Below are 69422 nucleotides of genomic sequence, written 5' to 3' on the forward strand. Positions count from 1 at the left end.
TGTTCCTCAAGGGGCTGGGGTGAGAATTCACTGGGCTTGACTTATCCCATGGGGAAGAGGTAGGATAACCAGGGGCAGCATCATCACTGAAACCAACCCTTGAAAAAACAGCACATAACAAAGGGAAGTGGAGGAGAAGGGGCAAGAGCCATAACATAAGAGTGGTGCTAGGTGCACAGCTCCCTGCGTAACTGCATGCTAAGGTGAGAGACACCAGTATGTCCTTGATGGGCAGGAATATCATGAGATATATTGGCAAGTCCTTGTTCAGATGCATGCACCCACTTCCCCCTGATCCCATGGCTGGTTCTTTGTTTTCTGACAAAAAAAAAAATGGGAAAGAAGCACATTTCCGTTGCTTTGTGCTCACCTAGGCTGGGGAAAACAACTGAACAAGGGCTCTGAAACATCTCTGCTTTTGCCTACGCTGAACTTGTGCTGTTTCCTTTCTGTCATGCTGTTCCCAAACCTGAGTATGTTTCTGTCCAAAATATTTGTGTTCTTCCAATATCGGGCTTCAGCAAGAAGCAAGCAGGGAGAAGGAGCTGGGAAGGAGCACACCCCAAGCTGACAAATCCCTAGAGTAACCTACTTGAAGTGGAGGACTAACAACAACACCTCCAACCTCCTTCACAGTGCTCCAGCACTGAGCAGGGTTCTGAGCTGGTTATGGGACTCAGCAGGGCCAGTGGAAGATATGTGCATTTCAAACCCTTGGTCGGTACATCCCTCCTTAGCTTAGTTTGGGGCAGCAGGTTAATTTAGGGATCTGTCAGCTTTGGAAGTGTCCCAGCTGGCTTTATTTATTTTTTTCCTGGAAATAAAAAACAAGTTCCTCCAAACTGTGATGTTCTGTGAGATTTTGAGTGGCAGGTATGTAAAGCCACCTTCTCCTCAAGGGGAAGTGATCTGTTATGCCTGAACTCTGCCCTTGAGCTTGGTGCTGCTGCTGAGTGCAGGGTCAGAGTCTCCCTGTACCATCAGCACCGCACTCCCTGCAACGGGCCAGCTCCAGAGGTGCATGAAGTGACAGCCATGGACATTAAGGCACAAAGGCCAAGTGACTTAACTTATTCCACATGCGTCTGAGTTATCTGAAATGCAGCGCCTGGAGCATCTCAACCCTGCTGTGAAATGGAGTTCATACGCAGGAGAGAGAAGCTTGTGGTTCCTGAGCCTGGCAGTAGTACACTGAGAGCAACCACGGCTGCCGGAGCTCACCTCTTCTTTCAGGGACTTACTGAGCTGCAGGAGAAAGATGAATTTGTTTCAGATGATTTTGTTTCAGCAGAACTGAAACAGAAAGCAACTGTGCTAAAAGCCATTCACACGTGCATTTGAGCTACAGCAAAACTTTGAGTGAATTAAGAGATTTATGGAGAGATCTAAAGATGAAGCGACACACCAAGGACTTCACCTGAAAATGGCCTGACATGCAAAGGTCACAGTGCATTTCATCACAGATTACCATCCCTGCAGCATTGGTGAACACCATCCTGGAAGCAGCCTTTGAATCCTGAAAGATGCACAAACCTGTCCCAAGCAGCTGTTCGTAGCCACCCATGCGAGATCAAACAGCCATAAGCAGGCATAAATAACATCCTTGTGGACAGTGACATTTTACGGACTGTGTTGTCTACTCACATCCTACCATGATGTACAGCATATCACGCTTGTTATATTAAAACTGAGATGAGGAGTAATGAAAAAACTTATGCATAAGTGATACAAAAAGGGAGGGGAGGACCCTGGAATTTCTCCCTTCCAACTACAAACGCACATCCATTTACGTTGTTTTGTAAATGAATTTATCTTTAGAAGAAAAATAAAAATACTTAAGATATTTCTGTTCAAAACAACCATTGCACATCTGGTTTTACTTTCAAGGGGAGATACAGATACTCAGCAGGAATACTTTGTAATTGAAAACATACAAAACAAATAGAAGTGGGAACATTTCAGCACAAAGAGTGCATTTTCTTTGTGTCCTTAATAAACATCACCTCAGTTTAAGGTTTTCCTAAAGCATTCCCCTCATCTGTCAAAACCCCCGAAGAATCTTGTATCTCGGGGTACCTCCCAAAAACTTGAGGTTCTCTTTTTCTCCCAAGTTGCATTTTGTTCTCTCGCCCGTATCTCTCCCATCTGTAAGCCATTTGTATGAAGAAAAATCTTTGTTTCAAAAGCTTGACTTAAAAGCTCATTTGTTCCAAAATACAACAGCGCCTTGATACTGTTTATACCGGGGACAGCCAAGGGCTGTGACAGATGAGCCGGGCTGCATTTAGCAGCTGCTGCCTAAGATGTTACTGGCTGTCCCGTCCCCGTGCCAGCAGTCACCGTCCCCCCCAGAGAGGGCAATACCAGTCACCCACCACTCTCAGGTGGAGCTCAGGGAGAAAACACAGCACTTGCCAAGACAGAGACCTCAGCTGTAGGAGACAGCCTCCTGCAGAGGGGCAGGGCAGATAACAGCATTATATCCCTCCTGACAAACCCATCCATCAGCGCCCCTGTACGAATGGGCTTTATTTACAAAAGCCTAAACTACTTCTGCAGTTTGTTTAAAAATTAGGACACATTAGGACACTGTTCATAATCAGAATACAGATGGCCACAAGGCTGGAGCCTTTTCCTTTTATCCCCCAATCTTACCGAAACCTAAGAATGAAGTTATGGCATTAATGCTACTCTATTTTAATCATCTCTTAAGTGCAGGAAGAAGAGGTAGCTGCTGCTAAGGGAATAAAATTCATCTTCCTTTAACTTCCAATATTTAAATTCCAATAAAACAAGGATAGAAATAGTTCATTCACCTGCTTTAGTTTGCTTCCTTACAAGGTGGGTGCTAAAATACCAGCTTCTCACAGGGGATCATCAAAAAAGCATTCACTGAGTAAAAATTAAACACTCAAGTTTAGGTGAAAGGGAAGAGAAAAAGGAGGCAAGGCTCATGTGCTCTTGAAGTAACTCTGCTTGATCATTAACAGCAGTTTTCAAGAGGTATAATGGAGACATAAGTCAATGCTTAGTAGTCTTCATGCTACTCCCCCCTCAAGAACAGAGGGAAGAGTAGAGAAATACAGAAAATGCAGCATGGCATCCCCACTTAAAACCTAAGACATTAAAAAAAAAGAATAAGCCAGCTTAATCATGAAGCACTTTTCTGCCTGCTTACCTTTAAAATAAGCCTCCCTTTTCTATAGGGATTGGTTATATGTGTATTATATAAAGACAAAATGGGTAGGCCTTACAATTCGACTAAGGACATTTTGCTACATTGGTCAGGGTGCAAAGCAGCTGCTTCTTTAAAAGCAGCATTTTTAAGCCATGAGGAAATAAACCCGAACCTTACACGGTTTGCATTGCCACACAAAGTGGCTGGTTAACTTTCTTGCTTGTAGGATTTCTGTTTTGAAGTTTATTTCAGCAGTATGGAGGTGCAATGTAAAGTTCCCGCTGTTACATGTATGTTTATTGAATCATACATTCATGTTGATTCAAACTTAAAAAAATAAAGATTTTTCTGAAATTCTCTCCCTAGACTTTTAGTGCCAGAGATTCGAGGCTACAGCCCACACTGCTGGTACATGTGGGCTAATACAACACTCCATGAGAACAAGGCAAAGAACTACTTTTACCATTAAACCTTTTATTCTGAATAATCTCTCCCATCTGTGACCTCCTGAGCTCCACCCCACATAGGAATTCCTGGAGGACTGAAGATCAAATCCGGGCAGCAGCAGAGTTTTGCACAAGTGTCAAGATGAAGGTCTCACATTTCCAGTCCACATAAGACATTGCTCTGGTCTTTTAAATATCACTGACAGTTACCCAAACAAAGTTCTGTTGTTGATATCTTTACAGTACCCTGGATTTCAGTCTCAGAAGCCTGGTGGTACTTCCTGCAGACCCAAACCAGGCCTTACATTCTCATACAAGGGGGAGGAGGGCGTACTTCACAAGCTTCTCTGCACATTTGGGTGCAGCATTATTTACCCATAGCCTTCAACTCCTTTGGGAAATGAGCTGACCTCCGTGCAGACACCCTGAAGTACTTTTTAGAATGTTTAAGGACTGCCACTCACATCAAATCTAACAGACAAGAGAGTATTCTTCAACAGCCCGGTGCTTTGTCTAGTCTGAAATAGCATCGGTGGAGCAGCAGATCCCACTGGGCACGGCAACGTGCCTTTTATGCCAGAATAGTCGGGCAACATTCTGCTCTGAGAACACACCAGCACTCTTATCCTTAAAATATAGTTTGAAAGCATTTTACTCTATTATTTTGTATCTCAAAACAAGCCACTAGCACCCCCCAAACACACACACCCCCTTACCTCACCTTCCACACAACACGCAAGCAAGATGATCAAGTCCTCAGAGTAGTTTTTCAAGTTACTGGCCAGGGTAAGAACAGTGCTGCTTGGAAGTGAAATAATCACCAAGATAATTTGCGCATGCTTTTGCTGGAAGTAATTAGGGAAACTGCCAGTGTGTCACCTGCTCTTAGCCCCAGGCAGCAATGTGTAAAGAGGAACTAAGAATCACATTTTCTTCAAAGATTGTCAGTTAGGTGTAGACTCCTTGTCAGTCAGGTACCGAATTACCAGCTCCAGAGATCAACTCCGGATCTCCCTACTTGCACCAAGAACCATCCTTTTCACCAAGGAAAGCAGATTCCCAGGTGTGAAGGGCATCCCTTCCGTACACCACTGAAGACTGTTCCTCCTTCAGATTCAAGCCACTGCTGGCTGTTAGCACACAGCATGTCACACACAGGCTGTTTGTTACTTCAGAACAAGTTCTCTTTGCAAAGCCCCACTTCCCTGCCTGAATCTCACTGCAGGACAAACAGTCCCAAAACACATGAATTTCTGTTTAGCTTTACACATCAGCCTCGTGCAAGTCAGCTGACAGTTAAAAGCACTCAAAAGCAGCTTCCCTCTGCACAAGCAAAAGGGAATAACTAAGCCTGGTTAAGGGCCTTGCACAATAAACCTCTGAAAATGCAGAGGTAGCATGGCTTTCAGTTCTGCTTTGGGTAGCATTAAGTATGGCTGTATAAACTCTTATTTCTACTCACCTTATGCTGTTAAGAACAGTCCAAGAGGCCAGATCACACTAGTCATAAACCAAAGAGCCCCGTGCCCTCAGAAGGGCAGACCATTACAGTAAGGATCACGAGGTGGTCCTTGCACCGGGCACGTGGCTGTGTGGGTGTGAAAGTGGCCTAAAGAGAAGTTTGACCAACTTTTGTAAGACTTCCTATATTGCAGGCCACCGGGACAGAGAACACGTCACAGAAGAAAAGTTTCACTACCTACATTGGAGTGGAGGTGCTAGCAAGGAGGCCTGTTCACTTGAAGATTCCCCGCAGCATTTTCTGTTCGAGAACAGTTGCTAGAATTTTTCTTAGAGGTTATTTTTCTTGGTACTCTAGCCCACTGCAGCCAGCTGTGGCAAGCCAAATCACATCTTCAGAGTCTTCACCATTAAAACACATAACACCACCGAAGGCCTCAAACAATAGATACTGGGTTTTTAACAGCGCAGTCAAAGCACAAAGCAGAAAGGGCCCAAGGCTATTAAACTTTAAACAAAAAAGCCAATACATTTTACGGTAACCAGCTATGCTGAAACAGCCTTCTAGGTAGTCACAGAACCATAAAGAGCCAAATAAAAACCATCTAAGTCAGCTTGTATTTTGAGATGCTGTCAACGTAACTTACTTTTGAAAAGTATTTCTGCACAAGCTGTCCCAGGAACCGTTTCTGTAAATATTTTACCTGTCATCTTCTCATAAGATAAATTACTGAGTCTTATTATTTAAGATACTGAGCATAATATGGAAACAAGCGTACACTTCACCTTACGGGCTTTTCAGTTCTTCACTGACATTCCTCAGACCTTTCTCAACCCAGATGACAGTAAGCCAGAGATGTCCAGAAGTGCTTTTTCAGGTTTATGGATGCTTTCACAGATTTTAAGCTAAAGAAGTTTTTATTAATAGCACTTTCATAGTCCGAAGTGCAACCTGTTACTGCAATCTCAGATTCAACATCAAGAACATCAGAAACACAACACATGAGAAGGATAACAAACAAGGGCAGTTCAGTGAAACACTTCTGTTGCACACCTTCACTTGATGATCATTCCCGATGTGGAAAAATGCAGAGTTTTTTTTTAAATACCAGTTACCACCACAAGAGGAAGCAGTATGCATTTCCAGTACTTCTGGCTGTGAGAGCACACACCACAGCTATCTGCTGTCACACTTCGTTCTCTTCCACTTTACCAAAATATCTGAGAAACATTCATAAGAAGGGAAGCAATGCAACACTGAAAATAAACCCAAAATAGAACAAAACCCCTGAGATTTAATACAACCAGGCTTAACCATTAAGTTTCTTACTTCCTAAGTGGCAGCAAGTTACTGCCCTGGAGCAGGTAGTACCCACCCGCCCTTTAGAGCAGGGCAGTTTTGTTCTACAAAGAGTTTTGTTTGAACAAACAAAAGCCAAGAAATCTTTATTGCATATGCACGGAGGTTAATAAATTGAGAAAATACGGATAAAATTAACCTTAGCACAGAAAAAGCTTAATAGACAAGAACTGTTCAGTATCAAGAGCTCTGAAAATCTGGTGTAGACTCAATACTGCATTTTCATCCAGATGTTTACATGCTACAAAAATACACTGTTCTGTGCAGTAAAATCTTACAGTATCTCTCCAACCAGAATCCATTTATTCAGCTTCTTTAAGAAGTAGAGGAGAGCATTCCTGTTAATTCCAGGACAGACTGGCACCTTCTTTGTTTCTGACAAAAAGTCCATCTATTTCAGGTTTGGCAGAAGCAGGAGATTAAATTAATGCCTCAACTGCAAAACTCACTTGTTGTAGAGGAAGAATGTGACAGAAGTATTTCCCCAAAATTTGTAACAGAACCTGCCCAGCGTTAAAGCTGAAATTAAGCTCTGCATCCAAGAACTACTCAGTTTTGATTACTCAAATGCCAAACTGATAAAGAGACAGTATTAAAAAGCTTCAGCTCTAACCACCTCTACCTAACAGACTTAGTGACAGAATGAAGAACATCTTCACCTTGGAAGAACTCCAACATACTCTTGACTTGATAAAGCAAATCTAGACCTTTTTTATTTTTATTATTTTTTTAAACAATTTGCCAAGACTGGAATGAGAGATAAATAGAAGGCACAACAATTTTGCTTTTTTATACAAATACAAACTAAACATGAAAAAACCTCCCTATTTCAATAAAAAAATTTCACAAGTTCAGGAAAAGTGTTTTAAGAGTCAAGTTCTAGACATTTAAAACCTATCCCACAATCCAAAATTTTAAAGTGGTAAAACAGCAGTTAGAATTCTTTTCCGTGATCACGTATCAAAAGAAAAAAGATTCTACGGATACCCATTATTCCACTTTTACAGCGCCACAAAGAGAAAGGTGAATGTCAATTTTTCGAGTGGCAATATCTCCAGATCAGAGGATGTTCATACGACCCTCAAGGGATAAATCAATAGTTTTGCTTTCCTGCCCTTGAAATACTTGCCAAGTACTATGTTTTCCTACAGGCTCTTGAACGCATGCACGTGAAATATTATTCCACTGACTGAAATGCACCCAAATTCAGTAGAAGGGGAGAAAAAAGTAAAAACAAAAAGACATTCTTCTAGGAAAGACCACTGGTACCAAAAAAAATCCAGTCCGTAAGTTTGAGGTGAGCAAGGAAATTCAGTTCTTTTCGTTTTAAAATCCACTTTTCCTAAAACGTTGTTCCACAAAGCTGGAATCTGGGACAAGGACTAGAAAAAAATAATCACAAAACCATAACACAAACAAAAAGGGGCCAAAATAGTATCAAACGTAGCAGTCTATAACAGGCTAGGGCCACATTCCAAGATACCCAAGGCTGAAATTCACAAATCTGCAGGAAAAAAGGGTTTGCGCCACCACGTCAACATCCACGATGCATTCACTGGCGTTGCCCGATCCCCCTTCCAGCTCCAAATCCTGGCTTCTGGGACATCCCTCCACGTGGAGGCCCTCGAATCCCACCTCCCAGCCCCCCACGAGTGCCTCCAGGTCCACGTGGTCTGTTATCTCTGCGGTCACCCTCCCTGGCAGCTCGTGTTTTCTTCTCCTCCACATTCAAGCGCACCTCTCCCCTGAACATGATAGGCTGTAACAAAAGAAAAGAGGTACTTTCATTAAGGAAATAGCCGTAAGTCTTCCAAGTCAAAGATGCTTGCAACTTCGTCTCATATCCTCCTTTCCATCCAAGAAGTGGTTTTCAAAAGAAATTTTTTGTATCTTCTCCAGCCAAGCACGAGACTCGTTTTACTGTGGTCAGACTATGCAACGAGTCTCAGCCCTAATGCTGAACATTCTGACACTATTTTAAAAAAGGATTTAAACTATTAACAGTAACCTGATTTTATTCATGTGGCAATCCAGTCTTCCACTGGAGTTTTTCTTCTGACACATACAACATTGGATCCTCTCTACCACCTAGCTATACAGGCCCGTGAAGTCTTTCACTTTGACCAGGTTCAAGTTATTAGAGTTGCAGCAACAAGAGCTTGCTAGATCAGAAACCTCAGTAAAATGAGAACAGAGATGAACAAGTAAGCAACATCCAACAAGCCTCACTGCAGCCAGAGTTGAAGTCTACAAGACTAAGAACTACAGGAATAAGGATTTGGTCAAACAACTTACTCCAGTAGTTGCACAAAGGATGTGAAAAATATTTTAAAATATACCATCATCAGCCCAAAGGCTTTAATTAAATAAAGAGTCTAGAAAAGTCTAGCTATTTAATTCTGCTGAACTGATTACATAACTAACAGATCTAAGGATGAAGCATATCACCTTGCTTTAGCCATCAGCTATGCTGGTCAAAGCAACTGTAGTAAGATGCTTTGACTATTACAATCCCAGTGCAAACTCACATTACATCAGATAACAGACATCAGGCTTATCTTTTTATTAACTACCTACAAAATCCTTTAAAACTCATTTATAGCCAAGCTTATCCTGAGAAGAGCCCTACTGTTTCTGGACACATGCTTGCCCAAAGCACTGGGCCCACACACAAAGCAACAGAATTTAGCACTGGTCAAAGCAGGGCAGGAGGTATGTTGGAGTGCTTTTACAGGATTTAAGTCTACATTAAAAATACTTTAAGAATGCCCATCCACTGTAATTTATACATTTACACAGGCTTGCAGGAAAAGATACTTGTTTCTCTCTCTCAATCCCTTCTTATTCAACTTCTGGCAAAAAAAAGATCCTCCTTGCCCACACAGGTCAGACTCTACTTTTCCTCCCTGAAAGGTATTTACCTGCTTCCTGTGCAGAGCTCAGCAACCTCTTGGGAAAAGCCTCTATAATAAGTTTTAACTCACTTGAGTTGTTACCACCTACCTTGATGACAAAAGACTGCCTGTACAAGTGCTGTACAGTCCTTAACATAGGAGGGAAAGACACCCCACTTGAGAATACACATGAAGTTAGAAAGGGGACCAAGAGACCTTTTCTTGTCAGTCACTTGAAAAAACACTGCCTGTTATCAACGGAGTAACTAATCACTCAACTATTCACTGACAAAAAGCTTATTTTACCCTGTTGCTAAGGATCTTCTGAACTGGTTCAGGATCATCAAACACCACAAACCCAAAGTTAGGGAGCTTCCCACCACTGTTGATGCGCAGTTCAACCACATTGCCATAGCCTGCAAGAGAAGAGCCAAGTTCTTGGGTCACACATTAGAATGTTCTGTTGACCACACTGATGGCCATAACCCCAACCCCCAAGAAGTACGATAGAGCAGCCAACTTACTTTGGAAAAACTCTTTTAGCTCACTTTTATCCACATCATGAGGAAGATTCCCGACAAATAGCTGGTGACTGTCTGGGTACCTCACAATCCGTCTAGTTTCCACATCACCTTGTTCGCCCTCACGAACTTGAACATAGAAGTAAAGTTTAAGAAAAGCCAGTCCAAACAAACAAAGAGCTAGGCATGGTCAGATTAAATGCCTTACTATAAGATCTGAATTCAAACTATCTATCCATTTACACGTATAAAAAGTAAGCATCCCACCTTAGCAAGTTTTTAACTGTTTGCTTTTTGTTACCTGACTGAAATCAAAGACTGAATAGAAACCTGGATACTTTCTGGAATGCTAAAAAGTGCTCTAGAGCTTTGCACAGTAAGATAACCTAGAAAGTCCATCTAGGTAGAAATATTCACTTACTGGAAGTTAATGAGTTTTTCAGAACTTTAATCACACTGATTCCCCAAAACAAAGAAGAAAACAGCATTACAGCCTGTAGCTTTTCTTACTTGGTCTAGGACCCCTCTGTGGTGGGATGTTTGTTCGCTGCTCCCTCACTCTCTGATCCCTCTGAGGTCTCTGTGGTGGGGTCTGAGATTCAGGTTTTGCCTCAGGACGGGGCTGTATGAATTCAAAAAACAAATCATCATGCGAGAACCAAACGTAACAGTAGGGGGTTCAGCTTTTAAGAGTTTACTATGAAGTTATAGATAAAATATCTTGGAAATACAGAAAAAAGCCTAAATTTGGCTCAGCAAGGCCACAGTTACAGTGTATATTACAATAAATTCATTTATGACAGAAGTATTGTTCATCAGCAGGCAAAGGAAAAACCATTAGAGAAACCACCTCTCCTGCTTGGGGGGGTAATGTTTGTTTTAGACTACAGATGCAGTCAGCACTCACATGACCATTCCCTGTTCTTCCTTCACAAGGAATTATTCCTTCTCAATACAGAAAACAGGGAATAACATTTATTAAATCTATCACAGTGTCCTGTGATGGTCTCCAGTCTGAGACTGAGAATTCAGATCATAATCAAGTAGATTTCACTACATTTTTCCCATCTCAGCTTACTACCAGTCAGTTTAGCACTTAATGGCTCTAGGTGCTGGATTCCTACCTGTGAGACCGGTACTTTCACAACATGAGGTGGTATTCCTGATACTGGAACAGCTCCACTGGGAGGGAGGTTCTTACTGGTTACTGATGCCCAGGAAAATGTCTAAAGAAATGAAGATTGTAACTCAACTCCACGTGCTTATCTCTCTCTGAAATGTATTTCAGATGATATAGCTAACAGACACAGGGTAATAGGATAGCTTAAGTTTTACTTGACAATCTGAATTCAGCCTTTAAGTTGCTCCAATTCAGAAGACTTCGTATTACAGTAGCAAAGTCACACTTTAACCTACTTCTGAAACCCACATAGAATTGAAATATGACACAGCAGCAGCCTAACACCAAGTATCACACAAGAGTTCTAAGTATTGCTTTCTGGAATATTCGGCTACTTTTGCTTCTCTTGACACTGAAGAGTGACAAAAGTCACCACCTAGGAATAAAGTCACTTTTCACCCATTTTCCTGATTTAGCACATTGGTTGCAGTCTGTTCAAATTTTCAGAAGCTCTGTTTACAAACAAAGAATTTGAGCCTCTCACTGCTGTCACAGTTCACACACCTACTAAGTTTACAAAGCCTTCCTTGAGGTCCTAGTATCTTAGTCAAGCAGTTACTACCTATAATCTCAACTACCTATTACTGTGTAGGAACCAACAGAAAGGAGACAACTGGACTTTAAAAGAGTAACTTGGGCATGGGAAAGAATTAAACCATTTAAGCACTTGCATCTAATTCCAGATAGTTCTTGCACCAGAACAAAGAACAAAACAACCAGAGCCTAACACTGATGAAGCCACTACACCACAGGAAAGAGCCACTCGTTGTCATTACCCTGGAGTCTTCTTGTACTGCAGGGGCTGGATCAGCAGGAGCTGGAGAAGGACTCTTTTCTGCAGTTTCTTCTGGAGCTGACTCCTCCAACACCGGTTCAGATTTTTCTTCCTGCACCTCCGGCTCAGGTTCCTGTTCAGGTTCCTGTTCAGGTTCTGGCTCTGGCTCAGCAGCTGTCTCTTCCAGGTGTTCCTCAATGTCATTGCTATTATCACCACAAAAAAAGGAAGCAGAAGTGGTATCATTTTTGATTAGATCACTGGATGGTAAGCAATAGTACTTGTTCAATACAGAAGTCAATCACATTTCTGTTCTTCCTCTTGAATGCACTTATCTGTCTAAATGAGGCTACACTGCACAAGCACGCAACTCTCACATGAGTACACTACAGACCAACCAAAGCCCTGCATCTACGGAAAATCTGGTGTTCCTGCACTCAGCCTAACAGCACTTAAGTTTCATCTGTCTTTCAACTGTCAAAAGAGACAATGAGAAGTAGCATTAAGTTCATTTGACTTGTTTTACAAACAGTCTGATTACACAACACCTGTATTAATCTGATGTAATTATTACCTGACAGCTTGCTCATAATAAGCACCAGTATCATCAGGAACAGCCTCAGGTGTCTGCTGTCTTTCCTCAGGTTCCTCCCCTTCTTCCTCTGATTCTAATCAAAATTAGAAAAAACACACAGCTTTAATATTCAGTACAAGCCCAAGTCATCTTCCACAACATGTATTTGAAGTCCTGTGTTTCCTATTTGTGCTCTTCAGCATATCAAGACATGACATTAAACATATTTCCTTATACTTATGCTATCATTTAGGTTACTGTGTTTTTAGACCTTGGTCAAAATTTTCCAAGTACTTCAGAAAAGCAGATTTGTAGCCTAGAAGTCTGATTGCTATTGCTCAGCAAAAGTCTTACATCTTACAGTTCTTTTAACAGAAACAGAATATACCAGAAAAATAGCAGTTGTCTGTATACTGCAACTCCTTGTTGAAGCATAGTAAAAGAAGAGTATAACTACAGGCAAGAAAGAGACCTAGAATACCATGAAGCCTAGTGCTTTAAAATACTTCCTCTAGTATGGGAATTAAGCATTGAAACAAGACTCATGAATAAACAGCAGCAGAACCATCCAAGATTTGCCTGTACTTACCCTCCGGAGGTTCAGTGTCAGAGTCACCAAAAACCTCATCTTGGTAGCGGAAGATATCATTGTGGACATAAAACTTGTTTGCAACAGAACCCTAGAAGGGCAAAGGAAGGAACTGATTCAATATTCAACTGCAATGATGTAAAAATTGAAATAAGCTAATAAGCTCATGGAGCAACTCACCCTTTTCCCATTTAAAGATAAATCCAAATTTGCCCTCTTTAGAAGTCTGCATTATTCCAAAAAAATATCATACTAGAAAGTCAAGCATATATGAACCAAGAGGAGGAAATTCAGTGCTTTTTATTCCAATAGCTGACAAAAACACTGACAAAATAGGAGCCACAGCTCTCTGATTTGAAGCATGTTTTTCAGTTTGACCTAGGGCTAAGAATTAAGTAATCTTGCAATCCTTTTTTTCACCATCATTTTCAATTATTTGAACTATTTTGTTCAAAAAAGGTGCCTATTTTGAGGACCAACTTAAACAACAAGTAAACCATTTAGAAAATAAGAAAATCTGGATCCTTTGTCTTCAAAGGACAAAGTGTTTTCCTCTTTCCACTAGTCCTTTCCTGATACAAGGGCAAGTTCATAGAGGGCAAATCAAAGAATGAACTTTAAAATGCATCAGGAAAAGAGTATGTTGCAGATACCTGGTAGCCACTTGTCAAGATGTAAACATCTGCAGTTATGATATTCTGGGTTAACAGATGAACATACTGAAGCAGGGATATTCCTTAGGAATCTCCAGAGTATTACTGGAGATTGTGTGGTAAGCTACCTTTCTAGTCTAACTCCTCAGATTCCAACAGTGAATCAAGAAGGCCTCAAATCTGACACTAGAGTGTGAGCACTGCAATAACTGTCATTCAATATAGCATACCTCAGGTGCAAGTACAAACGTCTGCATGAATCTGCGCACTGGCTGCATGTTATTGGAGAGCTCTCCCATCACCTGGACTACAACACCATCATTGAGGGTAGCATGGGCATCCACATGACGGATCTTTGTGTGGCAGTCCTTGAAGTTTAATGACAGCACCTTCTTGTGGATATCCTACAAAAGGACAGAATAAAGGTTACACTGCAAAAGCCATTTCTGCTAAATCAGCAGCCTCCAAAGAAAGGAAACAAAACACTCAGTTTTAAATTCTATTTCTAAACTCCAGCAAGCAAGCTTGGCAACATTCTTTGTTTTGCTTTGCAAGCAATTTTATTAACTTTACTAAAAGGAAGCACATCTTGCTTAACTATTGCTGTTTATAATTAAGCAGTTGTTTCTCCCCATTTTCTACAGAAAGCACTTTGACAAAGTGAATGAATCACAGCTGGATATCTGCCTCAACCACAACGGAGACCAGAAAAAGAATAAAATGACACTAAGTTTTTCCAAGTACTTACAGATTGCCCATAGACTGCATCAGCTGGTTTTCCATTAGAATCCAAGCCACCATGGACATAGGAAGAGTTCTTTCCATAAAACCTGTTGGAAAGAAGTTTAAAATCTGTTGTGCAACAACACAGAGCCTCTACATTAGAGTACACTATAATGTACTATCAAGCCACTACTTTTTTCTGCCTTAATTACTGGAATACAGCCATACAATTCCGGAGTGTCACTAGCAATTTTTTTTGATGAAAGGAGAAAACAAATATGCAACGTTCTATGTATAAACTGCAGTGTTCAGCTCTGCCAGATACCCAAACATTAATAGCCAAAAACAAAGTCTCTTATAGGAAACTAGATGGTGCAACCCTGTTCTCTTCCTGTGTAAGGGTATATAGTAACACAGTATCCTGAACACACAGGACATGAAAGGCTTCCCTCAAGCTCTGGTTTAAAGCTTCAGCAAGGAGCAATAGCAGTTTTTGTTCATCTACAGTACTGAAAGCACTGTACATAAGCATCCCATTTTATAACTAAAAATGAAAAGCTAAAAAGGCAAACATCATGGGACTGCATTCTGACAGCAGATTAAAAAAAAAGGCTAGAACTGGAATCCACAGCATGTCCTAAACTTTCCTCTGACCCAAGAGGAGGAGGTCAGCTGTCCACTTAACTGGAAAAATCTCTGAAAAGCCTTTTGAAGGCTTCCCTGAGACTGGAAGAAGGAAAGTTTCAAGAGTTGTTTATCTACCACGTCAAAGCACAATATAGCAAGACTTATCTTCAAAAATTAGGGTAAGTCCTCAACGTATGATACCTAGCAATCAAACAGGACCATTTTGTTTCAATAACAGATTGTAGTTCTCTACATTCATAACTTGTCTGATTTCCTTTAATAAGCAGCTGGTGGTATGAAGAGACATGCCAATATAGGAGTACATGCCTTTTTCAGTTTCTCCCCTAGTCAGGAGGCATGGTACCAAGACAAACAAAACTGTTTGAGTAATGTTTATCCAGCTTTCATTTATACTGATTACAACTAGAAGTAGCAAGCAACATACAATATACTTTTTTTATTTAGAATACATCTAGCAGTATTTCAATAGCAACAAGAACAAAAGTTTTTATAGCTCCTTTAACCTTCGTTATTCGTGTTGTAACCTAGTTGATTAGAACTGAAAGCAAGCTACACCCAGAGTCTGCCTTGGGTAAAGTAGACTTAAATGTCCAAACCTTGAATCTGGCAAGCCAAGTCATGGGAGTAAGATTATTCATTGATTTTACAAAAAAAAAAAAAAAGAAATGCATACAGAAAAAAAAACATCAAGTGAAGCAGAGCCTTACCTGTGCAAATAGTCAGGTGCCTGGTTCAGCAGAGTATAGTACTGCCTCACAAATTCCCGCCCGACCAGCAGGGGACTTGGCTTCTCCATCACCATTTCTTTGGTCAACTGAAAGCTAAAGAAAAACAAAAGCTCCATAAAACACTAGCATTTCACATCACTGTTCAAATACTGACAGCATAAGCCACGTAATCATGGTGGAAAGCACGCATGAAAACCTGTTAGCAGTTCTACCACAGTAAGCAGTTTAACCGATATGTTTTCAGATACATCAATCTTTAGTGCTGAGGAGGAAGAGAAGACTACCAGGAAGCAAAAACCAGCAGTGGGAGAGGCTGCACAAGCAGCCCTCAGTAAAATGCAGGTAGCAAGCAAGCATGGTTCTTCAATAGGATTTGCTAAGTGGCTAAGTCACTTACAGTTGATCCAAGTTCTATTTACCTCACTTGACTTCAGAATCAGAATTAAAAGTCAGATGTTCCAAAGCAAAGCCTATGCTACTGTATTAAGGGCATTTTTAAAAGGTCAGAAAGAGTCCAATCTATTTTTGTCAGTAGCGCAGCACTCCCTGCCTGTGACTGACAAGTGCTGTAGAGGACTATCAGATTATACCAAAATTACTGTGCTACAAACAAACGTATGCTGCTTTTCCCTTACTTACCCTGAACTCAGCAAGTTACCTATCACTTCAACCTGAAAGATCAGTCAAATACCTAGGCCAAAGGACAAATTGGTCTAGGTACCTTCTACCAACTTCAGCAAGTCAGTAAATTGCAAGAAAGTATGTGCAGGTAGATTATACACATATCCCTTCAGTCTGGGTCCGTCAAAACAAAGCACATTCCTGTTTCCTTCAAGTATTCATGCAAGCTGTTCAAACTCATACAAGACAGACTGAAACTGGAAGGAGAATGTAGAAATATGCTCTGGTAGTGGTGCACACAGTTCAGGTGATTCTACAGATCATAATCAATACAGAACCAACTCGAGCCCCAGGAAATCACCATTAATTCAGAAGGCATCATTCACTTAGCTGCTTGTATTTAATACTGCAGTTACGAGTAGCTTCAAGCGGTAGCATTACCTAAAGAATTAAACAATGGAAGTCAGACAAAGTGGGTCCTCTGGCAGAGAGCAATGCAGATGGAGTCTGCAAAGCACATGCCATGGCAGTTACGCTGCGACAAGTTTTCTCTTGTCACATAGCAGCACCCTGTAGCCAGGGTAAACAGAGCTGCCCACAACTAACACCTGAACAAAGCCAGAGGGAACAGACTGCCTTTTCTGTGCACTTGTGCAAAGCCTCGTCCCGTTGACCCCAAGATCTTGTCTGAAATTCAAGAAGTGTTATGAAAGCAAAAAACAAGAACTCCTTTAAATGCTAAGAATGGATAACAAAGTGTAGCTTCATCAGACAGAGGTGACCTACCAGGTTAGGATACTACATCAGTTTCAAGTGCATGTCACATATAGGTCTGCAAAGGAAGTTACTCCTCACACATCCAGCAGCGTGGTTTTGAAAAAACTTTCAACTCCACCCAAAACAAGAATACAAGAGGAGGCATGGGATTTTGCTTAAAGTTAAATCCAAATCAATCTGGCACCTTGCTTCCATCTCTAGCTCTGGTCTAACACAAAACATGCTCTAAATGAAAGACACAAGGCAACATTTAAGCAGTGGCAGAACATGCCAGTAGTGTATTTGAGGATGCAATTCCACCCAAACCACCAGCAATGGTCAGTATGCACTGCATCCAGTCTAGGTAGAGATACAACACACTAATTCCTACCCTGGGAGGTATGCAGTTTAAGGTTCAAACCAAAGATATAACTAAAATGCTATTTCTACAGCAGAACTTGATATAGTTTTGCATGCATTGATGTGCATTGTTCTGCTTTTAACAGAAAAAAAGAGGTGAGCCATTCACACCACTTTCTCTAAGTTTTAAAACAAAGCCTACTCCATCTCTGAAATGCACTTTTTCCTAGTTAAATACAGGAGAGAAAGATCTGACAGGCTCCAGAGGATGAATGTATACATGAGCTCCTGCTTGTTTGGTAGGAAGTGTGTATATCAACACCATACAAGGAAACACTACTCATGTGACAGCACACAGAGTAAGACTAAACACAACCTAGAACTAACAGGCTTTTTAATACATCAAAAAGCTTTCAGTTGTTTGGTGATACTCAAGAGCTAACCATGGATAAAGTGCTATGCCACAGTTGGGTCTGGCCTGCAGGAAGTACTCAGATTCTGTAGACCACTTTCATTTTAGGAAGTTCCCAGTATTTGTGGTTTTGAAAAAGCCTTTGAATCGTAAGCATAGTGTCCACACATACAGATGTCCAAGACTGAACACAGTCTAAGGTAACTAATTAAAACCTCATTTATTAACTTGATTGCTTCCTAGTGCATGTTAAATTAGATCCCCACAAAATATCAGACAGTAAGAAAAACACAACAGGGCAAGTAAGGATAAGTTGTGGGTACTGTGCTGATTTCTTAATTTCACTTTCTATTTCCTGTAAAGCACTTGTGAAATACGATCACTGCAAGCAGCAGAATGACCCTGAAGCAGCTGCAGTGGCAGACAACACCTTCACTTTTTAGACTCAGCTTGGCTTACCAGGCAACATAAGACTCAACTGTTCCACAGAAGTTCAAAACATTGCCCATGCTGTGGGTTTATGATTAGAAGACCTGTTCTACCATATCCTCTACACTGAGAAGGACAAGAGCTCCTCATAAGACAGCACATACACACTCCTTGTTCACCCCTTTTTCCTTTTTCTAGGAAAGTTGGGGGTGTAGTGACTGCATTTCATTTTTTTTACAGACTAGTTTCCTCTGGAATCCAGCCACATCCCTATAGATGTGCAGAGGCAGATTTTCTACAGAGTTCTGTTAAAGGAATCAGGCTCCTTTGAGAATTATTTTCCAATTGCTTCTAGAATATGAATGTACAAAGCTGGTTTCCTTACAGGATGTGAAACTGTTACCTGCAGGACTTGAGTCACAACAGCTCACTACCAAAACCTCTTTCAGATTTGTCCTCGGTGAAGGACTCCTCACCTGCGTTAACCCACCAGCACTCACATCATCTTCTGTGCTGTTCGGACTTGTCCGAGCACTACACTGAAGACATATGGCAGGTAGTGGCTAGGGTTATGTCATATTTACCAGACATACTCCTACTGCAGAGGGTGAAAAATCTCAGAACCAACTCTTCCCATGGAAAGAGGAGAAACAGAGCGCCCAGTTTACATTAGGATCTGAAAAGAAATGGGAAAACCTCTGTGTGACCAAATCAGGTGGACAACAATCTGTTTTTACTCCTGCTGCACCTGCTGTTCTGCCAGTTGCCATCTGTTCTTGAGCCCCAGCCAGCGCAACCTGAATGATACAAGCCAAGCATCTCCAGAGAATATTAGCTCCCTAGCACTCACGAGCAGTTTGTTACTCACCTCTCTATTCCTTGTCCTTAGAATAACTGCAAACATCTCATACTACATTTCTACTGCACAGATCATGATAATACCAAATGTTTGAGCTGTCACTCACTACACTACTCCTGACAGCAGTTTATCCAAACGTTGTTGTCAATTGAGATTAAAGGATGAGAATTGATAGGAAAAGCTGGAAATCCAATGAGATTCATTCAAAAATATGCATATTACTCCATATATAAAACATGGAGTAATTCAAATTATAGCAAATATATTTGAACAATTCTGCAACATAACTGAGCCCTTTCCTTAAGCCAGGAGACTTACAAATACCTCCTTTACAGCGGTTATCACCTGGCTAGTGGAAAATTCCACCATCTGTTACAATGCTCCTACTTGGCAGGAAATCAATGCCAGGCACTGAATTTCTAGAGTACAGTTATGTAAATTAGAGCCATTTATGTGAATTGCGTATTAGCAAAATTAGGTCCACAGAGCATATTAGCACGTTATCATTAACAGAATTAATAGGGTCAAAGAAAATCTAGTATTTTCTCAGACTGCTATACAATTGTCAAAGTGAACCACTGGCTGTCTAAACTTTATTTTTGACTTATATTCCATACAAGCAGCAGTCTGTCAAAAACCCACAGAGCTACTACAACAGATTGTAGTTCTGATTGGAATATTACACAGGAGACACAAGGAACAATCCTACAGCAGTTCCACATGCTCTCTTCTGGCTGTTGGGTGTGCTGTAAGACAAGAACACAGTATCAAATGAGCCTCTCTCTACAAATTGGTACATTTTACGGAATAAAAAGTGTCACTTCCCCACCACCTTTTAATTACAGGTTTAACTAAGATATTCTCACAGAGCTGTTACACTGCTTCCGACACCCTAGTCAACTTCTTTGAAGTACAATTTGTATCTTTCATTTCCAAATCTTTACCCCGACTATACAAAGGCAACTCTGACAATATAATTGATGTGCTCCACAGATGAAGATATTTTTCCCCTTTAAACCAGATGTCAAATTTCTCATGCAATTCTACTTCCTTATTTTCATATCAATTAATTCCTTAACATAAAAGGACTTTGAGAATTTGAAACACCCAGAGAAGCTCACATGGAAGAGTAGCATCTACATTTAAGTGTATCACATTACAAAACTGGCAAAAAAAGCCATTTTGATGGACTTTACAGGTCTGGTCAATAATTAACAGGACTGTGTAAGGAAGTGTCATTCAGGATTTCTGCAGGTTCCTTAGGAAGAGGTGGGGATGTTCAAAGCTACAAACCATTTATCTAAATGGAGTAATCAACATTAGAAGCAGTTGCGCTACTGCTTTGGACAATAGAAAAACAGCCAATACAAATGAAATAAAACTCACTAATATTTTGTAGGTAATGCCTGCTAGAAGCATAAGTTAAATCAACAAAGGCAAAAAAAATCCCATTAGCTGCCCCTCTCCACACATTTTACATGACTGGTGGTTGCTCCTGACGCTGATTAAACAAAACCAGGGCAGCTGGTACCTGTGTGAACTGAGATACAAAACACTGCAGAGCGAACAATGAAACACAAACAAGCCAAACTTGCATCACTCGGCAAATTCCAGAGCCTGTCTCATCCAGGGATTTGTATCACTACACTAGCTTTCTCTCAAGTAGGATGAGTAATGTAAGCCTTTTTGAGGAAATGCATATTTAAAACACAGCAAGATACCAGATACACTGAGATGCAAGATGCCCTTCTTTTAATACAGCATTAACCATCTGAGGGGGAGAGGGAATAAAGAACAATCCCAGTTGTTAACTTCAAGAGCAAACCATGAAGTGCTGAAAAAGCACCTCAAATAGATAAGCAACAAAAGCTTCAAAGCAGTAAGCTCCTTTAAAAGACAGGAGTCATTACTGGTGTCACATGGATGAAGTACAGTGTCACAAGGAGCAGTACCACAACAGTACAGCCTGCATTTTATACACAAGCCATTACAGTTACCTGCCAGCAGACAGTTCTACTTTTTTGAGTTTTGACAGATCCAGGGGGAAAACACTGTCTGAAAAATCATCTTAAGAGGTAACACTGATCCACAGGAGGCAAGAGACTTTGATGCCATATGCTGAAAGCTATGTGATAGGATAACTTGCCCAAAGAACAGTGAAACATTTAAAGGTGAATTTTACAACACATCATGAGGTTAGAAGCATTCAAATTAAGAGGACATGGGAAGTAAGTACTGACTACAAGCTTCCAGAGACAGGTACTCCTCAACCAAGATCAGAGCAGTGTACAGTCCAAAGTATCTCACACAGAAGAGCCTTTATTAGTAGTCTTCAAGACATGGATCTGGATACTTAATGCAGCCATTTCTCCACTAATAAAGAATGGCATCTTCCATCCAACAACCATGCTGCCTACAAAGAGGTAGTGCCTCTGTTCACAGGGTACCTGAGCCAAGAGCTGGAGTCTGAAAATCAGACAGCAACCAGAATGCTCCACCCTGGGTAAACATCTGTGCTTTATTAGCATAATACTGCAGAAAGGCAGAGCAATACCTGAACCCCTTTCTGTAGGGTCCTTCATCAGTATGTCTCAAACAGCATCAGAAGAGCTATACATTGTACTAACTAGAAAACAAAGGATTAGGAAAACTGAATTAAAAATATATTATCAATTATTTGGATAATTTGATTAGAAAATAATCAGGATAGGAAGATAGAAGAGTCATTATGTTTAAAATTGGATAAAAAAGTTCAGAATTACATTCAATGCTGCTCATGCTAATACTGAAAAACCACTGCTTGCCAGTGGCAGATGGGAAGCCTTACCCAGCAGCAATGTACAGCCCTTAAACACTGCAAGAATACAAATAAACAAACCATGAATTGCTGCAGAAGAGCTGTCATTCTAGAAGTCAGCCTGTGTTTTTGCTAACAAACCTAAGTGTGAACCACAAGTACATGGATGCGATGGAGTCTGCCAGCTTCCAGTCAGCATTGAGTGTTTCTTGTATTGTTCAGCTCTGCCAAGCAAGGAAGAGACAAACTGGTGATTTTTTACTGGTATTTTTCAGAATTTAAAATGAACAGTGACCACTTCAGAGGAATACAGCTTCAACAGCATTAAGATCAAAAGCAGAGAAAGCGAATACGAAGAGAACTACCTGAAGTGTAAGTACAGCACAGTGATCTGAGGAAAGTAAGAGATACTGTCCTAGTTCGGAACACAAAGGCCCACTTACTGTCTGAAGACAAACAGCAGATGAGGCCCTGTTTAAAATGGAATGGAGACAGAAGTGATCTAACATTGGATCTTAAAATAAGCTGGAATTATACTTAAGTGTTATCACAAGAGTTTCTCAGCAAGTCTTCTTAGCCTCTGTCCACAAAACACTTTCAACACTTTCCTTTCCCTGGATACAGGGCCTACTTTGTGGGTCTGTTTTTTCCCTTTTTAAATCTTTTCCAACCATCTTCCAATTTTCTACCGCTTTGTATCACGCGGTCACCACCTCTATTCAGTGAAAACCACAACATTAGTGATACACAGAAGGAGACTAGCACTTTGGCAGAAGCAGCTAAGCATTTGGGTTCCTGCTTAGAATTAGCATCAAGAAAAAGGTTTTATTGCGGAGTTAATGTTGTAACAGCTGCCCTGTGCCCATGACCCAGCAAGGGTCACCTTTCAGCAGTCAAGTTCAGACTGCAGCTAGTGTATTTGCATTACTTTCTGAAACTGCTGTTCTGTATCACAGGAGAAGAATATTCAAACTCCAAAGATACATATCTCAGCTATTTCTTGTTACCAAGAGACCAAAACACCAAGTTTCACGGGCAGTTTATTTCAATACTTTTGTTTCAATAACGTGTACTACAGATTTATGAGGGGAATGTGAGGTGTTTGCTCTCCATTCTCAGATGTCCTAGCACGGCTCTGCACCTTCAACAAGTCATCACAATCTGCATGCCACTCTTTACACAAAGGAGATGCAGCAAATGTAAGGTAGAAACTCTAGAAAGCACATATTTAAGTTGCTTTTATTCAGTATTTATTGACTAGAAAATACTGAAGCACCAAACTAGACATCTTAATCCCTCTGGTATTCCTGGGTGCCCAAAAGGCAAGCGAGCTCTGAATTGATGGCTACTTTTCTAAACCCCTCCTGTGGAAGGACTCTGCTACTCACAGCAGACTTCATACAGCCTCAGCAGTACAAACTGAATTTCCATTGCTATTTGGGGGACCTTCATGAGATAGCAATAAAGGTCAGCTCTCACCTGCAGCAGGTCTTACCACCCAGGTCTGTAAACAGCTGGTGTTTTTGTTTTTAGAACACCCAGAAACAATTTGGTCTTCCTCCAGTAACAGTCACCCCCAAGATAATCCCAATAGCCCGTACACGTACCAACTCCCCTGAACCCCTTTGTGCCTCTGAACATGCAGTTCAACCACTGAACATTTGTAGCCAGGTATGTTATATTAAGTGAAGAGCTCCAAATCCAATGGAACATGCCGCATCCCTTCACCATTTCATACCAGTACACTTCTGGGAGCTGCTTATATCCTAATTTAATTTGATGAGGAAAAGATGAAAATTGTCTTGATGTGGAAATAAAGCAAGTTAAGCAGGGCTGCTGTAAGGGACCTGATGTAAGATAAACTTAGATAATCGGCCCTGAGCATCCAGATCATCACAAGATAGCTATGTTGCATTAAGCTTTACACAGAAGATCGGCCCCTGTGATTTGACAGAAATCACAAATTAACTCCTCTTCAAAAATGTGAGTTCTCCCAAATCTCAAAGCCTTGAGAGTTCACAGAAATATTCCTACACTTTTTAATCAATCAGAAGTATTTTTCTGTAAAGCTACATTTCAGCCCTGGAAATTTCACCCTAAAGGCCAGTGACAGTCTGAATTACTGATTATTTTGTTAATGAAAATTAAGTCAGCTTTATGTCCATGCTGCTCTCTGAACTGCTTCACTATGAAGTAGCTACTAATACCCTATGATTTTGCCATTAGAACAGGTTTTGTTTTGACATCCAAGAGCTGCTCCAACAACTCGATGAAGTTGGCAGCAGATCCAGTCATCTTCTCTTAGCTGTGCAGTTTTTCCATTTGGCTCCACTGCAGCTTCTTCAAGTAAAAAGCCAAAGTTACTCCCAAGCACTCAGATGAAGCAGATTAGAACACCTAGCTACACAGATATTACAAATGAAATAAGCACACTCCCACTTGGATTAAAGTCACGAGAATTAAGATTTGACAAAGTATTTCCTGCATGCCAAGCAACAGATGCCTTTAGGAGCCAACCAAGTCAACTCTGTTTCAGCTACAGGAGACTCAACCACCAAACACAGACAGGAGCCTAGCAATTAAGGCTGATCCATCATGGCATTGTTACTTTAAGACATTTAAAACCAAAACAGATCAACGTAACAGCCAAAGTGAAACTAGAAACAGTACAGGGCAGTGCAGAAGAAAATGGATGATGGCCACCCACATTTTAAGATTCAGCATTTCACATTTGCCTCAGCAAGGAATGTACAAATCTGTTCTAAGCCTCCCAACTGACAGCTCACGATCTCTGAGCTCTCAGAGCAAGTACTCCACCAGCTAGGCCTTCTGGAAGAGGTCCAGCCTTAATACAGCTGAACTAGGGCTCCAGACCTATATAATACTCATTGCCAACAAAGTTTGAGGTATCTTTTTAGACTAGCTGAAGATAAGGGGATTTGTTTATTTTCATTAGGGGTAGCATTTTTTTTTCCCCAAGCGTTTTTTCCACTTGGTCAGTGAAGTAGCTGGAGACTATCAAGTCTATTAGCCATTTCAGCAGAAAGTTATTAGTTTCTTCAAATCAATTCGGGAAGTTTGACACAGGCACCTGTAAAAAATATCCACTCTTCTAGACAAAACTATCACTTCCACCTTTGGTTTATTTCAAGCACAGCAGACTACAGGCAGCATAACAACTTGCGCCACCCAAAGCCATGCTCTACTTTGATTTCCTCTTTGATTTTTCTTTCATCACACTACTTCCTTGGACAAAAAGGCTCAATCCTAGTATTAGAACTACTCAATTCAAGCTTTCAAGCTTTTTCTAACTCATCCAATAAGCCATTTGTTTAATCTCATGACTGCTCTCTCAAAATTCCTGTTATGAACAGAAATATCGATGTGCACGTACAGTAACACCATTTGTTTCACTACACTTGCATTAAAGCATGCTCCTCAACATATGCTACTATAACAGTCCACGAGGAGAAGAAATGCTAGCTTCCTGAACCAGTTTTCAGACATACCCTCAGCCACTACTGAAAGTGAATGGCGTACCACAACCAACATCACCTCGTAAAGAAATGCTAAACAAGGTGCATCTTACTGAAGTAGGGTTGTTTTTTTTTTTTAATAGTGTGAATTCTGATAGCAAACTCAAGCTTTTGCTGTACATTCTCAAGAGACCACAGGCAGTAAGTGCACAAAAACCAGGACTACGATAAAGAACTTCCTGTTTCATGAGGTGCCTGAAGGTTTCATGATTAAAAACCAAGGTGTTCAAACCCAGAGCACCATCAGTTGTGTGACAAACTCGGCTGATGCTGTTGTGTCAGCAGCAGAGTGAACAATAGGGCAAAGCGGTCCTATACTCACAGCACACAAAGCTTTCCCACCATCTACTTTTGGTTTTGTTTCTGAAATTGCAGTGTCACCAAAAAAACGAGGAATCCCTTCAGATGATGCTGATGTTTACATTTGACCCACACGCACAAAGGAAATTTGGCCTGCTGGGTCTTCTCTTTTTTACTTTCAAGGGCGTTTTCCTGCCTCCAACTAAACGGACTCACACTTCAACAAGTTCCCTTTCTGGGGCTAGCTTGTGTTCTTCTATTCCCACAACTCAAGGGAGACCACTGTTCAGCTGGATTTCACGTATACAAGTTTCTTTCAAAAAGAAGATTTAGACTTAAAGATGTACATTTGCAGAGGTTCCAAAGCTGATGCGATCCTTTTTCTAGGACTGCGCAGAACTCCGCTTGCTAGTGTGTTTTAACACTGCCTTTCGGGAAAACTGATTTTGGAACATGAGTTACTAACAAAAAGCCTAGAGATTCCCATCACAAAGATGCTCTACTACTGGGGTACGAGACCCCTATGCATGTAAATACTTGGAACTGGCCTTCAATTTCGCTACATGGCCTACTGAGCTGCCTTTTTTTTTTTAAAAAAAACTAACGCTCAACTTCACTGCATGAAGTACACCAACTGAAACACTCCTGGAACAGGTGAGTCCAGCTCACAGGATGCATCCATGCTACTCCCTACTAATCACAGAAGCATCACAGAACTTTTTTTTTTTTAAGTAAAAAACTATTGGTCTTACTCTTTATAGAAAAGGAACAAAAAATGAAAATTTGATCAAGATGAAGACTTCAGAAAAAAACCCAAGTGCAGTTTTTGTTTCCCAACTTCTTCACCCCCTTCTCCTTACGATGCCCATCTACAAGATCTTGTTACCTGCACACAATCCACCACGCACCACAGTTGATTTGTGGCACCTGGAAGCGTTAGCTTTTGGAGCCTGATAGCAGCATCCACATTTCCTAAAGCTGTCACTTCTGCCTGCGAGAGCACAGGCTAGACAAAAATAGCATGCACTGAAAACATGGCGGCTTGCTGCAAAGGCTGCTTTCAACCAATTGTGGGGGGAAAAAATAAATCATTTTCTTTGCAGCGAGTAACTGATTGTATGCATGCAAGCCTTAACAAAAGAGGTCACCAGGCAAGGCCGTCAAAAATTAGTAACGTATTCGATGGAACAGCTTGAGACTGAAGCGCACGTGAGAGATGCACGAAACCTTTCCCCTGTGGGTTTTCCTTCCCTTTCTCTCCCCCTCACTCAGCACACTGAGAGCCCCGCAAGAGGCCGGGAAGCCTCCCTGCAGCAGCACTTCGCATTTAAATCTTGCCTTAATCTCGGACCCAGCCAAGGTCACGCAGGGAGCGGGGGCAAGATAGGCGCCCCCCTGCCGGAGCCCCGGCTGCCTCCATCCACGAACCCCACGGGGGCAGCCCCTCTCCCTGCGGCCACCTCCCTCTTTCTCCCCGCTCCCCCTGCACCCCATCCCCGCCCGCTTTCAGCCCTCCCCCCCCAAAAAACCCACCCCTCACGGACACAAAACCCCCGGAGCGCGCCCAGCCGAGAACAAAGCTGGCGGCCCCGCGCCCCGACCCGCACCATGCGGCACCCCCGCGGCCCCTTCCCGACCCCCAAAACAACCCCGGGGAACCCCCCGGAGGGGGCCTGGCCTCCCCCTCACCCCCCCGAGCAGCCTCCGGGGGCGCTGCGGGCCCTGGGGGCTTCCCCACATCCCCCTGAAGGGTTCGGCCGTTGGGGTGGGGGGGGCGCTCGCCACAAGGCCCCTGCGGGTCCGGGGCAGGGGGGCTCGTGAGCGGGGCCGCGGCCTCCTCAGCGCCGGGGGGGGATCCCCCCAGACCCCCTCTCAGGCCGCGGCCTGCCCCGGGGAGGGGGAAGCGGAGGGCACGGGGGAGGGCCGGGCCCCCCTCAGCTGCCCCCCGCCGGCTGCTGCCCGCCCGGACGGGCCGGGCCGGGCCCCCCCGTTCACCTGCGGGCGGAGCGGGACGGGAGCGGGAGGCGCCGCTTCACCACAGGCCTGCCCCGGCGGACGAGAAGCACCTCACGCAGCGGCGTGCTCTGCCGCCGGCTGCATATATCCGGCGCGCAGCCTAGCCCGGCGGCAGGCGGATCCACCAATCAGAGCGCGCCGCTTGCCCTCTTTCGGATGCTCATTGGTGCGCAAGGGGGAGAGGGCGTGAGGGAGTGGGTGAGCGGCAGGTCGCTCCACCAATCACGAGGCCTTACTTCGCGGGGAATGAAGATTGACCGACACGCTGCACAAGCAATAGGCGGCCACATTCTGGCTGACGGGGCGGGATGAGACCTGATGGATCGCCCCTCCAGCCAATAGAACGACACTACCCGCCCTTCTAGGCGCGAAGGGCGGGGCTGCCCTGACGCGGTAGTGTGGTTGAGGCGCGCAGCGGCGCCCTTGAGAAAGTGCTGGTAAACCCCGTTATAGATAGGGGCGGGCCAACGTGCGGCACGGGGCGCGGCGACCAATGGGAGCGCGCGACGGGCTTTGACGGACAGGCAGCCACCGGCGGCCTTAAAGGGCCAGGCAGCGCGCGCGGGGGGCCCAGCACCACCCCCTGCTGGAGGAGCGGGGGCGAGCACAAAATGGCGGCGGGGCCATGCCTTGGCCCAGCACCCGTGGTCGGCACCCCGCAGCTCCTCCTGCCCGGCCCCGGGAGCCCCGGGGCACGGCTGGGTGGCTCAGCCGGCTGCCCTCCTTCCTTCCTGGGCGCAGCAGGCGGCTCCTCTGCCCCAGAGGAGAGCCAGGCCGGGCAGGGGGTGCCCTGATCCCCCCAAATGCCCCCTAAATCCCAGCGGGGCGGCTGGCAGGGGCAGTCCTGAGGAGAGCAGGGCAGCGGAGAAGCCCGCAGTCAGCCGCTACAAAGATGTGTTTTCCCTTTGTTTGTACACCATCCCACCCCACATCTATTTATGACGTGAAGTAGAGATTTAACCCTCTAAAAATGACTTCCCCCCGCTGCCGTATCCCCGAGCTCAGCCCGACCTCTCCCTGCTGTGCCGCGCAGAGATAGGGGCCGGGGATGGCACGGGGCCACGCGTGGTGCTGATGTCCCCCCCCTGCTATTTATTTATAGGCAGCGCCGCATTGCAATCTGCCAGCTCATAAATCAGGGGCGCGCACTGTCGCAAAGTTTAACGTGAGACCGATGACCCAGCACAACAGCTAAAATAAACCCTGCCGGGGCGATGCCAGGCATCTCTATGGGAACGGCAGCAATCCAGGGACGGGAAATTCCTTTACATATATATAATATACATATAATAGCAAAACAACGAGGTCCTATCCCGTTAAAATGGAAGTCCCCGTGGCAGCCTGCTAGGAAAAGTGTTTGCATCATCTGCTCAGTCTCCCTGTCAGAGGCTCAGCCTGCGCAGGGTAAACTCAGCGCCCAAGGGTTAGCCGAGGCCAGCCGAAATCCCCACACGCAGCTCCACTCCGTGTGGCAGCAAATAACCAGGTTATTCTTCCTGCTACAGGTTAGGCTTCTTAACAGGAAGATCTTGAAGCCCCACGCATGGTCAGGAAGTAGCACACCCCACGCAGTGCTGACGGCTTTTCTCAGCCCGTCTCCTTTCCTGGTGACCCTGCTGCCCGTGCACCTGAGCTGCGGAAGCCCAGCTGCTGGCCCCAGCCTCCTCCACCTTCTTTCCTTTTGGAAGAGAGGAGCCCGTCCTCCTTCAAAGGGCCAAACAGCCAAACAAACCATACAGAAACGCCCGCAGGGACCAGCATCCTTTCACTCAACCTTTGAAGTAGAGATGCTCCCCACAAACCCCTCTCTCTTTTGATAAGCCTGTGCCAGTGCATCTCAAAGCCTCGGAAGGCAGAGAAGAGCCAGCTCTCCCAGGCAGCCCACCCAACCCTCCTGCCCCATCCCTTTTCCCAGCTCCCTCCCACCGCCCGTTCTGGGATCACCAGCTGGGATCACAGGCAGGGGACCAGCAGGCAGGGTGCTGGTAGGGATCCACGCCGAGTACGATTTTTCTCCACTGCTTTCTCCTAAACCCTTTAGGCTTGTGAGAGGGCATCAGCCTTGCTCCCACCTTGGGCAAGCAACGTGAGGCTTTTCAGACCAAATCCTGCCGGTGCATCTCCTAGTGAGGAGTGGAGGTGTTTTACTACCAGAAAAACATAAAGAGACACATAACCGAAGGAAGCAGGAAGCTTTAAGCTGTGTTGCTCTCAGAGAAAATAAAATTTAAACACACACACAAAAAAAAACTGTCCTAAAATTAATTTGCGGTCCCCAAAAGGCAACTGAAACCCATTCAGTCAGCATGAAGAACAGGCCAAAGGGGCTGCGAACACCCCGTGATGGATGGCCCGGCTCCAAGCCACCACCACCGCGCTGCGGGGCCGGGCTGGGTGCGGGGCCCCGGCGGAGCCTCCCCGGGCTCCAGGGGCGCTGTGCGGGGCCGGAGCTCAGCGCCCGGCCTCGGCCCGCCCCTTCCTCCGTGCCGGGAGCCGGGACCGGGCTCCGCCATGCCGGTGGGTGCGGGCCGGGGACTGCGGGGCCGGGCAGGGACCGGGTTGGGGCCGGGGGGAGCCGGGGAGGCCGCGGCCCCCGGGCGCTGGGCGGAGTCCCCCGCCCTATGGAGCCCCCCCGGGGGTCGCGGCATGGGCAGCGGCTGCTTTAGGGCCCCGCCGAGCGAACCTCGGGTTTGTTAATGGAAATATTAAGGAAATGCTAATTAGTCGTGAGGGGGGTAACGGGGGTGCCCCAGCGCCGTGCCGGGCTGAGAGCTGTAGCCGCCGCGGGTGGGGGGCGAAGGGTGGTTGTGAGTAAAATGATGTGGAGTGCAGGGAGCGAATAAAAAACTGCCTCGGTTTGATTTTTTAAGGGAATTGAAAAGTATGCGCGACGAAAGGAAAGTAGGATCCGGGCAGTGCCAAAGGTTGCACAGGATGGCGCCTTGTGCAGCGCCTGCCTCACGAGTAGCGCAGGTAGCGCTGTGCCCCGGCGGAGTGAGGGGATGAACAAACAGCACGCGTGCCTTTTAATTGATTTCTTAATGTTTTTGTGAGTTTGTTGTGTTGGGCTCAGAGACCTTCCAGACACCAGAACAGGATGGGCAGGCAGCAGACTGCTCCTGGGCTGCCCGGGGCAGCTGGAGTGGGGCCATCAGAAGCCCCCAGTGATGGCAACCTGTGCTGGCCCTGAGGTTGCCCAGCACCCAGCAAAGGGCTGGACCAGGCAGTCTCCGAAGGTCCCTTATGGTTGTTTGTGTGGTGGACAACACGGGAATACTGAGAGCTCTAGGTTTGCCGAGGAGCCCACGGTGGGACGTGTGGACCCTTTGGTTGGGGAGGTTTTGAACTCACCTCCCCCAGGCAAAAGGCAGGCATGGAGGATGGCGGTGGCTGTGTCCCCCTGACACATCTTCTCTTTTGCAGAAACACGAGTTCTTCGTGGACATGACCTGCGAGGGCTGCTCCAATGCGGTCACCCGTGTCCTGCACAGGCTGGGAGGTGAGTCGAGCTGCCGGTGCTGCGTCTGTGACCGCCAGCTTGCCACAGCAGTGCCAGCTCTGGGGCTGGACGTCGCTGCCCCGTGGACCTTCATGTTGCGCAGGAAGCAATGTGGGTAACAGCTGAAAGTGGCTGGGAGGAAACCTCTGCTCCCTGCTCTGCTCTGAGCTGCCGGTTGGTCAGTAACTAGCAGAACTTGTCCCTGGGAGAAGTGGCATGGGAGGGAGGAGCTGCCAGGCCTGCAGGAGGCTCCAGTCACAGGAGTCTCTGTGAGTCACCTCATCCTGAACCTGCTGGGAGCTGCACTGGCAGACCCCTCGGGTTGCCTGGGCAGAGGGAGGGGAGGTGGATGTCCTGCCAGGCGTTGTTCCCAAGGAGGCCCGTGGTGTCTGTGGTGCTTCCCTGGATGTGTCATTGGCGTCCAGGTGCAAAGCAGTCACGGCAAAGAGCTGGCGAGCAGAGCATTTGGTGGCTGCTTGCACAGCCTGTTTTTTCCACCACCTGGAAAATTATAACCTGTGTCTCCTTTGTGCTGAGGTCAGCAAGAGAGCAGGGTCTGGCCTGCACTCACCAGTTGTGAGGACCTGTCATCCTGCTCCCCGTCCTCACCAAGTGGGAACAACTTGCAGTCACCAAGCTGAAGGCCCTGGGACCTCTTCAGGACCCCGTTTTACCAGGCTGTGTCAATTCCAGTTCCTCTGTGTGTGATTGTCAGCACCTCCCTCCTCCCGCTGCTCTTTGACATGCTGGCCAAATTCAGCCTCATGTGATGGAGCAGCAGAGCCCTCAAAGCCGATACATACCTACAAGTGTTGTGGCTGCATAGAGAATTTGTAGAGTTGCTTTCACTGGGTTGAGAGTGGCTCACCTTTATTCACCACTGGGATATCCACCCAGGAAGGTGTCTTGTGCTTCCTCCAACTTAGAGCTGATAGCTGGTACTGCCTGTGAGAGAACCTGCCCTGACCCTGTCTTAACCCCTGCGCTGATGCCTTCCTTAGTGCTCATCCATGCTGAAATGGATGTGGCCCAGACTGAGCTGCTGGAGGTTACAGTGGTTGGTTTAAACTCCGCTCATTCTGCTTGTTGCATGAGTGATTGTTAAGGTGGAGCGAGCAGATTAAAGCTCTCCAGAAGCTGTGGTGCCCGTTGCTGATCTGTAAGGCAATCTGGCTTCCGTTGCACCAGTGCTGGCAGCACCCCAGCCTGGTTTTGCTGGCTGGTGGCAGTATCAGGGTTTGCTGACAGGAGGCACGTGTACATTTGGCTGATGGCCTTGGGAGCACAACTGCATGGAAGTGAGCTTTGCCGTGCTCTCACACCATCGGCCTGCTTCTAGCCGTGCAAAATGTTTTTCCCTTCCTTGTAGGTGTCCAGTTTGATATTGACCTGCCCAACAAGAAGGTGTGCATCGACTCGGAGCACAACGTTGACACCCTGTTGGAAACTCTAAAGAAGACTGGAAAGAGCGCGTCCTACCTGGGGGAGAAATCCGCACAGTAACCTGGTATGGGGAGGCTAGGTGTATACCAGGCGTATGAAACACTGAAGAGAGATCTGAGCTTGTTCCAGCTCTCCCAGTCAACCAGACCGCTTCCTGGGAAGCACAAAGGAGCAAAGACTTGCAGGTCCAGCTTCAGGAAACCCCTCATTTTGGAGAAGCAGCTGAACCACATGCAGCCACTATGATTTCCATTTGGGACCCCTTAGCTGCTCTGCAAAGCCCGTGGCTGATCCCAACCACAGCTGTAGTGTCTGCAGCCAAAGGAGGACTCACTGGTGTCTGATAATTTAACAGGTTTTGACTGATGCTTTTATTAGCTGACCTGATGGCACAGAGAGGCAGAAAAAAAGCCTCTGTGCCATTTCCAGGCGAACCTGGAGTTTGCCAGAGCATATCATAATCGGAAACAAATCCCAAAGACATTTGTGAGCTGAGCAGAGAGTAAACAAAAATACAAGGGAGACAACTTGATTGTTGCAGCCTGTGGATTCTCCTAGAGCCCCAGCACAATGCTGACATGCACCAAATTCTCTCCTTGCTGTGAAATGTTTTTGCAGACAAGATTTAATTTCAGGGGAAAAGAATGAAGTAGGAGGAGAGGGTTGCCCACTCACTGCACATACTGTTCTTAAATGTCCAAGGTTATTATGCAGGATCTATGAGAGATTGTTTCTGTTGTGGGAGCTTTTAAATCTAATGGCATTGTTTTAAAATGGTCTAGTTTCATCATTGCAAATACCCAGCATGGATGCACTGAAATCAGTTCATGCTGATTTAATTCCTAATTATTAAAGTAGAGGTTTAAACCATCAGGAATTAAACTGATACAAGAAAGAGTTGAACTGACAGTAATATGTGTACGCAGTATATTTGCATTGCTTAGTAGACTGATTTAACACATTTAATCTGCAATTTGTGTCAAATGAGCAAGCTTGCAACACTTCTAAGAAGTTTCTTTTTTTTAATCATAGTTTTAATCAATCAAATAACATCGCTATTTAAAACAGAGAGAGAAACAACCTCTGAATTGATTAGTACCTCAAATAGTTTTCAGCTCACAGTATGGATTGCAAGAGCAGTTTTCAGCTTGCAGGGACCTGTGGGCTCTGTCTGAAACCTCTGTGAATGTTAACCATTGCCATTTCCTTTGACTTGTGACCGGCAGAGGGCATCTTTGTATAACTTTTTCTGGTCTGTGCCTTTTTTTTTTTTTCCCTCCCCTTCCTCTTATTTATTTATTTAATTTATTTATTGCAGGAATTCAAGCAGGACTTCAGCAAAACGATGGCTGAACTCTTTGCCTATCTCCAACTTGCTCCGTCATTTGACCTTTCCCAGTCCTGCCAGATGTCAGAAAGCAGAGTGCTGGCAGGAGGAGACAGCTGCATTTGGGGTTTTAAAAATGGACGAATCTAGAGAATCAGGTTATGCGCTGTTTCTAGTCCCACAGTAAATCAAGGTGCTGCTTCTATCTTTCAGCATATGTCTGTGTGTCTTGTGTGTCTTTGTGCTGCTTTAAGTGGTTTTCAGCATAAGTGGTTTTCAGTAAAAAGATGGCTCTTAGGGCTGGGAAACGAGCCACTACATGCAAGGCAGGTCTCTGAGGAAATTGCACCTATCTTTAGAAGCTGACTGCAACCTCTGCCTGAGGGACTCGTCTGAGGAAAACTGAGCTGAATGCTGCTTGAATTCAGGGAATCTGTGACTTGGCAGATGTTTGTTTCCATTACAGAACAGACAAACTCTCCATTCGGGAAGCAATGCTGCTGAGAAGGGGCTGTTGCAGAGTGGGTGCTGTAGGTGAGGGATAGCCAGGTGTCCTTTTGGGCTAGGGGAGGCCACCAGGCACAGATCACTGGGCCTCAGCAGCATGATTCAGCTGACGGGCCAACCACATTGCAGGTAGGAGCGGAGAACATGGGCTCAGCACTAGTGCAGTGCTTTTTAGGTGAGTACATAACCACAGGAATGTGAGGAGTCGTTCTGGATCCTGGGCCCAGCTCAACACCTGAATTAGTCCCTTCACCTTCTTGCCCCCTTCCCTGCCCACTTTCGACCAAATAGGGAAGAGCCTCAGGGGGCTCTGATGCTGGGCAGGATCCCCAAGTGCTGCGTGCACCCACAGGCCCAGGAGGAGAACGCCTGTGCTGATGAGAAATGCAGAAGTGGCAGAGGAAGGGGAAGGATGTGGGACTCCCTCCAACATCTCTTAGTTCTTGTCCCACTGACCAGTCTTAAGAGTCTCTCCTGCTGTGTAGCCCAGCTTCCATCCATTTAATTCAGGTTTCTCATCCCACTGAAAGGATTGCATGTGTCCTCTGTCTTTCATTTCACCTGGGGGATGTCTCCTGTGTCTACCAGTCACATGTGGCTTGTCCTGCAGAAAGGAAATCCAACTAAAGTAGGAAGGAAGTGGTTACTTTATATTTAGGAGATATCTCACACTTACACATTGAGGTTACTTTTGACATAATTACAACTTACTCTTTCCCTAGAGAGTTTTGGTGCTTGAAAGTCTTCTTTACCATTAATGTAAAACACGATTAACTGCTGTAGATGCACTTTCAGGGGCTAAAGACACTTCAAGGAACATGTTGCAGACTCTTCTTATGTTTTAATATAAGGGAAGCTAAATGATAGAAGTTTAACATCACTGCATTATTTTCTTGCATTAAAATCTCCCAGTGGCAGGAAGCTTCCTGAGCCAAGGCCTGGAGCCATGACTTTTTTCTGCTCCGTGCCCTCCACAAGTGAATGACACTTGCGGGGTCCTGGGTGAGTGGAACTGCCCTGCACGAATCCCTTTCCTTAGCTCCCCCCTTGCTGGCCTGAGACGGTGTTTTTGCCCAAGTTAGTTATAATTCATTGCTCTCAGCTTCCTCCCAGGCACAGCCAGTGCTTCCAGCAGCAGCTGGCTGCCCAGCGGCTCAGCTCTGGTGGCAGCGGGCTGTTTGGCACGGAGCTCAGTGGCACGTTGCGGCACAGCTGGCTGTTCCCAGAGCCAGAAGTCCTGGTGGTGCTTGCTCTTCACCAAACTGGCAGGACTGACAGCCAGTGTCGTGCCCAGCGAGGAGTAACTCCCAGTCTGGCTTGCTGCAAACCAGGCTGCCCGTCCTTGATGTCTGGGCTGCAGCTTTCACTGTCCACGCTGCCCCGGCTCTTTTGTTCCCCTCTCCCCACTGCTGACCTGGCTGTTTTGGTTAACGCGTGCTTATCTTGGAGCCAGCCGAGCAGAGGTTCCTGCCCAGCACCAGCCGGGAGGCTCATCCAGATTCCTGAAGCTTCAGCACCCATCTGCAGGGCTGCAGCCTCCCCGGCCTTCCCCAGCTGTACGGCACGGATTTGGGGCTGGACTTCCAGCTTTTACCTGCTGTAAAAAGGATGCAGCAGCTTTGGGTGGAAATCAGCTGGCAAGCTGTGGTGACCTCCAGCTGGCTGCAGGTAGAGGTGGGGATGCTCATCACCTGGAGGGGCTTCACAAAGCCTGCATGGGGCTGGTCTCCTCCCAGAGTGGTGATGTCCAGGCTGGGGGCTCTTCCCATCCTGCTCCCTGCCCTGGGCTTTGAGAAATGTCTCTAACTGTCCCTCGCAGCAGGCTATTGTTACATTAGGCTGCTGCACCCTGCCTTGCCATTAGTTCCTAATGACAAACCTGTGTCGTTACAGCCCGTCATTCCCTCGTGTGCCCAGCATGGCAGGGGCATGCAGGGTTTGTGGGCTTTCACACCTGATGGCTCATGGCGTTTGGTGTCCCTGCGTGTCCTGTTCCTCACTCAGCACCCCAGAACAAAGGGGAGAGGGGTGACAAGGCTGCACAGCCACCTCTCTGGTGCCATGCCTGAGGCTGCTGTTGGGAGCGAGCATCAACCTTGCCGGCTTATCAGGGAACAGGGCGTTTCGGCCAGGCCAGGCAGCCTGCAGAACGCTCTGCCTGCCTTCTGTTCCTCGGGATGAGATAAGGTGGTGGAGGGAATATGGCCTGCTGGCACCCTGCCTCCAGGCCAACGAGTGCAGGAGGCTCCTGAAGCAGCGGCTCTGCAGGAGCACGGGGTGCGTCCCAAAAGGCCACAGGCATGCAGCTGGGGACGAGTAATGACACCCTGTGCCAGCCCTTGCTTCTGTGTTTGGGCTGCTTGCAGCACAATGTTTTTGCTCTGCTCCTACCCAGCCTCAAGGTCTTTGAAACCTTCCTTCATCGAGGGGACTTGAAATTGTCCCCAGGCTGCGTGCCGCGGAGAGGGAGACCCCAAGGAGCCCGCACAGATAGCATGATCGCAATCGTAACAGGAGCCATGGGCAACGAGGCTCAGTACACCCAACACTGAGGCTCCGAGGCCACACTCAGGCAAGGAAACGCTCAGCTTTTAATGCAAAAACGAAAAGGATGGCCCTTGGAGCTTCCCTGCACCACGGGCACGGTGACACTACGGGGCTGCGGGTGGCCAGCAGGGAGGGACGCGGTGGCAGGACGAGCGGCCACGAGGTGCAGAGGGGCTGCGGGGGCAGCTCCGACCACAGCCCGGTAGGGACTGGGTGAAGCCGGCGGGATGGCCTTCAACAGCTCTGTTGTTTTCCCTGCCTCCGAATTGTCTTTGCTCTCCCCACGCTGGGGTGTTGCCAGCAGAAGGCGTTTGCTTTTCCCCCCCGCCGCGTTGGGCTCGCAGTGCGGCCGTTCTCCTGGTGCTGCCGTGCTCCTGGGAGTCATTTTTCACCCCGTGTTGCCTTCCTCGCCTTTTTAACCCCAAATCTGATTTCAGTGGAAACATCGACAGCCTGCAAACCCAGCGCTTTATCCACAGAAGAAAAAGCCGTCCTGGTTACTCCCGAGCTGCCTTGAGCACCACTGGCTTTTCGGCACTTTCTAATTAGCAGCCGGCTGCCAGGGTACGATTTTAGCCCGAGGAGTGGTTGGGCTCAGCTGAACCACCCAGTAAATGAGACAATTTCCAAAATAGCACTACGGGCTGCAGAAAGCAGGCAAGGGACAGGAGATCCCCTTCGGTGCCTGCTAATGGTGATCCCTTGATGGCCTGGAAAAAAGAATCCCAAAAGATAGGGGTTTTCTAGGCTTATTCTGCCTTTAAGTGTATGCTTGGAGAAACAATCCGTGCTGGCTTCCACCTTCCCTGCTCCCAGCCACTGCCTACCACACACGGTGATCCAGGCAGGCAGCATGGTCCCTCGGAGGGACCCAAGCTCACAAACTGGCTGGAAAAACCTTCTCTGCCTCTCTGTGCTGGTCCAAGGAGATGGCTCTTTTTGGCAAGGTCTGCAAGGAGCCGACCTTCCCTGTTGTGAGGACACAGCCGGGCTGAGGCTGCTCCGTACCGGGTGATGCTCTGAGCCGTGCCAACACAGCACGGATGCTCAGAGCAACCCCAAAGGCCCCCGCTGCTCCCCACTCCCTCGCCGGACACACAGCTGCCCTCTGTGACCATCCCGGGCACCTTTCCACATCGCACTTTCCAAACCAGCAAAACACACCGAGCCCTGACAAACACCCCCGCACCCCGCCGAGACTGTGGCAGCACGAGTAGAAACAAAACAAATAAAAAACAACCTTAATTAGGGACTTCGAGAGCAGGAAGTGTGCACGTGTGCTCGCCAGAGCACAAATATTTTCTTTCGGTGCTGCTTTCTCAAAGGGCTCGGCGAGGCGACGGAGGCTTCTTCCCCGCTGCTCACGCCTTGGCTTTAGCCTCCCGCAGCATATACTGGAGCCATTCAGCCCCTTGGCCAAAAGCAGATGAGGAGGGAGGGAAAACAAAGTCAAACGAGCAAGAGAAAGGCGGCTTTTGTGCTGCTCGTGTTTGCAAAAAGCCAGCCCGAGCCCCCTTTAGGACTAAGGTATCGTTTATGGGGCTCCGGGAGCTGTTTCACAGCCCCGCAGCTGCTGCAGGTGGTGGTGCTTTGGGGTGTAGGATGGGGGGATGTGGGGCACGATGCGAGGTCCCTGGTGGCTCTGGGGACAGCAGGTTAGCTCTGTGACCATTCTGCTCCATGGAGCCATCCCAGGAGACCTGGAAGGAGAAGGGGAACTGGTCTGTGTCAGGCAGGAGCCTGCAGCCTGGCCCTTCCCAGCATTGTCCCCCTGCTCCTCATGCTGCTCCTGAGCCCCTCCTGAAGGGCTGCTGGGTGCCAGGAGCTGCCTTGGGGTTTCTCTCTGCTGGTCCAGGCCAGCTGAAATTCACTGAGGGGGGCACGGCCAGATGCTGCAGCCCCTCGGCTTCCCGCAGCAGCCAGATCCCAGCACTGTGGGATCCCCGGGGCAGGGCCCAGCCCCTCTGAGATCGGCCCACCCGATTTTAGCAGACAGACGAGAAAACGTCAACAAACGCAGACCATCGCCTTGCAAACAAAAGGAGATGCCTGAACGCAGCAGGGATCCAGTGCCCGAATGTGCTCGGCTGAGCCAAATTCCCCCCTCCGGAGCTGCTGCTTGGCTGGGAACAGAGCCTGGCCCCCAAAACCCGGAGTCAGCACGGTGCACAATGCCCAGCGAGCCCAACAGCGCTGCCGGCTTAATTTGTTCTGTGCAGCTGAAAATAAGTAAATACATAAATGACCACACGGCTTTTGTCAGCCTGATCCCTCTGACTGCACCAGAAGCCTGCATGGGCCTGGGCACTGCCTCGGGGGCATCGGGGGGGTGCATGGGGCATTGCAGGGAGCAGAGCCGGGGGCTCTGAAAGGCACCAGCCCGGTGCCAGCACCCCTGTGCAAGGAAGGCCAGGTCTTCTGAGGGAAGCTGCGGCCCCGGAGGTGATGTTGTTGGAGCTTGGGGGCTCTCTGTAAAGGAGAAAACCCCGACACCACTGTTTGCATTTGTATTTCCTTCTTTATTATTATTTTTTTCCCCTCTTCCCCTGACCGGTGCTAAATGCTGGAGCCAGCAAAGCAGGCGGCTCGGTGGGAACCGTCCAATTTCCAGGGCAACAGGGACAGGACTGAGTCCAGCGCTGTCCTCGGCTCACAGTGCCGCTGTTATTTCTCCACGGTTTCCTCTCCATTTGCTTTCTTAATTCAGCCTTTCCTTTGCCAGGGGAGAAGCCAAGAAAGCAGCGGTGTGGCACATCCAGAGGCCTCCCCGCGGGCTTTACAACTGCTGGGGGATTTTTAGCCTTCCAGTTTCAAGAGCAGCCCTCCAGGCTGGGCAAGCCCTGAGGTCGAAATATGTCAAAGCACGGTCAAAACAAGAGCAGAGGAAGCCAAGAGGCCAGCTCTGACCCCTTACAGCTCTGCACTGAGCTGCTGGCTGCTCACCAAAGGCACACATGAAGACAGGACGATGTTCCCCGGGCTGGGGTCACTGCCCATGGCCACCTCCACCACGACCCCGCTGGGGACAGCAGGACCCACAGTTATTGTGCCCAAAGACCAGAAAGGGGGCAAATCCCCACCGTCCCCAGTGCCCCCCATCTCAGCCAAGTGTCTCCCATCCCCTCCTGCTATCCCTTCCCTCCTTGCTAGCAGAGCGAGGCCATGGCTCCTCCGAAGGTCTCAGCCTGGGTGGTGGGTGCTCAGCTGACCCCCAGGCAGCCCAGCAGGGAGCCAGCGCTAGCAAGAGGCCAGCAGAGCTTCCCTGCGGGCCACCGAGAGCACCACCGGTCCTGGGACAGGGCCTGGAAGAGCCACGTCCAGGCACAGGGAGCTGGGCACACCCCAGCACCGCTCATCACCCCCAAAAACAATAGGCAGCCCAACCCAACCCAGAGCGGGAGGGCTTTAAATTCACCCCCAGAAGGGGAACAACACAGAAAGCCTCCAGCTGTTACCTCCAGATTTCCAGTCCCAGCAGGAGAGCTGCTGATTGCTGCCAGAGAAGCAAATTTGCTTGTGGCTAAGGATAGAAACATCCCTAGCCAGAGGTTCCCTACTGAGCTTTGGTCCCCAGCAGGGCAGTGCTCAGCCCCACAGCGTGTGGGGCAGCTGGGGAGGGGGCGGCCGTGCCCCACGGAGCGATGCTGACCCTGCAGGGGTGCAGAGCAGAGCCTGGGGTGCCGGTTCCCCAAAACGTCAGCTCTCCATGCTGTGGAGACAGTTCCAGGGGGAGCCGCCGGAGCCGGGAAGGAAATCTCTGCCCCCAGGAGTCCCTCCCTTCCTTTCCTCCACAGCTGCGAGGAGGGAGGTGAGGAGGTGTCCCTTCCCATGCAGGCTCTTTCACCCACTCTTTCCAGCCAGAAGCAGCACAGACCATCTCCATAATGCACCGCCGGCTGTTACAGAGCACAATGTGCCTCCTGGTTTGTGGCTGGGCACCTCCAGAGGGGGACAATTCCCCCCCATCCCGGTTGGCGAGGAAGCCATTTCCCTAACTTCCCAGTTCCCACTTTATTCCTGCAAGTGAGCAACAGATTTCTTGGGATCTCCATGGCATTAAAGTCTTCTCCGTGCACCCCGTTAATAAATGCCGGGTGAGCTCTCCCCTGGGGTGGTGCGGGCAGGCAGGTTGGGGGGATGCAGCGGGCACCATTGTGCAGGTCTGAAATTAAGGAGCTGGGGGGTTGACATCAGAAATTAAGGAGCTGGGGGGCTGACATCAGCAATGCTTTTTTTATTATTTTTTTTCCATAAATTTCTCCAAATCTAATGCTTTTATTTTTTTTCATCTCTGTTTCCGCCCGCCCCCCCCCCCCCCCCAACTTCAAAGAGCTGCAGAGACAGACCAACATGGGGCATGCGGCACAGGGAAATGCTGCTAATTTTAGGAGAAGGTCCCAAGAGAGGGACCGAGCCCTGGGCCAGGCAGAGGATGGAAAGTCACAGCGCTCGCTCAGGGCCCCGCACGACCTTGCTATTTCGGGGCTGACCACATCCCACCTTGCCCAAGCCCACAGGCACGGAGCAGCCCCAGGCCCTCCCGCAGCTCCCCTGCTGCTGCCAAGCCCTGGCCAAGGCGGGTGGTGGTTCTCCAAGGGAAGTAAACATGTTTCAGGGCTGAACTGAGATCCCCAGAGCTCATCGCACAGGAGAAAGGACCGAGGAGGTATTTTCTGCACATGCCCTCATATGCAGAACAGAGCATCCTGCTGTGTTTTCATCCAGCTTTGGGGGCTGTGTCCGCTCTGGTTTCTTTTGCTTTCCAATCAGCAAAAAACTGACAAATAAATCCAGAGGGATGAGGGAAATGATTCCTCCAGTGACTGGTCCTTGCAAGGGGCAGAACATTTTTGCATGGCCATGAAGATCTGAATTGCTCACGGTAGGGAGGTTTTAAGGGACCTGAGCTCCTCAGGGTGGGCAGGGGAATTCACAGGGGCTCAGAAGCGCTCTTGCAGACAATCTGGAGGGAGCCAGCAGCAGAGATGATGCAGAGGCTGGCGCTTTCCCTGTTGGTTTTGGCCTGGGGATGCTGCGAGCCCCTGCTCCACGGCCGCAGTGACGGGGCAGGGCTGGCAGCGCTCCTGCTGCTGCTCCTCCTTGCTGCCTCGCTGTGTGTGCCCAGCTCAGCCATTGCCAGGACTGCCACGGCTTCTGAGTCCAAATCCCAGGAGTCATCAGGGGCTAAAAGCCTGGAGAGACTGCTACCATCCCGTCCTGCTCCAAAGCATTTCCTCCTGTCTCCCCTGCATCGTCTTTGCCTACTCCTGAGCCGACCTGTGCCTGGATTTTTCTCTGTACGGGACCGTCCCAAACGCGTTCTGCCAAAATTAACCCCGTTTTGTCTCCTCCTGTGAGGGACACCCTGTTTTCGGAGCTTCCTGCACCTGGTGCCTGCCTCGTTCGCCTGGGATGCCTCAAGCTGGGGCTTGTTCTGCAGCAAGCTCTGCTCAAGCAGAAAGAAATGTCAGAGCAAAAGTCAGAAAACTGCAGCGCGGAGGGATAACAGAAGGACAATAAGTCTTGTTCTTCAGCCTCCATGGGGAATTGTTAAACTTTATGGACTTTCATTTAACAAGCAGCCCAGCCTCCCCTTCATCAGCATGCCTTGCCCTCCCCAGAACTATTTTTCCCTGTTCTTCTTTGCCTCCCACGGTGCACAACCCTGGAGCAAAACTGGCCATCACTGCCAGCCTGTGCTCTGAAATGGGAACCCCGATTTTCTGAGACAACCTCTCACTCCTGACCTGAAAATGCAGAGGCAGCTGGCCCTGGAGACCCTCCTGCCTGAGCCTTGGCCTTTGCCTTTCTGGTCTTTTCCTTGCTGGTGGTTATTGCCACTGCTTCCCTGGCAGCTGGATGTCCTGGGGCAGGGAAGGTTTCACCTGGGCACTGCCCCCAGGGCAGCCTCTAGGCCAGCCAGGCCGTGTTTATCCTTGCGCAGGAGCTGCCGCTGCAGCCCGGGAGCTTCCCTCTGTGTGTCCCAGGGGCTCCAAGGTGGATTCCTGTTTATTTCCTCAAGTAGCTCTATTCATAGCCTTCAAACGCTGCCAAGCCGCATCTGTCAGGCCCGGGAGGACTCAAAAGTGCATCTTAGGCAAACACCGGAGCCAAGGTGGGGCTGCCCAGCTTTAGCAGTGCTTGCTGCCCCTCTCCCCCAGAAGCCCGCTTGCATTCTCTGCACGCCACAGGCACGTCTCCATCGCAAGGTCCCGAGCAAAGGAGAAGCTGGGCTGAGACACCAGCCTGGATTTCAGGCACACAACAGGAAGAAATGCGCAACAGCCCCCTGCAGCAAGGGAGAAGTCCTTCTAGGGAAGGCAAGGAGGCCCTGTGGATACTGGGGACCTTGGCCATTCCCGGTGCTCAGTGCAGGGGCACATTGAGCAAGGTGGGGGAGAGCTGTCCCTTGGCATGGGAAGACCCTTCCACCGCAGGCTCTGGCTGTGAGAGCAGCATGGAAAGATCGAGGTGTCCCGCGGCGTCCCGGCTCCCAGGCCGTGACTCACTGCGGAGCCACGCACAGCTGGGCTTCTCCCCCTGCCTGCGGGCCTCCGGCTGACAGCTGATAATCCGCAGTGCCATGCACCCCTCCTTCTCCGTCTGCTTCCAGCAGAGCCAGAGCCCTGCTCTCCTGCGTCGCCCCACCGCGGAGCTCAGGCTCTCTGGGGCTGGGCACTGGGAGAGACCCCGGTGGGTGCCACCCGCTCCCCTGGGCCAGGTGTCGGTGCTGTCCCTGAGCACACAGGGACAGTCCCAGCCCAGCAGGGAAGGAACCCTCCTGCGGGACCAGCTGACATGCCTCTGCCTTTTCTTTTTCACCTACCCTGCTCCCCTTTCCCCGAGCTGGCTGCCGGTCCCCAGCTGTGTCCCCTCCCCGTGCCGCCGCGGTGTGCCAGGAGCTCGGCCGCACACCCCTCAAGCGGTTCCAGGGCATCCTGTTTATTTCTATGCACTTTGGGTTCATTGTTTTGCTGTAGGGTTCATCGGCAATTAATGCAGGAACATCCTCCTCTCCAAAAACACTCCCGAGGGAATCCTTCCCAGGGCAGAGAGAAGGAAAGGCTCCTTACAGCGACTGATTTGTGAGTGGGAGACAGCAGGGCTATTATTCCCCACTTGTATCACCTCCACATCTCTCTCCTTCCCTTAGAGTAAAATTGTTCCCCGTCTGGGGAGCCCCCGGGTTTTGTTCAATGTGTGAGCCCAGGTCTGCCCAACTGGGCTTACAGCAGGATGGAGGTGGATTTTGCACTGGGGTTAGCTCGAGTTCAAACCTCAGCCTGCAAACCTCCTGGCTTCGCTGCAAAGTGAGCTCAAGCCCTGGGGGTCTGCCCCTGTTTGCTGCCTCCAAAGACAGAGTTTGGGTGGCCACCTGAGCGGGCAGCGAGTGGCAGGGCCCTGGGCTCGAGCTGGACCGTGGGGTGGGTGCGTGCTGCAGAGCCCTGCCAGTGCTGCGAGGGGGGCCGGGGCTGGTGAGACCCCCTTGGACCATCGCCTGCCCGGTACCTGAGCTTCAGATGGTAAAAGATGCCCCCCTAGCATGCGTGAGGTCCGTATTTTCCCCTGGCACACTGACATGCAAATCTCTGACAGCCCCGCTAAGCCTTGTGAGCGTGGAGAGGGCTTTCCAGGACTCTTTTATTGCGAGCTCTCCGTCATTTCTGGAGCTGCCTAAAGCCTCTGAGATTAAAGAGCAGGCCAGCCACTGCAGCCCTTGCTTCCCCCTCCCCACACTCCCCCTCCAGCCCTGGGTGACGCCGCAGAGCCTGCCAGCAGCGTGTCCCCACGCGGGAGCTGCCCCCCGGGTGCGATGCGTCTGGGGGCCCCTTCCCTGCCCAGGGTCCCCCAGCGGGCAGGGGGACACCAGGACCCCCACACCGGCACTGGGACATCCCCAGATGTGACTGCAGCAGGCTGCTCGCCGCTCTCACCCAAAAGCAGGCTTTAAGCCGCCACGTATGTAAAGAAATCCCTGTTGTAATTATCCTCCTGGCACTGCCGCTTGTCTGAGCTATTAGGAGAGGGCTTAGCTCTGGGCTGCAGCTCAGAGCACTGAGCAATTGCCACGTTGTCAGTTAGAAAAGACGTGGTTTCTTTTCTCTTTTTTTTTTTTTTTCCCTCCCTAAAATTTTTTCCAGATGTCTTTTTTTTTGTTTTCCCTTTGCAGAAACAGCTGTACAATTTCAATGCGAGCCGTGACTAATCCAGCGCAGAGAGCGTTCACCTCCTCGGGGGGTGGATCCAGCACATGGAACCGGGACTGGGGGGGGATGTGAGGCCTCTGGAGCCGAACAGGACCCACAGAAGTGGTGCTGAGCATACTGGGGAGCTGTGGACACTCAGAGGAGAAAACGTCCCAGATGCCACGAGTGGTTGTTGGCACGTGGACATGCGGTGTTAGGCAGCACCGCCATGCTGTCCTCAGCGTGCACCGCGATGGTCGTACTGGGACCTTTTGGGATGGCTCGGTGGGTCCACATAGCTCTTGGGGAAGGTTTTTGGATGGTGTGCAGCCAAATAAAGCAGGCTTCTCATGTCCTTCCCCGCCAGCCTCCTGGGCAGCCCGACTGCAGATCGCTGCCTCTCTGGGAAGTGGTGATGGTGACACAGCCCCTCCATCTCTGTTTCTTTCCCCTCCCCTTTCCCTTTTGGTTTTGTTGATTTTTTGTTTCTATTTGGCCACACGGATGTTTATGCTTGCATCTGCTCCTTTCACATGCCGCAGAAGTGCCATGAGGCTGGAGGAGGGGCGTGCTGAAGAAGAGTTGTAAGTCATGAAGGCACCCTACAGAGCAAGGAGCCAGCACAGCCTGGCAAGTCGTGGCAGGCCAGCTCCTCTGCCGGCATCCAAATCAGCAGCACCATCGGTGGGAAGAGCTAGGCACCAGATCCGTGTCTCCGTCCCTCTCAAAGGTAGCATGTAATCACGAGGAATGGACCCCGGCAGCCGAGACAAAACATGACATTGCGTTTTATTATGGGTGTCCTTCACCCGGCTCGTGCCCAGACTACTTGTCCCCAAGTCTCTGTCCTTCCAGCCACCCCTGGAGAGCTCCCTCACCTCCGCTGGCTGTGTGACACGGCCGGAGGGCCACCCCGGCTCACCACGGACGGGTGGCAGGTCACCAACCCACCCGGGGGGCTCCCCCATTCCAGCGGTTTGACAGCCTTGCTTTTTAGCTGCTGCTTTTGGTTTTGGGGGCTCATCCCGAGCACAAAGGGGAGCAGATGGGAAAAGCCACCTCCAGCTGGCTTTGCTGCTTGGCTGCCTCTGGCTGGGCGGCTGCTCCAGCTGGGTTATAGTCTGCAAGGTCAAAACGCAAGGTGCTATCTGCGGGGACCGGCGGGTTGGGCCAGCACATTTCCAGGACATGGGTTTTGCTCAGTCGGCCCAGGCTGCTCAGATCTGCTCGATGATAACCACGGCAGAGACCAGTGCTGAGGAGCTTTTCTCCAAGCCAAGCACTTTCCTGCCCACTGGGAGCTATTTCAGACGTCATCCCTCTCCGCACTCTGGAAAACGGGGATCATTCTTTCCTCTCCCTTCCCGCAAGGCAGCCCCAGAGGGCAGCAACGTTAGGAGAGGGGAGCAAAGACTCTTCTCCCTTCCTCTGCGTCCTCCTGAGGATGGAAAACACCAGCTCAGGGACCAAACTGTAGCAAAACGACAGGATTTAATGCCCTAATTGGGGCAGGCCGTGGTGCTGGGAGCTGCACAAACCAAGGTGGGACGTGGTTTTCCTCCCTGCCCTCCGGTGCCAGAGCCAGAGACCCAACAAGCTCACTGCAGCAGTGCAGGGCAGCGGCAGGAGGGTCGCGGTCCCTGCAGGACCCCCTTGGTGGCAGCCCCGCTTGATTCCTCGGGTCTGCCCTCGGCACCAGGGCCGTGCCCCTGCCTGTATGTCGGGCTCGGAGCCGGGAGGCGGGTGGGGACAGCCCACCGGGGAGAGAGGGAGAGGAAGAGACTGATTTGGAAAGATAGCGAGGAGGAGGAGGAGGAGGAGGAGGAGGAGAGGCAGCAGGAAACCCAGCCCACACTTTGCCTTCCTGCTGCCTCCTTCTAAAACCCGCAGATTCCTCCAGCCTTCCCCAGCGCCTGAAGTTTCCTCAGCCCAGCTGCCAGGACTGCGAGGTATGGCCGGAGCCCTTCTCGGTCCCCTTCGTGCTGCTGCCGCTCCTGCTCGCGGGGATCCTCGCGGGGACCCCAGCCCTGCAGCCCTCCGACCCCAGCGAGCGCCCGCTGCTCGCCCCGTGCCTCCCACCCCGCGCGGAGCCTTCGGGGACCCTTCCTGCCTCCTTCTCTCGCTCCTCTTTGCAGCTTCCCAGCTCCTAACCTGTTACTCGATTTCACCGCCAGATCGCCAGCTTTAAGGCTTTGGGGTCACCTGGCCGTAAAGCTTCAGCTGTTCTCCCTTCTCCCTTTTTCCCCTCTGGGTTTTGGGTTGTTTCCCTAGGGAGATGCGCTGGACCGAGGTCCCGGCGCATCCTGCACGGCAAACCAGATCTGGTTACAAACCCATCCCCACCGTGCACAGCCTGGGGTGTGCTGGCAGGTGACGTTTTACTCACCAGAATACCTAGGGGAAGAACAAAAGGGTTGTCAGCTTTATCTCAGTGCAACCACTCTCATTTCTCCTGAAAAAAAAAGAGAGAGAGAGAAAAAAAAAAGACACTCAGCTTTTTGTTCCAAGCAGACCGAACCCATTTCAGGTCCCGCTCCCTGGTTTATTCAACTTCAGCTGATAGATGGTGGAGAGAGAGAGACAGGAGAGGAGGAACAAAAAAGAAAAGAAAAAAAAGAAAAGTGCAATAACTTGGGATCAGTCGGACCTGGCTCCAGAGCCAGGCAGAGGAGCCGAGGGCTCGCTTCCTTTAAAGGCAGCAGCTGGCCTTGCTGTGCCGGTGACGTGCTGGCAGCCTAGCCCCGCTCTTTGTGTGTCCCCCCCCCTAAGAAATCTCCGCTCTTCTGCCCAGCCAAGGGAAGGAAACCTCGCAGGCCGGGGGCTCGGTTCCCACCGAGGCGACTCTTTCACGTCGGAGGGAAATCGGGCGCACCGGGAAGGTCGCCAGCACTCCGGGTGCTCAATCAGCACCACCGTGAAACAGCCCGAAAATTCTTCAGCACCCTCCGCCCAGGGACAAAAATAAATCACAGCAGTTTGGGAGGGTGGGTCGGGGAAGTTTTTAAGTGCAAATAAAAAGCTGTCGCGCCCCGCGCAGCTGCTAAAGCCAGGCTATTGTCTGCCACATAGGCAGGAGCAGGGATGCGGGAGTTGACGGGAGGGGGAAGAGCAGAAATAAACTTTTCAGACTTTTTGCAAGCCCCTCCTTCCCCTCTGCTCTTCCATGACTCAGCCCCGGAGGAATGTCGGCTCCCATGGAAACCCTTTCTGGGTCCTCTGCTCGGATGGATGTCGGGGCTGTTATCGCTGGAGCGGCCGTGGCAGGGCGAGCCCTGGGAATGCTTTGAAGATGGTTTGCATTTTTGCAGCGTATTTAGCAGAAGGTTTTTTTGCTCTTCGCTTTGTGGAGCAGTGCCTCGGTGGGAGATCAGCTTTCGGTCTGCCCCGGGAGCCAGAGGGACCCGCCTGCACCTGGCACACGAGCATCCCGGCTCCTTTCGGCACTGCCCCACAGCCAGTGGGAACAAAAGCAGCAGCACAGGCAGGGCAGCAAAATGTGTCACCATTTCCCCTTCTGACCGCGGTCTGCAGGGTCTCCCCGTGCTTGCAGCCCCCGTCTCACCCAGGCACTTCTGGTACTGCTGAGGCGCTTCCCATTCTGGGTGCAGTGTGCAGTCTGGGCAAACTGGGGCAGCTTCGAGCCAGCGCACAGCTCCACTGGTACGAGGGCTCTTACCACTTTGCTAGTAAGTTCTGCAGAGACCTGGCATACCTGGAAGTGCCATCACAGAGGCTCCAGTCACTCTTTGCAACGCCCATGGGTTAACAGGGTGCAGTGACTGCACGGAAAGATGGGGTGGGCAGAATTTGTCCTGTGTGCAAGCGTGCACATGAGCTGAGGGGAATTTCTGTCCCAGCCAAACCCACCTCGGCTCTGCGACCCCAAACACGACGTGAGCACAGGGGGACCCTGCAGGTGGCAGGGACAGCGGTGGTCCCCTGGGACCTCGCACAGGCTGCAGTGCCGTGCAGGCAGGGACCTGCGGGGAGCTTTCTGGGTTCTGGCGCACACAGCTCATCTCTCAGACCAGATTTCCAACTGAAATTGGTTGGTGAGGTAAAGCTCAGAGGGATTTGCTTGCACAGAGAGCCCAGGGCTGGGTGATGGGCCCTGCGGTGGCCACACTTTTTCACCACCCTGACAGCGAGGGGTGGGAGGGTTTTTGCCCCGCCGTTGCCCACTCCTGACCATGGTGGGAGGCCGGGCAGCAGCGGAGGCCGCCGGGGTTGTCCTGTGCCTCGCAGCAGCATCGGGGAGGAGCTGGCAGAGGGGCCAGGCAGAGGCTCCTCCCCACGCTAACGTGGCATCCGTGGGGCTTATGCAACCCTGGCCAGGGCCAGGGCCACATGGGCCACGCTGCTCCATCCAAGGAGCCTCCTCCAGAGGCTGCGCTGCCTGGCCCTTGCCCGCCTCCACCCGCCAAGGCACCCAGGCTGGGCTGGAGGAGACAAAAGGGACCAAAGGGACTCATTGAGAGGCATTTGTAAGAGCCACTAGACCGTGTTTACACAGCGAGTGGGAGCTGAAGTCCCCACTTAGGACACAAGTGGGGTCAAGTGTTGTCCGGGCTGTGGGGTCGGCTCGCTGCAGTGTGTGCCCCGGGCAGGGAGCTTCGCCCACCAGCACCCAGGGCACAGCGGCTGTCCTGGGGCAAGCCAGTGGTAGCCTTTAAGTGCTGAGGGGGCTTCTCTCAATTTTGGCTGGAGTTTGGGTACAGCGAGACCTCCCCCTGCGCCCCCCCCAGTAGCCCGGCCAGAGCAGGACTATTGCTCCACAGCCCCTGCAAACAGCTTCGAGCTCATCGTGGTGGCAGCTCCCAGGGAGCATCCTGATCCCTGTCCCAACACCGCAGCCGTGTTAGCCCTTGTGTGCAGCTGACAGCCCCGTGTGCCTTCTGCCCGGCACGTTCAGCAGCCCTCTCTGCGCCCAGGGCGTGCAGGTTTCCAGTGTCTTCGAAAGCACTGGCTCCTGCTGGTACCTGTTGGCAGGCAGCATCCTCCTGGACGGCAGGACCATGGCAAGGAGGGAGTCCTGCAGCAGAAACATGTTCTGTGTGCTGGGGAAATGCTGTGTGCAGGGCTCCTGAGGTGTTATTTCAGGATTTTTGGCCACCGGACATTCATTAAAGACTGTGTCCTTGCAAAGCAGCAGCCAGGGTCTCACAGACACCGCAATGTCCTCTGCGCACAGCCTCCAGGAGGATGTTGTTTTTCTAATAAGCTTATTTTCCTGTCTCTGGCATGAGACGGCGCTGCAGGCTTGTTTGCTCAGACTCTTTCATGCTCCTGCTTCCTCCAAACACAACACCGGCAGCTCCAGCTGTCTGCTGGCTCCTGGCAAGCACGGCATTCTCTGAGCCCGGCTCGCTGCAGGCAGACTTGGAAACTTAGGTATTCTGGGGCTTTGGGGAAACGATCTGAGAGGGCCTTGGTCTGGGGTTGGGTTCTCCTTAATGCCACCTTCCATGTGCACATGCCCTGCCCTCTGCTCCTGGCTGGGCTCTGCCGTGTTTCTGCCCACCGAGCACCACCGAACCTCAGAACAACTTCCAAGGCAAACAAGCCCCTTGGGAGAAGCCCAGGAGAAACCTTCACAAGCCAGGGGATGGCAGCGAAGGAGGAAATGGCCAGATGCAGTACTTTTCCACCTCCCCTCCCTGCCCCCAGATAGCCACCTCACCAGAAGGGAAGAGCCGGTGATCTCAGCGCAGCTCCTGGCAAACGGCAGGAGGCTCTCAGCAGCTGCCAGACCAGAGAAAGACGAGGGGAAGGGGTGGTGTGTACCGAGTGGGAGCTAACGGGCTCCTCCACTGCCCCGTCCCCCATCCCCACACATCCCACATCCCCCCAGCAGCCGTCCCCACCAGCCCGGTGCTCCCAGCTCCCCAGCATCCCAGGGTGAGCCGGGTCCGGGTGATGCTGCGAGGCTGGAAGGAGGATTTCAGCCTCTGCCTGGCTGACCACACCTAATCTAGGTACTACGTGTCCCAGCGGGGCGGCATTGTCACATTTTACACCCAGCGGGCCGTCCTGCGTGGGCAGGAGGCAAAAGGATGCTTGGAGCACCTTGCCCAGCACTGTCCCAGCAAAGCCACCCACTCTCCCGTCCCCGTCCCCGCAGGTGGGGAGGAGGGGGACGAGCGGAAGGGAGCAGGGGGAGCCTTGGCAGGAGGACAGACCTCTGCTGGGGGGACTTTCACTCTCCCTGCGGGCGGAAGGGAGCGGGCGTCCCTCTCTCCCGGCTGGCAGGGATGCCGCCGGCATATTAAGCACCCAGCTGAGCTCCTCGCTGCCCTGGCACAGAAGGGCTCCATGCTGCCAAACAGGAACCGAGGGGACACACACACACACACACACACACACACGGGGTGGTTTCACCAGCTGCAGCTCTCCTCCTGGCTCGCATCGCAGCCTGGGGTAGCTGGGCTGCCCGCTCGTCCTGCACCGTCCCTGAAACAGCCCAGGGTGCAAATTCCTTCTCCTCTAGGAGCTCATCCCCCAGCAGGATACGATCCTGAGGTGCCCTGGTGCCCTCCAAGCCAGTTTGGGGACCCTCAGGTCTGAGCAGGAAAAAGTGTATTAGAAAACCCCACATCTGGGGGTGCCGGAGATGGAAGCCTGCTCCCTGCCACCCCGACAGATGTGCGTCCATGTGGGAAGCGTTTTCTAAGGGATTTAATTCTCAAGCTGACAGTCTCACTGCCTGTCCGTTCCCTCTTCTTCCACTTCCATTTTTCCTCTGAGTAACAAATAAAATGGTGGTGAGTTTGCCTGTACCCAGGACTCGTGTCAGGGGCTTTTAACATGACTTTTTTTTTTTTGCCACAACTCATGTGAAGGGAAGGGGAACTGCCATTTTGACTGCAGCTTTCCTAATGCCTCCTGGAAAGCCTCACACCCCCACCTTCCCATGTTGCAAAATCAAAAGAATTTGTCTTGGAAACAACATTTGGCTTAAGGTTTTGGCTAGAAATGCCATCATGTGGGGCTGCAGCGCTGACCAGACAAGGCAGGAAACGGAGAAAACCTTCTCTGCGTGTCTGACTGCTGGCCGTGAGCTTAGCCTGGAGCTGTGTGACCTCCTTCCTCATCCCTCCTCTTCCTCTCCTTTATTCAGGGTTTGCTGAAAGATGAGAGCCTGGATTTTCTTCCTTCTCTGCCTGGCAGGCAAAGCCCTGGCAGCTCCGGTAAGGAGGGGAGCCAGCAGAGCCTCTCTGCTGTACGGGACGTATCCAGCACCCGGTGGATCTGTCGGGGAATTTCTTTGCCAATGAATAAAACCAGGAGCCCTGTAGGAAGCACAAAGTAGCTTCACCCTCTTGCATGGTCCCCAAGGGATGGGGAAGTGGGGGAGAGGAAACCCGAGGGTGGCCCTGGGATGTCACCCCAGCGGGACCGTGGTCCCCACGGCCCCCAGCTCACGGCCCTTTTCCCCTGCAGCAGGAGGCCCTGCCCGATGAGACGGAGGTCATCGAGGACCCCACCACGGAGGTAGGTGGCCCTGCTCCTCCTCAGCACCCACCCCTCGTGGCACCCACCGCCCTGGGAAGAGCAAAGGGCTTGGGCACTTCCCGTTCTGGTGCTCTGGGAAGCCCCCATGGTGGCAACCAGCAGTGCTTCTGGGGGTTCTTCCTCCAAATATCAATTATTCTCTGGAAGAAGCTCTCCCATCAGCTCTTCCAAAGCATCCCCAAGGCTCGGGGGGGCTGCCGGGGCTGAGCTCTGCGCACCCCGCCACACGCACTGTCCTCTTTTGTAGGAGCCTGTGGGGGCAAACCCCGTCCAGGTGGAGGTGGGGGAGTTCGAGGAGCCCACAGAGGATGTAGAGGAGATCGTCGCAGAGAGTAAGTCACTTTTTCCCTGCCCTTCAGCTTTTGCCCTCTGGCAGGCAGAGGCACCATCCCTTCCATGGGGGTTGACCTTTAGGCACCCCAAACAGTGAGGGGCTCCTTTGGGGAGGGTGCAGGATGAGCACAGTGCCAAATGAGATGCACATTTAAGAGCCAGGGAGGTACAGGAATTCTTCCACCTCTCGATTCTCTATAACTCCCCACCACCAGAACCCGCTCCCCCCCCCTTTTTTTATCTTTGCAACAGAAAAGCTATTGCAATGTGTGGCCACAGAGAGGAGGCTGGGAATAGTCTGAGGGCTAATGTGGGCTCCTTCACATCTTCCCCGTACGGGGAGGGATGCTCGGGGCAGCCCCTGTGCCAGCTCTGCCTCCCTCTGTGCTGGGGAGCCCCCAGTTTGTGGGAGGTGGGGACGGGGCAGCCCCTGACCTTGCCCCCTGCCCTCTCCCAGACCCGTGCCAGAACCACCACTGCAAGCACGGCAAGGTGTGCGAGGTGGACGACAACAACTCGCCCATGTGCGTGTGCCAGGACCCCTCCAGCTGCCCAGCCACCTCTGGAGTCTTCGAGAAGGTGAGGGCAGAGGCTGGGCGGCGGGGAGGGACCCTGTGGGGACACCGCTGGCTCTAGAGCTGGGCAGAGCCAAGGCGGCAGGTCCCCACCTGGCCTCTGCTGGTGGAGACCAAGGAGATGTTTTCTGCCCTGAGGAACAAGTTAAACTCCTCTTTTGGGGGCTCTGCCCGCTGTCCCCAAGCTGGGATGGGCTCTGCTGCCCTTCACACAGCACCTCCCCGTCCCACGCAGGTCTGCGGCACCGACAACAAGACCTACGACTCCTCCTGCCATTTCTTTGCCACCAAGTGCACCCTGGAGGGAACCAAGAAGGGACACAAGCTGCACCTGGACTACATTGGGCCTTGCAAATGTAAGGGGGGCCGTTCCCTTCGGGGAGTACGGCTCCCCTTGCCCACGGGCTGAGGGAGAGCAGGGGTTTAGGCGGGGTGGCAGGACGCTGGTGCTGAGCACGGTGTCTGGCTTCCAGTCATCCCCGCCTGCCTGGACACGGAGCTGACCGAGTTCCCCCTGCGCATGCGGGACTGGCTGAAGAACGTGCTGATCACCCTGTACGAGCGCGACGAGGACAACAACCTGCTGACCGAGAAGCAGAAGCTCAAGGTGAGGGCTTGGGGCAGGAGCCCAGCAGCTCCTGGGCAGGTCCACGTGCACCCTGCACGGAGATTTTCTGGCTCCCAAACGCCAAACCCAGCCGCGGGTCCTTCAGGCTCCCTCTGTGCTCCTGGGGATCTCTCGCTCGCAGCCCTGCAGAGCGACCTGCGGGCACCCCATGCGAAGCCCCCCGGGGTCCCTTTGCGCCCCCCTGCCCCTGACACGGCCCTCCCACGGCAGGTGAAGAAGATCCACGAGAACGAGAAGCGCCTGGAGGCCGGCGACCACACCGTGGAGCTGCTGGCCCGCGACTTCGAGAAGAACTACAACATGTACATCTTTCCCGTGCACTGGCAGTTCGGGCAGCTGGACCAGCACCCCATTGATGGGTGAGTGTCGGCGGGGCAGGATGGGACCCCAGCAGGTCCCCTCCCTGCCTAGGTAGGACAACCGGGGTGGTTTGGGGGCAGCAGGAGTCCAGGAGCTGGGAGGTGAGCTCTTGTGCAGAAAGAGGGGCCTCCCCCAGCCCCAGCTGCTCCCATCGCCCTTGGATGCAGTTTGTGTCTTCTCAGATTTACCGTCAGATGAGAGTTCCCTAAAATATCTTCATCCCAAGGCCCTGGGGATAACTGCAACAGCTGAAACAGCAGCTGCTGGCTTAGAGCTGGGCATAGGTGCGGGAATGGCCGGGCATGCAGCCCCCCCAGTGGGTGCAGCCAGCGAGGGCCCGCAGCCCCTGGCTATTTTATGACTAACACAGCCTGATGCAAGGGCAGACAGCCGTCCTTAAACCCCCACTACGCCCACTGGTGGATACTGGGAGAGATACTGGGATACTGGGAGGGATACTGGGAGGACACCCCAAACCAGGGGGAGGGCTGGGGCGCTGACCCCGGGTGTCCCCGGCAGGTACCTGTCCCACACCGAGCTGGCCCCGCTGCGCGCCCCCCTCATCCCCATGGAGCACTGCACCACCCGCTTCTTCGAGGCCTGCGACCTGGACAACGACAAGTACATCGCCCTGGAGGAGTGGGCCAGCTGCTTCGGCATTAAGGAGCGTGAGTATCTGCCCGCCCGGGCACGGGGCACCCAAAAATTTCCCCCCGGGGAAGCAGCAAAGGCCCTGGGCTGGGGGGAAGCAGGGGAGGGGGATGCGGGAGTGACCCCGGCAGCACCCGTCCCCTAACCACGTCTCTCTCTTTTCCTTCCACAGAGGACATAGACAAGGATCTCGTGATCTAAACCCCCCCAGCTTCCTCCTCCGCTGCCAACTTTGTCTCGTTTTAACCTTCCCACTTCCTTCGGTCTTTGAACCGCTTTCGTTTCATTTCGTTTTCCACGGGAACAAGGTGCTAATATAGATCTAAACATATGTAGTATCGGTGCTAAGAGAAGTAACAGCCCTTCACAGCCTAACCCGTTACCACTACATTGCCCACCTGGCTCTTTCCACATGCCCTCACCAGCCCTCTCTCTCCCCGACGTGCCTTTACGATTGTCCGACCCTGTTCCTGGACGAAATGCCCGCTCTGTATCTCTCCCGGACCGACTCCTGTTATCTCCTTACCTACGGCATGTTCTCGGACACGCGGCACGGACACAACGGGCTCAGCTGATTCACTGCCCGAGCCCCAGAGCACACGGGAGGCAGAGCCAGGGGATGTAGAGGGGGCTTTCGGGGCGGGTGATGCAGTGGTCACCCAGCTCGTGGTAGGGGGGATGGAGAGGGGTGAGGAAGGCATAGAAAGGCAGGATTTTGTTCTGAGTTGTTGTTTTTTAAAACCATTCCCAGGGCTTGAATTTAACAATCATTGGGCACCAAAAAATAAAAAAGGGCGAATCCAAGAAACAAACAGGAAAATGCACAAAAAAAAAAAAAAGAAAAGAAAGAAAGAAAGAAAGAAAACAAATAAAACAAAGTCATCCCATCCTGTAAAATCCCCTCAAGAGAAATAAAGGTTTGAAAGTGCTACGTGCTTTACCGTTACTCGATGACTGTACTGCTCTTGTGTTCTCTCTGCTGCAAGGGGAGATGTGGTGTGGACGTGGGTGCTCGCGGCTGAGATCAAGCCCTTGGCTCCCCAGGTCACGGTGCCCACCTCTGCCTCGGTTGCTCTTAAATTCCAGCCCTGTTCTCCCGGGGAAGCTGTGCTGGGCTTGGAGGGGACGTTTCTGCTCGGAGGGGCGTGCTTGCCACACGCACGACGCGGTGCTTTTATCCTGGTGTGGATTTTGGGGTTAAAGGATGGGCGGGAGGGAAGGGAGAAGTTATTTGGATTTTGCTTTATAGAAAGTGTCCTGCAGGAGCGAAGGGGTGGTTAAGTCTCACAGGCTGAGATCTTTTTTTTTTTTTTTTTTTCACCTCTGAATGTTCCCTGTGCCTTATATTATTAAATTCTTGCCACAGTGTGAGCAACCTGATGAGTCTCTGTAATAAAATACTGATTTGAAACACTGACACTAAACGTGCGTGCGATGTCCCTCTGTTCCTTCCCACCCCTACCGGGCCGGCCGCACGTGGGTGGCGCAGACACGACACCCCTGTGCTTTGGGCTCCAACCTCAGGGCTGAGCTCTGTGATCCCAAAACCACCGAAATTGAGGGTCTTCATCAGGATTTTCCATTGCCTATGGTGAATGCTTAATTCCCTCAATCTAACCATCGCCAAAAAAGGCGTTAATGTGAAAAAAAACGTGGCTCAGGAGGGAAGATGGGCTGGGGCCATTCGTGTGCAGGCTGGGAAGGGCTGCGCAGGCCATGGGTACCCGCCGTGTGTCGGTGCTGCCCTGCAGGAGCCACACGGCTGTAACGTGCTGCAGCACCAAAGCACTTTGCAGGGTGTAACAGCAGCAGAGGACTTTGGGGGGTGCTAAATCATTACCAGACAGAATAAGCTTGGATTAGATTACGGCTTGGAATAAGCCATGCAGTCCTGCTAGCTGTGTACGTAACGATGGGGAAACCGAGGCAGGGTTCCTCCTGGCTGTGTGCATGCCAGCTGCCGCACCCCCCAGAAGGGGCCCTTGCTCATGAGAGCATGGCCATAGGTACCAGGAGGGATCAGCTATGGGGGATCGGGTGGGGAAAGCGATGGATCGGATGGGGAATGAGCTGAAGCAATTCAGGCAGACAGGGTCACTGTGGCAGCAGGCACAGGTACTCGCACTGCTCTCCTGTTTGTTTGGGGAAAACTGATGCCTAGGTGAAGGGTGCTGAGCAGGCAGGCACACAAAGAACCCCAACCCCGAGCCCCAGGGCTCGTCCCACCACTCTACCCACCCACCAGCAGGATTCAGCTGAGGGAACACAGGGTGACCAGCAGGGACCAGCTGGGAAGGCGAAGGGATCCGTCTCCAAAGCTGTGTCCCATCCGAGGGGACAATACACGTCTGGCAGAGCCCCAAGGGCCCAGCTCCACGGAGTTACAGCGCAGCTGTCCTGGCTTTGCGGGTGCATCGGGAGGTTGCAGCTGGGCTGCTCCTAACCCTGACAGGGTCACAGCCTGGAGCTGGAATTTCACTGCCTTGGGGCAAATGCCATGCACGGGGTTACATCAGGACCCGAGGAATAAGTTGGCCTTTTTAAGCTTTCAGACCTAGACGGTCAGCAGGGGGGAAGAGAACAGCCCCTGCCCTGTTACAGCCGAAATTGAGCCTTTCAGTGCCTGCTCAGCAGTAAAGAAACTCGACTGTACTTTCCAAGTGGAAAATCTCCCTGTGGTCAGTGCTGACTGAGGACATGGTTCACAAACTCGAAAAAGGAAAATAGAAAAATCACAGCGAGCGCTGGATCCAAAGGCAAGCTGACAGACGCACAGCCTGGCCCGAGTGCTGCAGTGCCTTTGCAGGCAGGGTCGGTTCGCTCTGTGGGTTCGGCTGTGGTCCTCGGGGCAGCACCACAGAGTGCTGAGCATCATCCTGCCTGCCTCCGTCAGAGAAAAGGTGGGAGGGACAGAGTTGTGCGGAGATTAGTGCTTTCCTGTCTCCTTCCCTGAGCCTTGCTTTTACAAAAACAGCAGCAACAACAACGAAGCTAACTGTGGCCTAAGTGCTGTGTTAAGTTTGGAGGCTTAATTATTCAAAATGCAGGGGATGCAAAGAGGTGACAAGCCAGGGTCACTGCTCCAGTCACGCTCCTACAACTGCCCGGACTCCAAGGCCCACGCCCGGAGATCCATCTGCCTCTGCTGGATGTTAACCCCCTGCCCTGCTCGTTTGCTGAGCAGCTCCCGAACCCTGTGTATCTGCTGTGTTCTCTTCTTTTGGGCTGAAGCCTTACGGTCTAGAGGACACGTGTCTGACACGACCCCCTGCTTCGTGTTTTGTGATCAGCCCGCCTGGCTCACTCCCATTCCCTTGAATTTTTGAACCCAGTGGCTGGCGATCGCTTGATTCGATGGGATGTTGAGCCTCAAAGCATCATGTTCCTGCAGGCTGAGCACAGACAGAGGGGACACAGAGGTCTGCACAGATACTTCGCTGCACGGCGATGGGGAGGTCCAACAGGAGCTGGGCTGGGGCTGCCTCCCAGATGCTCTGGTGCCAAGGGAATTACACAGTTGGTAATGATTTGTGCAAGGGACTGTGCTGTCTGCACTGGCCACGGAGAAGTTACACTACTTTCTATTTCATGGCCTACCACATACCCCACGGCTTTTTCCCAATTAACCCCACTTACCTTCAGCTTTGGTGTTTTGCTTCCAAGAGCCCCATAAACTCTGGGTCTGTGATTCTTAGGAAATGACTCACCCCGGGTCACGTTTTTATGTGCATTCCCTACATTTTTCTTAATTTCATATTCCTTTTGATTGCTGCTTCGGTTGGACCAGAACAGCTACACATGCCTCGTGTTACTTCTTGCCCAAACACCTCGCTGATCGCCTTCGCTGCCTGGGCTCTGGAGGCTTTGCCACAGCCTCTTCCCGAAGCATCTGCTGCTGGATGCGGAGAGGGATCGAGGCAGACCTTTGGTGTGACCTGGTCCTGCTGCCCTTCTGCACTAATTGTACCTGCAATCATGGTCTGTCTGCCTGGGCTTGAGCAGCAGGATGCATCCTGGGGGTTTCTGTCGTTTCCTCTTGGTCACGGTGCCCCTAATGAAATCCTCGCCTTATCTCCCATCAGAGGATCCCCATCACTCAGGATCCAGGTTTTAGCCCCAGTGCAGATTTTCACGCCCTTCAAAGAGCTGCTGTGCCCAGCAGCTGTCCCACACTGCTGTGCCCACCCCTCCTCCTCCTCCCTCTGCCCCCAGACCCCATCACCACCATCCCGAGCAGCTGCGGTGCCATGGCAGTGAGCCCCTGGCTGATGAAGCCAGCATCCTCTGGATGGGTCATCTGCCCGGGGATGCTCCATCCTGGCTTGTAAAGCTGGACGTTAGGTGGGATGAACTCTTCTGCCCCCTTCCTCATCATCACTGGGTACAAGCACCGAGCTCTGGGCCCTGCTGCTGGCTCCCCTTTTCCCCCACACTGGAGCTTTCCCTTTTTTTATTATTATGATTTTTTGCCTCCAGACTTACCTTTAACATGTGTGGGCAAACCCAGGCTCTTGAACGCAACTCGGTTCAAGGCAAAGGTGTCAAGGCATGTTCCTTTTGGGAGAGGAGCAATGGGTGAACTGCTGGGGGAAGGCCAGCCTTGGGCTGCCGAGGCTGGGAGAAGCCTGGCTTCCCTGCTGGCCCATCCGGGAGGCTCCTGAGCAAACCTGGGGAGGAGCTGGTGAGGCATGGGCTAAAAACAACTAAACACCGCCACATTTCAAAACCTCCCACTGGCTTTTACACTTTTCCAGTTTTGCTCACATCGCTCATTTCCAGTGCCTCCCATTCCTCCTGACCCTGGTGAAGATAAGAGCCCTTCTAGCACGGGGAGGTGCCCACTGACCAAGGTCTTCACCCTTTTATTTACTTTCTCATCCATCCACAAGTGGCCAGGCTCTGGTTCTCTGAAGGCCCAGCCTCTCAGCTCTCCTGGAGGCTCATCTGTAGCGATAACCTGCACAGATGCCCTCAGCAGGGCTGAGCCGTTTGCGGGAGGGCGTGCTGATTTCTTGGGGGGAATCCAGGGAATGATCTCATCCTAGGAAGGAAGCCAGAAATCACCATTTCCACCAGGCAAATCGTGGCTGTGGCTGCACAGACAGCCCCGTGCTCTCCGCAGATGGTCTCTGGTCCCTCTCCACCCCTCGGTCCCACCTCCACATTCTCCAGCTTTGATCCCTCGGCAGGAGCACCCACTGCTGCTGTCACCTCGGTGACTTGTCGAGCTGCTGCCAGAGCTGCTGCCCCACCAAACATCACCTGGACATCAGGCTGCTTGGCCAGAGGAACAGAAAACCAAATCGGTGCTGGAGCAGCAAAATAAATGCCAAGGAGTCTTGCTGGCCCTGGCCCACCTGCCTACCTCACAGAGCATTTGTTTTGTTTGTTTGTTTGTTTTTTCCCTTTGCCATACCATGCTGCCTTTCTTGCTTCTCACAGTGTTCGTCCTGATAGAGAGATCGTGTCTTCATTCTTCTGCATGCTCATCACCTTCTCTTTCTCCCCACCAGTCTGTGTCTCCAGCTGGTTCTTCCTTGCAGACCATGTCCTGTATTCTGTTTTTCCTCCCCATTTCAGTGCCCCTTGCCCAGCCACCCGTTACACACCCATTTCATACACCTCACCTGATTCTTTTCGCTCCACATCTTTGCTGCTGACAGCCTTATCCCTCACCAGGATCCCCTTCCCCTTCCTGTTCCACCCCAAACCCATCCCCAACGCCCTCCTGCCTGCTCCCAGCTGCACCCCTGCCCACCTCCCCCCAGCCCCACAGCACTGCCTACCTCTCAGGAGCCTTTCCAGGCCCACGTCGTCCACCCCTCCTATCTCCGGGCGCTGCAGGGAGGCGTGGAGCCACCAGAAAAGCATTTCCCTCCCGAGAGAGATCAGCCTGCCCCAGGTCCCCTTCCCAGGACTGCATTATCCATCCAGAGGGGTGCGGTACTTGAGACGGGTGCCTCCCTTGGGTGGGAGGAATTGGGGCCCCCGAGCAACAGGGCTGGAAAGTCCTGGGGACCTCCCCCTCTCCCCGGAGAGCCCAGCGCATCCCCTGCCGAGCACGACGTGGCTCGCTCTCTCTTTCTTTTTCCATCCTTTGCAACACCTTTGTTCACGGCACAGTTCAAATTGCTGAAGGATTTATAAGACCGCAGCAAACAGCGAGATGTAACACCCAAATGGGGCTTTAATTATCGTCATAAACAGCCAACCAAAAAGAGAGTGGGACTGCTGGGCTCTCTGTGGGTATAATTCCCTGTTAATGTGTTTGGGTACATCCCTCCCCCCTGCATACTTGTATACCAGTGCATGAATTTATCTTTGAAAGCTTTACAAGAATGTGTAATCTTCGTCTTTTATGTGTTTCCATATCTTTTCTCATCTCGATTAGCAGGAATATTCACTCTTAGTCATGTTCATACCATGCCATGAAGGGCATCTGTGCACATATATGGAGAAGAGCGTAAGATGGCGTTTACCAACTCAGATGTGTTTCCACATAAGCACATAATGCTCAGTCGTCTGCTTTAGCACCTTACAAAGGTTTTTTGAGATGTGTCCATGTATTTATTTCGTGTACCTAAAACTACACATTTCTTTATACGCGCAACTTTGGCGTTGTTTTCTCCATCACTGGCGTCAAATGCTCCCATCAGTGCTGCTCCCCTGCCAACCGGCAGCAGATGCCAGAGCCTCTGTGTGCTGGCTGCTGAGCAGAAGGGAAAGCAGAGATGTCAAGCCCTGGTATATTTTCTAGGTCACTTGCTTTATTTACACCACCTACCCGAGGTTAACACAGGATGCCCGACCAGCTTTGAAGGCGATCCCTTGGTCCTGAAATCACCCAAATGTCTGTGTTCCTTTCCCTGGAGTTACCTCTGCCTTCAGAACCGGCTCTCATCAAAGCCTCTGGCAGGGAGCAGACTTTCCCCCACCTCCAGCTTCCTGAGCCTCACACAGGCCCACCTCTCCCTAGGATTAAATTTTCCTCGCACGCTCCAGGCAGGCTCTCCTGCGTAACACCACCACCTGCTGCCACTTTACGCCCCGTTTTTTTTTTGCAGCCCATACAAGCACAAACTCACAGCAGAACCAGACTTTGGGCAGGTACATCCATGGTAAGAGTTCACAGGATATTTGTCCGTCTGGTGCTTCTGTGCCTCCTTTCCTGTATAAGCAAGAGCGAGCCGTGCCCGTGCTGTTGTTGTTCCCATGTTCCCTACAGCCATCCCGTCCTCTGGTAAGTTTGGACAGAAAAACTTTGGAAATTATAAAGCGCAAGGTAACACACTGCCCTTTCAGTGTAGCTGGCAGTCAGGTAAGAGGCTTTCTTTCCTGTCCTTAATGATCTCAGGTATTTAGGGACAGATAAACCAGAGAGATCAGCACTTGTCCATGGATTGTCCTGCTGGGACAAAGAGCAGAAGAATTTCAGATCCTGCAGCCAAGAAGCAAACATCTCTGCCATGGCAGCGGGGGGCTTGTGCCCATGCTGGATGTGCCATGCTGCACTTTGGCCACATTTGGCCAGGGTTTCAGAGCCGAGCCCAGCCAGCAGGTGTGCCAGCTGCTGCACAAAGCCCTCCTGCCGGCTCTGGCTCAACACACAGGTATTTGGGAGCCAAAGCCTGCCCCTCGTTTCTTCCCAGCCCTGGCTCGAGGCGCTCACCCAGAGGATGTCCTCCTTCCCAGGATTCACAACGAGACCCCCAGTGTGTGCCACAGCTCCTGTGCCCCTGCCCAGCTCTCATGGGCATTATAGGGACAAGGGGTGGCTGACGGACAGAGGGACAAGCACCTCCACCAGCAGCTCTTCACTTAGCGACTGGCAGGCAAGCCGACAAGAAGGAAGGCTCAGGATCTGTCCCCTGGGCCCAGAACAAGACGTGACATGAAGGATCTCCACACACCATTGCTCACGGGGACTCTCAGCTGAGCAGAGCCACAGCCAGGCCTTGGGACACCCGAGGAAACATCCGTGTGATTTGCATAACAGCAAACTGTTGCCCAACAGCCATGCCTGGCTGCTCGGAGCCATCCCACACATGCACACCGAACCCCCACGTCAGGACTGGCCAGCAGAGCAGAAGACCTCAGCCACCATCCATCCACCTGTAAAGCTTGTGCTGAAAGTAACCAGAAGGCAGATTTTCCCATGGCTGGTCAAGGAACTGGTTATTTCCTAATTCCTGCTCTACTGGTGCTCAAAAATCCTCATTTCAAGGCTTTTACCCCTGTGATTCAATACCCGGGATGCTCAAGCTGTTTGCCTGCAGATACACGTCCAATAAAGATGTCATTTACCTCTTTGCCAATGATGAGACAGCCTCAGACCCCGGTGGTGAGGAATAACCTCATGCTCTGAGGACACATGACGCTGATTTGTCATGAGAGCAAGCTCCAGGTTTTGTCCTCCTTTCCTTTCCAGCTCAGCATGCCCCCTGAATTACTTATTTTGCAATAAGAAAAATTAATATCAAGGAAACGCAGCTGACAGAAGATGCTGCCCAGGCATCAGGGAAAGCCCCCACAAGGGCAGAAAGATCCCAGCTGCCAGCTCAGCTGTCCAAAATACAGGCAGCCCCTCCAGGGCCCGTGTGTGCAAGCCCTTAGGTCAATGCCCTGTGACAAGGCTGCCCAACACCTGGGCACCTCTCCTAATCTCAGATCTCTGCTCAGCTGGCAGTGACAGCACAGGACATCCATGGAGGAGGCTGGGATGCTGATCAAGGAGCCAGTTTGTGCCAAGGCACAAGTCACACACGCTCCTTTAAGCCCACAGCCTAGGATGCTCCAGAGCCCAGGGAAACTGCCCCGGTGCTGCTCTGTGCCCCCTGCCAAGCCCATTTCCAGCACACGTCCAGGCACAAGTCAGCTGGGTGATGAAGGCTCCTCCGTGGAGCTTTCTCCAGGCAAGTCCTTAGACGTCTGGGAAACAAAACCTAGGGAGAGCTTCGCTCTGGGTGGCACCCACAGGAGATAATTGCTGCCAGACAATTGCCTGGGGCCAAGGAGAAGTACCTGCATCAGCAGGGCAGAGCTGCTCCCCTGGTACCCCAGCTCCTTTGCATCCACATCTTCCCTCTCCAAACTGCACGGAGCAGAAGCGAGCCCCCGTAATCCATGCAGGAGCATCCAGCAGCCTTGGATTATGGTTAGGGGAGAGGGGTTAAACTGCAGTGCCAGTGAGGAGAGCTGGCTGCACAAAAGAGCAGTTTCCCCCCAGCATAACCACACTCCTCCCTCACCTGGTGCCCCCTGCTTCTCCCACCAGAATTCACCTTATTTATCCACTTGATAACTTTGGATGCAGTGAGTGCAGAGCTGCGGCAGCACAATTCCCTCCTGCCCCCACCAAGCCACACGCTGCTGGCCATTTCAGATCCCTGGAGGGGCCAAGCTCCCCGTGCGCCACCTCCATCCCTCAGGGCTCGTCTCCATGACCCACGGTACCACCAGCAGGACTCAGACCCCAGCAGCCTGCGGTGCTCCCCCTGCCTTCATCAGGTGGCAGAGGCTGAAGCAACTCAAGGGCATTTCAGGTTTTCACCTGACTTATTCTGTGCCTTCCATGGGCCTGTCCCATGCAACGCTAAAAAATCATGAACAAGGTCATCTCAGAACAGTATTAACGGCTGTGCTTGTAGCCAGCAGTTTGCAGGAAATTCCCTACCCATGCCTATAGGTGTCAAATTCATCACCGGACTGCTGGGGGGTTGGCGGCTGTGACTTACAAGGATCAGCCGTGGCACAAAGGCGTGAGCTGTGTGCCTCCTGAATTACCCCAGAGATGTGTGTCTGAGATCCATCCCTGCAGTTATTGATCACGTTTGGCTCTAGCACCTCGGAGCCCTCATCCTGGGGTGTAGGAGGTGCTCAGAGAAGGACGGTGACACGGTGTGGGGAGAGGTTGTGACCCCCTTCTGCAGCCCAGGAGGCAACAGCCCATCACCCGGTATCAGAAGAGGATGTCTGACCATGTGGGATAAGCCACGGTGGACACTCGAAGGCAACAAACTGTGCCCGACGTGACACTGTGGTTACTGGAGCCAGCATCCTCTCCTTCAGCTCCCAGCCCCTTTCTGCCAGGACCTGGTAATGCAAAGATAATTTTACACCAAGTGTGTAATAGTCCGGATGCTACAGAGCGCACCGGAGCAGCCAGGTCGAACGGGGGCTTTCTTTTAAGACTGTTATCAGCGCCACAACGCACATCTAATCCGGTAGTTGTTAAATCTGGTGTCTTTAACCGCTCTGGGCCAGCTTACAGCAAATTGAAACCACGGCAAATTAACACAGCTGAGAGAAAACACAATGAAGGCTCAGTCCCCCCACTGACAATGCCACCCCCGCCTGCTGGAGGTGGCAGCTGAGCAAGCAGGACAGCCCTGGCTCGGCTTTCCCCCTTGGAAAACCCCCTGCCTCCAGCTCCAGCGATGAGCTGTGGGAACCGGTGGGGAGCTCAGCCCAGGGCATGACACAGCGGACGTCCTCTGCTTGGTGGCCGTGCCCCAGCCTGCCCAAAGCATCAGCAGAGCACAAGGCTGCAGAAAAGGCTGCAGCTCGGGCATTCGGACTGGGGCAGGCACCAGCTGCTCTCTGCCCCAGCAGGCTGGGAGCAGACGCAGCCCAACACCACATCTCATCTTTCCTCTTCTTCCTCCGCTGCCCCAAATCCGAGCATTGAATTGCAAGGCGGCCCCAAGCCTGGGGGCTGGAGGAAGGTTTCCACACCAGCACATTACCAGCCCCGCTCCCCCTCGCCTCCCCTCCCGCCCCATTCCCCTTCCTGCTCGCGGCGGGCAGGGCTGGGTGAGCCACTCCTGGGTGATTCACTCCCCACCAGGCAGAAATGCTTTCTTGGATACACACAGCTGGGCACAGGAAAGAGGCAGAAGGCCTGTGATGTGAGCTGAATCACTGCACCCCGAATGAGCTCCTGCATGCAGGGACACGGCTCCGGAGGAGGTCGCAGCAAGGTGAATATTGCGACAGCACAACGCGTGACTCACCAGCGGGGAAAAATGCAGTTTGGGGTAGGAATCGGTAAGGCGAGGAGGAGAACAACCCGCCGGGGCACAAAGCGGGGGTGCAAGTCATGGAAACACCCAGGTCTGGCGCAGGGTGAAAGGGAGAGCGAACCTGCACAGAGCGGTGAGCACGCGGGGAACAGCACCGGGTGCTGAGCCTGGCCTGGGAGCAACAGGAGCCTCGTTACGCTGCCAAGGCTGCTGAGTCCCAGCAGATCTCAGGCAGGGATCCCACACCAGTCAGGGCCACAGCAGCACTGGCCAGGCTTTGGGCAGCTCAGCTGATGGCACCTTCTCCTCTCCAGGCCTTGAGCAGGACCTGCACCCGTGCCCCGGCAGGGAAGCGATGTCTCCAGTGCCTGGAAGCCTCCACAGGCGCTGCTTTGGGTAACTCCAGTTGCAGGCACTGCATCTGCCCTACAGGATAACAGACTTTTTCCCACACCCATGTTTTCTTGCTTGTCCCTGAAGGCAAGCCAGCCTCGAACAGCATTTCCATTTTGTGTTGCAATGAGACACGGGCTCCCTGAAGTCAGCTGTCCCAACTGCTTTGCCAGGGGCAGCAGGAAAAGAGGGCAGAGGTTCTCCGTAAGGTAGCAAGCCTTTCCCAATCCCTGCTAGAACATGCGTGTCCCCAGCCGGGTGCACGGCCTGGTCCCCACTCCCAGCTGGCCGCAGCTGATGGGCAGGTGCCTGCAGGGAGCACGGATGCTGAGATGACAAGAGCCATGGTGTAAAGCTGGCAGGGCATCCTCCTGCACCCCTCCAAGCCAGCTGGATTTCTTCCCAGAGACTGCAGGGGAAGGGAAACAGGGTGCCGGTGAATCCAATCTCTCACCCAGACAAGCAGCGGGGGCTCCCCTGTCTCCCTCTAGCGACCGCAGCGCTCGGAGCCTCCTCCTGCTTTCAGTTAATTGGGCTGGATTCGTTAGCTCAACTTGCAGCTCCTCAGGAGCGTGGAGCCCCAGGAGTTACCCCCGCAGAGGACGGGGTCCACTGCCCTCCCGGAGCAGGAGTCTCACCTGGGGATGCTCGTTTGCACACAGCGGAGCCCCGCTGCGCACGTTGATGTACAAAACGGAGAACTACAACAACAAAAAAAGCACATACATAAATCAACCAGGCACATCTCCACTGGGAATTTCTAAAAAAATCATCACCCTTTGGGATGCAAAGCAGCAAGGCCCGGAGAGCAGCTCGGCATCATTATTAGATAAATTAATTAGCTCGGCAGAGCCCGCCAGGTACTGAACGCTTTCCACTTCCAAGCAGGTAAATGAGTCCGTGGGAACGGAGGCTGCTCCCCGCTCGCCAGGCAGCGCAGGCTGCATTTGAATGGCAATGCAACTCCTGCAGCCTCCGAGCCCGGCACCGAGCATCGCCTCCGCCAGCACAGCCCCGCGCATCGCCAGCCGCCGCTGTAGGCAGCCAGGATGCCTTTGATCCCCTCCCCGGCCCTATCTCGCCGCCTCTAAAACCCAACTTTCATCACCCTGGGGTCTGGCAGGAGCCAGCTAAGTAAACTCTCCCCTCCTGCCCTAATTGCGGCCGTCAGATGACACTGGCAGGCACAAGCGAGGCAGGCAGGGTGCTGGGGAGCACATCCCTCCCCGCTCCTGCCGCTGCCCTGGGTGTGAGCTTTTGGCTTCGGGCCCTCGTTTGGAGGAGGTGGCCCAGGGCCAGGCTGTGGGGTAGAGCTTGAGGAGGAGGCAAAGGCAATGGAAAACAGGAGCAGGCGCCCAGCTGGGGAGGAAGGCAGAGGGTGGAGGGGTAAAAGGGGTCCCTCCCTTTCCCAGTCCTCCCTGCAGGGCAGGTTCAGCTGCAGTGGCCCTTCCTAGCTCTCCCCCTCCAGGCATTATTCAGCCCAAGCCCAAGAATTTCAAGGGGTCTTCAGAAAATTCACTGAGAAACCACCAGCGTGGCTCCAGCCTCCATTCCCAAAGCGAGCATTCACCAGGGAAGTGGGGAGACAGATCCCTGCTGCAAGAGGAAGTTCACAATTACAACACAAGTCGTTACTGGCAAGCAAAATTCCCTGGCATGTTGCACACAAAATCTGAATTCTCCAGGCTGGGGTGCAAGATAGCCCACAGCGTTCATTCCAGGACCCGTTTGAAAGCGAGAAAATGAGACGATATTTACGATGGCGGAGACAGATAAAAGCTGGTAGGGGAAAAATTCCGGGAGGGCATTTCAAACAATGCACATTACACCCAAAACAGTACAAGCTCCACTTGCAAAAAGAAGTCCCCAGCGAGCATGCATCGCTGACAACTCCTGACACTAAAACTCTGCATAACCCCATGGTAAGCCATCCAGACTGTGTTTGCCCACACAAACACATTACCTGCCTGCCCTCATGTCACCCACAGCAAGAAATCTCCATTGAGCCCCATTTATCTCAGCCTGGGCTGGGTCAGGCAGGGTTGCTGCCAGGCTCTTGTCTTTGGAGGGCCAGTTACCCCTGCCAGGGCGCTGAGAAGGGACATTGTTTGAAGGATGATTTGCTGTTTCCCCATGCACACACATACAATTCTGCAGCCCCCACCTGGTCGTTGTGTTGCACTGGGGTTTGAGAGCCTGGGGTCATCCATCCACCACAGCAGGCAGCCTTGCTCTAGCTGTTATTCAGATGTTAATCAACAGCAGTGGGAAAATGGGGCTCTTTGGGAACTTCCCAGAGCAGCAGAGACCCAGCTCCCCTTGCACAGCCTTGAAGCAGCCCCTTGTTGCTCAGGACCCACTGTACTCAGTCACTGCTGGAGGGAACTGGTTGCAAAACCTCTCCCCCAGCCCCAGCCCAGCTTGGCCTGGGACACACCAGCAGCTGGGAAGAAACAGTGTTGAAATGGCAGTATCGGGTTCTGCAGAGCATGATCTGGGAAGGCGATACGCTCCACACAGCATGGGAAAGCCACACTAAAGACTATCAAGATGTCCTCCCTGTGCATGGCTTCGTTTCCCATGGCCAAGCCCCAGCAAGGCTTCACGGACCCACAAGGGGCAGC

At 51.0% G+C, this 69422-nt stretch overlaps 3 protein-coding genes across 6 annotated transcripts; 2 read left to right on the top strand and 1 right to left on the bottom strand.

Annotated features, from left to right (window-relative positions):
* Nucleotides 1–5984: 5984 nt before the first annotated feature.
* Nucleotides 5985–27950, bottom strand: G3BP1 (G3BP stress granule assembly factor 1). Of its 2 annotated transcripts, none has more exons than XM_035338598.1 (12): nt 27796–27950; nt 15710–15823; nt 14380–14461; nt 13862–14035; nt 12979–13069; nt 12390–12483; nt 11817–12021; nt 10985–11086; nt 10371–10482; nt 9864–9989; nt 9646–9755; nt 5985–8204 (listed from the first exon to the last, which is right to left on the bottom strand). In XM_035338598.1, the coding sequence occupies exons 2-12, from the start codon at nt 15802–15804 to the stop codon at nt 7998–8000; spliced, it is 1398 nt and encodes a 465-aa protein (XP_035194489.1). In that variant the 5' UTR covers nt 15805–15823; nt 27796–27950; the 3' UTR covers nt 5985–7997. The 2 variants fall into 2 exon arrangements, with proteins under 2 accessions (XP_035194489.1, XP_035194488.1); XM_035338597.1 differs by having other exon boundaries at nt 9646–9776.
* Nucleotides 27951–30205: 2255 nt separating this feature from the next.
* Nucleotides 30206–34302, top strand: ATOX1 (antioxidant 1 copper chaperone). 2 transcript variants are annotated; one of them, XM_035338611.1, is made up of 4 exons: nt 30206–30333; nt 31240–31315; nt 32685–32837; nt 34077–34302. In XM_035338611.1, the coding sequence occupies exons 1-3, from the start codon at nt 30328–30330 to the stop codon at nt 32816–32818; spliced, it is 216 nt and encodes a 71-aa protein (XP_035194502.1). In that variant the 5' UTR covers nt 30206–30327; the 3' UTR covers nt 32819–32837; nt 34077–34302. The 2 variants fall into 2 exon arrangements, with proteins under 2 accessions (XP_035194502.1, XP_035194501.1); XM_035338610.1 differs by having other exon boundaries at nt 30207–30333; nt 32685–32822.
* A 12821-nt stretch (nt 34303–47123) lies between these two features.
* On the top strand, nt 47124–56752 carry SPARC (secreted protein acidic and cysteine rich). Of its 2 annotated transcripts, none has more exons than XM_035338604.1 (10): nt 47124–47274; nt 52443–52512; nt 52766–52816; nt 53085–53169; nt 53628–53749; nt 53981–54101; nt 54219–54352; nt 54584–54732; nt 55253–55401; nt 55557–56752. In XM_035338604.1, exons 2-10 carry the CDS (start codon nt 52456–52458, stop codon nt 55583–55585), a joined length of 897 nt encoding a protein of 298 aa, XP_035194495.1. In that variant the 5' UTR covers nt 47124–47274; nt 52443–52455; the 3' UTR covers nt 55586–56752. The 2 variants fall into 2 exon arrangements, with proteins under 2 accessions (XP_035194495.1, XP_035194496.1); XM_035338605.1 differs by having other exon boundaries at nt 52769–52816.
* The last annotated feature ends 12670 nt before the right edge of the window (nt 56753–69422 follow it).

This window comes from Oxyura jamaicensis, chromosome 13, assembly GCF_011077185.1.
Source record: "Oxyura jamaicensis isolate SHBP4307 breed ruddy duck chromosome 13, BPBGC_Ojam_1.0, whole genome shotgun sequence".
Lineage (NCBI taxonomy): Eukaryota > Metazoa > Chordata > Aves > Anseriformes > Anatidae > Oxyura > Oxyura jamaicensis.

Excerpts from the sequence above, each read along its gene's own strand:
- ATOX1 (XM_035338611.1), top strand. Across the intron at positions 31,316-32,684 it reads TGTCCTGCACAGGCTGGGAG|GTGTCCAGTTTGATATTGAC; the intron begins GTGAGTCGAGCT and ends CCTTCCTTGTAG.
- G3BP1 (XM_035338597.1), bottom strand. The coding sequence starts at position 15,804 with ATGGTGATGGAGAAGCCAAGTCCCCTGCTGGTCGGGCGGGAATTTGTG. Across the intron at positions 12,022-12,389 it reads TATTATGAGCAAGCTGTCAG|CAATGACATTGAGGAACACC; the intron begins GTAATAATTACA and ends TGGTGATAATAG. Across the intron at positions 10,483-10,984 it reads TGAAAGTACCGGTCTCACAG|CCCCGTCCTGAGGCAAAACC; the intron begins GTAGGAATCCAG and ends GAATTCATACAG.
- SPARC (XM_035338604.1), top strand. The coding sequence starts at position 52,456 with ATGAGAGCCTGGATTTTCTTCCTTCTCTGCCTGGCAGGCAAAGCCCTG. Across the intron at positions 52,817-53,084 it reads TCGAGGACCCCACCACGGAG|GAGCCTGTGGGGGCAAACCC; the intron begins GTAGGTGGCCCT and ends CCTCTTTTGTAG. Across the intron at positions 54,102-54,218 it reads CTACATTGGGCCTTGCAAAT|TCATCCCCGCCTGCCTGGAC; the intron begins GTAAGGGGGGCC and ends TCTGGCTTCCAG.